The sequence below is a fragment of the Solanum verrucosum genome, unplaced genomic scaffold (genome assembly GCF_900185275.1).
Source record: "Solanum verrucosum unplaced genomic scaffold, falcon-dt-bn FXZP01000181.1, whole genome shotgun sequence".
NCBI classification, from domain to species: domain Eukaryota; kingdom Viridiplantae; phylum Streptophyta; class Magnoliopsida; order Solanales; family Solanaceae; genus Solanum; species Solanum verrucosum.
Window position 1 is genome coordinate 79,596 of NW_026020407.1, and position 72,089 is coordinate 151,684.

Below are 72,089 nucleotides of genomic sequence, written 5' to 3' on the forward strand. Positions count from 1 at the left end.
TTTTATAGAATTCTCTGTTCCATGGATTCATAAATGGGTTCCGTAAGTAGATTTCACCGAGGAACAAATCCCTTGTCTATACAGAACTTATTATAATAATTTTTGGGACAAGTTGATGAAGAAAGATCCTCAAACAAAGTCCATATACGGACAAGAACTGTTGGATCTAATTACGAAAACCATACACGATTATAAATCAATTCCTAATAAAGGAATTATGACTGATGACTCAACCTCATAAATGGTATGTTAACTGTCACGAATAACACTGGTGCACCCCATGGGGAATTACTGGGTCTGATGAAGCCTTTATATATAGAAGGTCTTTCAATTGTTCTTTCAATTCCTTAAGCTCAGCTGGAGCCATTCTGTAAGGAGGAATAGAATTATGTTGGGTATCCGAAAGGAGATCAATTCCAAAGTCAATTTCCCTTTTTGGAGAAACTCCAGGAAGATCTTCTAGAAACACTTCTCGGAACTCATTAACTATAGGAACTGACTCAAGAGTTGGGGTTTCAGAGCTTTAATCCTTAACCCAAACTAGATGGTAGAGATACCCTTTAGAGATCATAGTTTTAGCCTTAAGGTAGGAAATAAATCGACCTATAGGCACTGAGCTACTACCCTTTCATTCTAAGACTGGTTCGATTGGAAACTGAAAACGAACAATCCTAGTTCTACAATCGACTGAGGCATAACATGAATGTAACCAATCCATGTCTAGAATGATATCAAATTCTACCATTTCTATCTCTACAAGATCTGCTGAGGTGACTTTCTAAGAGACTGTGACTGGGAAATTTCTGTATACTCATCTAGCTATAACTAGGTCACCAACTGGAGTAGAGACTGAGAAGGGTCTTGAGAGAGTTTATAAGGATTTACAAATGAAAGAGGAGCCCATGGATCTAACAAAGCATAAACATCTAAGTGAAAGACTCGTAATGTACCAGTGACCATATCAGGAGAATCTTCCTGATCCTGGCGAGCCTGGAGAGCATACAACTTGTTCTGGCTTTGACCGCCACTTGTACTAGACGTTGTACCCTACTGAGTCGAGCTACCTGCTGGTGTTGCTAAAGCTCTAGACTGAGCCCTACTAATGTTACCTCCTAGACCCTATTTAGAAGAAGGGTAATCCTTGACAGGGGTATAAAGGCATGATTGACATGATCACTAAATATGATGCCCACCGAGAGGACTTAACCTATGGGGGCACGTAGTTTTGGGACTATGAGAGTGACTGACCCTACTCCACTCGGTAGTACACCTACTCCCAACTAAATTGTATAAAAAACAACATAACTACAATAACCTGGATATTTCAAAATTCTGATATGCTAACTGAAAATGCAACATTAAGTACTGATAATGAAACATTTGTAAACTGATGCATGTATATCTTTATAAACTGTCCTAGCAAGTGTAATTTTTGAACTAAGCGAATCTACACAACTAGGATTTTGAATTTCATGCTGATTTGGATTAGTCTAACAACTAATTCACAACAAGAATCTGCAGTTCTAGAAACCCTAAGTCTAAACATAATGAGGAAATCAAGAATCTGACTGAATTCTAGGGACTAATTGGTGAAAGGAACCCACTAGTGAAATCCCACATACCTGGTGACTAATTTCACAAAGATTTTTTATTGATTTTGGGGCTGGAACTGCAGGAAACCTTGATGCGTTCTTCGAGAGGGTTGGTCGACTTTCCTTCTCCTCTTCGTTCAACTTTGATGAATTTTGGAGAATGAGTTGACTTGGGTAAATTCTAATTAAATTACTAGGCTAAAACTGACCAAAACAACGTAGTTTAGGGGTTAAACGACATAGTTTAGGTGTCCAACGCGTACGGAATAGACCAAACGACCACTAACTTAAAAGTTGTCGAGGCCAACCGACAGACTTGATCGACGGACCATCGATGGACCTACGGTCCATCCTGGTCAACCGTTGTTTGGCTTTAAATAATAGTTCCCAAGGGTCTGAACCACGAACCATGACCACGGATCATGGTCCCACCTACAGTCCGTAGGTCTTGGCGTGGGTTGACCCCTGACTGAGATTTTCTAGGTTTCTAGGGAGGGGGTGCAGGTGGCTAATCACGGACCCTACCTATGGTTCGTGGGTCACCCTACGGTTCGTGGGTAGTGCCCGTTGGTGGCACCTGCAGCTTTTGATTTTCTGCAATCTGGTATTTCTAGCATACATGGTGTTACACCTTTTGAGTCTTTTCGAGGAGTCTTCTACAATTACTTATAAATTGTTTCAAGACTCGAGTAAGTTAGTATGAGAATTAGAAGAGTGTATTCATGAGCCTACATTATTATTGAGATCCTTCAATCGAGTCATTCATGCCCATAAATTTCGCATGAACTCTATAAATTGAGTACCTTGGAGAAGAGTGAGTTGTAAGTTCTAGAGTAATGAGTTCCCGATCCTTTTGAGATTATATTCCTAATTATAGGTCTACTATGTTTTATACATGAGGTTCCTGAGTTGAGTCGTTCATGCCCATAATTTTGCATGAACCCTATGAGTCGAGCATTGTTGAGGTGAGTAGTATCCTTGAGTCCTTGAGTTCTGGAGTTATCATGTTCTGAGTATTGAGTCCAATATATGGTTATTGAAACCATTAAATTGAGTCGTTCATGTCTATAATTAAGCATGAACCCTATTTTAAGAAGTCTTTTACAATTATTTATAATATGTTTAAAGACTTGAGTAAATGAGTATGGGGATGAGGAGAGTCAAGTTTTATTTTTCAAAATGAATATACGGGAACTAAGTATTCCCAAGAGTAAATGTTTTAACATTTAAAATGAGAGGAAACTTTGATTTCCAAATGAGTTCATGATGAGTTTTGAGCACTATCTCTTTTAACAGAACCTTTTGAGTAATAATCTCAAAGTTTAAGGATGAGGAAATATTTTAAACATATAAGCATGAGTTATATTATTGGGAGTAGTATTGAGCACCGATATGTGGACGAGTTCAGAAAACTCAAAGTACTCATAAACCATGTATGCCAATATGGGTAAAAAAGGTCATACTTTTAGATGATTCCTTATTGCTTTTAAGCATAGCTTAGTGGATCCACTACGTTAAGAATGTCTTATAATCTGATAAGGTATATGACAGTTCTGGCAGCGTGGGCGAGATGCTGTATCATCACGTCGCTCATAGTGATGGTTGTCGGTAGAGAATCTCTCAAATAAGAGTTACTATTCTATTTGTTTTACATACAATTAAGTTATTATTGTATTTTAACATAAAATTGAGTTATTATCTACTGTTTTAATTATTTTTCCATATATTGCTTCTTTTATTGTTGCTTTGTCCTTGAGTTGAGTTGAGTATCTTTGAGTTAAGTACCTTTGAGTTGAGTATCCTTGAGTTGAGTATTCTTGAGTTGAGTCGAGTTGAGTGAGATGAGACGAGGTAAGTATGTTCCCTTTTTATCAGTTCAAGCTTATGTTTATGCTTTAGAGTTCCCCTTACATGCTCATACATTCAATATACTGATACCATTTATCCTGCATCGTTTCATGATGTAGATACATGTATTCAGGATCATCAACAAACATTTCGTTAAGGTCATGTGATATTCCAGTCAACTTTGGTGAACCTTTTTATATTTCGGAGGACTTCACCTTTACCTTACAGTTTGTAGTTTTGAGATGTCGTGGGTCTTGTCCTGATATCCTTCTGTAATAGTAGAGGCTTCATAGATAGACAGAGTTGAGGAGTTTTATGTATTTAATTTCTTTGAGTATTGTACATGCTTTTTAAAAGGTTGAGTATTTGAGTTCAATGAAATTTAATTCAGTTTTAAGCTTATGTATGCTTGAGTTAGTCTTCTTCTTGTAGCCAACCATGATGAGGGTTCATTTGGGGACCAACAATGGTTCTCGAGTGCCGGTCACGTCCATGGTGTAGGCTTGGGTCCTAAAAGTTTTGAGGGCTAAAGAAAAAAGAGTGAAGCTTTTATCGAGCAAAAAAGACCTTGAACTTCTTAAATATTTTTAAATTTACCTCTAAGACTATATAATTTGTCAATTAGTCCTTCTAAACTTTTGACTAAATGCATATACAGCCCTTTAAAATTAGCATCAAGTGTCAATTTGATATTTCATCCCTTTTAATGATTATTCAGATATCTTTACATGATAGGTATATGTTTTGTAAATTTATATATGTAGATATACTAGTTTCTCAAAACGTACTTTGCATTTTTGTTCCTTTTCATCATTGTAAATCTTTTGATATATTTAAAAGTTAAGTTATAAAATATGAAAATGGTGAAATTAGCCATGTTAGTTTTATCGTTTACATTTTAATCATTGAATAAAATTCATTAAAGTAGAACTATGCATTTGACACCAAAAAAGAAATATATGAAGCTAATTAAGATAAATAATGTAATCTCTTATGGTATGAATATGTCATTGAATTGCTACTTGAATAGTTAATAAATTTATGAATTGCCTTTAACAAAATTAACAAAAACATGAAGAAGAACTATATATATTTCTCCAAAACATACAAATAAAGCACAAAATGTCATTCATCTTAACCTGAATTATTGTAGGAACATTATTTAATAATTCCCCGTATTCGCTGTAAGAGAATCCATTTTGTGATACATATATTAGACCATAACACAAGAGACAATGCTCTCTAGTCTCGTAATCAATCGAAAGACGGTTCATGGTCAGAAGCTGCAAGTAAACCCTTGGTTTGCCCTCAACATTGAAGGGTAAAATAGTTCATCAACTAATTATCATGGACATTTTGATAGTTCAACTTTAGATTAGGAGCTTCTCATTTATTTTTATAATATAAGTATTTTTTTATTTTTTATATTGAACATATATCCCATCATAATTGGCATAAGTATTTTATATATGTATTTCAAGTATAGCGGATCATAAGTAACCATGGAATATTGGTCTTCTTAATTACTCTATAGGGTTACGCGGAAAAGAAAAATCTAAATTGATTGATAATGCATCTAAATAAATGTATGAATTCAAAAATGTAATAGATAGAAAATAAACATGCAAACATAAAATTTTTTGAGAAGACACCAAAAGTTGAAGCCAAACTATAATGAAGACAAAAGAACTAAACAAACCATCATAAAAAATGACTTATCAAAAATAAAAGGAGAACTTTTAGTTGATAAAATTATAACATTATTCGTTAATTAAATACTAAAACTTTCATTGATGCTTGATATAATTATTGTATCTTAAAAATATCACACGGTATTAATCTTGAATGCATTTGTTTCCATTTGAATGAATACGTTTCACACTTTATTGTTTCTATTAAACCTTTTCTTTTTTATTATTTTATTAAAAAAATATTTATTTAGTGGATAAGTATTTATTGAATGGAAACCTACCTTTTAGTACACAAAGTATTATAGTTGTTACCAACATAAAGTACAATTACATAGAAGTTGCACAAAGAATATTATGACCAAACAAATGGTAGAAGGTTTCCAAAACTTTGAAGTTCACAATATTCGAACTTATGAAAGAATTATAATAGATACACATTAGCTCATAAAAATCATATATCAGAATCTAAATAAAATATGAACCAGCCATTAGTAAACAATGATACACTATTTTATCAATATACAATGTTGTAAGAGAAAAAAATGAAGGGGGGGGGGGAGGAATTGACTGGGACAATGCAGAATGAAGTACTGCTCCAAGTGGAAAAACAATCAATTTTTAAGGAGTGAATATTTTTTTATAGAAGTAACAAAAATCTGATACTGATCTTATATAGTGATTGGATAATTATATAGAATTTGGTTGAGAATGTGAAAAGATTATGAAAATATTCCACTATTGTGGAAGATAATCGGTTGAAAATCAATTATTTTTTTATAAATAATGTCATAACTAAAGAATTAAAATGCAATAAATGAATTTTAATTAATTCTGCATTTACGAAGATAGAATAAGACTTTAATTAATTTATAATTTATTTAAATAGTTAATTAGAAATAATTTAGTATAGGGGGAAATGGTAATATATATATATATACTGTAATTTTCAAGCAGCATGTACAAATTGACATCCTCGGATAAAATTGGCTCCATTATTGGTGATTTTACTGCTAAATCAGATTTTATAAAAAAATAAACTTTTCATGAAAAAGAAGACATACACAAAAAGGAAGGAAAAAAAAGAAGTAATACTAATTTGTCTTGCTCATGAAGAATCGGAGACTAACAGAGGGTTAGAGTGCGATTTTTTCTTATAAGGAGAAACCGTTAGAGAGCCTAATCTAGCAAAAAATTGTTGATAATAAGATGGAAAAATGTCTTTAAGGTGATGTCGAATTCTACTATAGACATGAAGGTATGCAAGATAGTTGAAACCTAGCAATCATTCGACAATGTTATGGAGAGAAGTTTTTATACCTTTAGGCAAAAAAGGGAAATAATATATTTGAAAAATATAAACTATTAAATTTATTGAAATTACGTATTGTGTATAAAGAAATAAAATCAAGCAAAGTTCGATAAGCTTCGAAGTTACCAAAAATCCAAACAATTTCTTAACAATTAAGAAATTGACAATACAGAGTATATTTAAATAAAATTAAGGAAATAAAAATTGAAACTTAATATGCAAGCTAAGTGAAAACCCCGTCATAACTATTTATTAACAGGAGATCGTTTTAGGATCCGCCTGGAATCGGACAAGTCCACCTCCCTCTTGGACAAATCCATTGCCTACTAACCAACCTTAGTGTCCATCAAAATAAATGGAAATAGTTTACTTGACCTAAAAGTACACCAACTTTACAGAGAAAAGAGACTTTTATTACACCATTATGTGTATTTATATATTTTTTTTTTTTTTTCAAAATTGAGACTAATCGTACTCGTACAAATTGAACCAACACTTACCTAATATCAATATAACACATGGAATCAAATCTCCTATGTTTCTTGCTAATGCTGAACAACTAGTCTCTATTTGTATGATGAATCCTTCAAAATATTATAAATTTAGAGGATCTGACACGGGTCCTACAACATATTCCGAATGAGAGAAATACTCATGTCTTAGCTTAGCACAAGGAATTTTGTCTTCTTCATTTTGGTTGAAACTCTACTCCTCCAATTGAGAATTTGCCTATCTCAAAGAGATTCCAGGTCTCCATCACTTGGGCTTCAACATATATTTCCTCCACATTGAAAAAAATTCCCCATTTCTATTTCCATCCATTCATCAACTCTTCTTTTGCACACTGAAGGGAAACAAATTCGCAGGACTTTTCATTTTTCCTCAACCACACATTTAATAAATCTAACAACTAAATTACCAATTAAAGTATCATCAAATCCCTTTGGATATAAGTTGAAAAAAAGATACATAACCTATTTTGTACTCTTTGACAATATTTGACTTGGAATCATGCACTAATATAAAGTGAGCCAGCAGCCCAGAAATAAGCCACTTTTGAGAACTTGCAAAAATAATAGCTTTTCTAAATATATATAGTTAAGTGGCTAAGTGGTTTGTGTAGGGCCTCTTGAGGTTCTATACGCCATTTTACACCTAAGGTATAATTTGCGTCGTGACAAACTTGGTATTACAACACAAAATTTAGAAAAGTCCTAGGATGTCTTATAAGCCACTTCAAGTAGAGTCTTGTTCATGATTGTGAAGGGTTCCATATTTTTGTATAGGAAACTATAGGACGTTTAGGAAATTCCACTTCTTTCATTATTCTAAAATACTGCAATAGAGTGTAACTCTATATATCTCTCTCCTAATCCTTTTTCGAGGCTATTTAGGAAACGGCCCCTTGAAGAGTACACATTAGAAGGAAAGTGGGTGAGAATGTGTAACGAGAAGCTCCTCAAGCTACTAAAGAAGCTCTACAAGTTCTGACTGACTCATTGGCAGACAAGTGACTAATGCGGAGTTTTGAGCTGCTTTTCAAGTGTTGGCTCAAGCCATGACGACTCAATCTATGAGGGAGATTGTTGTCCTCATGAACCCACATGTGTGTACGTCAACAGCTAGAGTGAGGGACTTCACTAGAATGAATCCCCTAGAGTTTCATAGTTCTAATATTGAGGAAGATCCTCAAGAGTTTATTGATGAAGTGTATATGGTTTTGATGATCATGGGAGTGACGCCGGTGGAAAAGGAAATATTGTCTTGCTTACCAACTTAAGGGTGTTTCCCAAGTTTGGTTCAACCAAGAGAGGGTGGTTGATGCGGGTCCTCTTTATTGGAATAGGTTCAAAGTTTCTTTCCTTGATAATGTCACACCCTGAGCCTACACCCTGGGCATAACTGGCACTCGAGAACTATTGCTGGTTCCCAAGCGAACCCTTGGCTTGACTCAACTCTCAGTGGAAGACTTACTCAACAATAAAGAAACCTCAAATATAACTCAACTCATAAAGACATCATTACTAAAATTAGCTTAGCTCAAAATAGTCTAAATTGTTCAGTAACATAACTGTTCAACTCAAGTCACATTTAACAATAGAATGAAAAGACTCCTCAAAACACTACTGTCTATGAAGCCTCTAATGACAATGATGGAAGTCAGGACAAGACCCACGACATCCTAACAAAACTGGAAAGTAAATGGGAATCCTCCGGAAGCAATTAGGCTCACCAAAGCAACTCTGGAACTGCAATTGGTATCAACGGAGCTCATGTTGATAATCCTGGTTACCTGTATCTGAATCATGAAAGATGCAGGCCAAATCACGTTAGTACATGGAATGTATGAGCATGCAAGGGGAACTCTAAAACACAAACATAAGCTGGAACTAGTAAAAAAAGGAAGAACATACTCACCTCACCTCACCTCAACTCAACTCAACTCAAGATACTCAAACTCAGAAATACTAAACTCAATTCAATATAAAAGCAACAATAAAGATGCATTATAAATAAAGCCTTTAAAATAGTAGGTAATACCTCAATGTATTTAAAAATACAATAATAACTCTTCAAGAAACTAACCAAGAACCTCAATACATGGATTGTCATTGTCATGGATGAAATATGTTAGTGTAAATTTTTAATGATAACCTATTTCCTTTTAGGACAAACGTATCATCAAAAAGGAAAGAATAAAAAATGAATCATGGATCCCTCATCAATCAATTGAAGATTATCAATCAAGGATCCTAATTGATTAACTATCAATCAAGGATCCAAATGAAGATCATCAGAAACCACAGATCATAAAGGCGCCAATCAAGGAAGATCTTAACTCAAGGAACTATCCAAATAAAGATCCTTAGAAAGCATAGATCACAAAAGAAGCTAATCAAGGAAAGATGAATATCTCGACATCCCAACAATGACGGATACAACAACTACATTCCAATCAACATTCAATTAAGGAAGACCGAAGATATCAAACTTACACTCAATCAAAGAAGTTAAAGATTCAAGGCTAAACTGAAGAACTCAACGGCTACAATCAACACCAATTAAGGAAGTTGCAAAAGAATCAAGACTGAAAATCAGCCTGGAGCTTTATTCTTGGAAAATAAGGATCCCTTGCTTTCTTTTCCAAGGATCAAAATCTCTTGGGTTTGTCATCTCTTCATAGGAAAGATTCAAAACCCCAAACACTATAAATGAAGGGTCGATTGCCGGAAGCAATTGTACAACAAGTATGAATCATCTCACATTCCCTACTCTACTTTTATCAAGCATTGTATTACTTAGTTTTACTCTGTAAACAAAAAAGAGAGGAGAGAAAAATATTGCTGGTAAGGCTTTGTATCAAAGAAAAAAGGAGTGAAACAAATACTGAGTGTAAACAATTTACACTCATCTCTGTACTCACACCAAAAGTTACAAAAGCTTGAAGAGAACGCATTTGCAACCCAAGGGGACTGGACGTAGGAACCACATTGAATCCCTACTAGTATAAAAATATTTTGTGTCAAGTTTACTTTTCAGTTTTTAATTACATTCCTCTGCTATCAGTAGTCGACTAAGGAACATCTTAAGTCAACTAATCTTAAGGAAAATCAGAAAAAAGCGCAATTCACCCAACTCTTGCACTTTCAATTGGTATCAGAGCCTCGTCTCACAAAAAATCTATCTAACGACATGTGAGAAAAAGATCATGGCTCAACAAATTATGGGCGCACTATTTCAAGAAGGAACCTCAAACAAGTCCCCCTTACTTTAATGGGAAACATTCTTCTCATTGGAAAGTAAGAATGGAAACCTTTATAAAATCCTATGATGTGAAGGTTTGGAAAGTTATCAAGCTTGGTGATATTCCTATTCCTATCTCGAAAAGCTCAGACGAAAGTCAATCCTCTACTACTCCAAGCTTGGAGAACTACACAAATGAACAGATAGAGGTTATTCAAATAAACTCCAAAGCAAAAAATATTCTTTATAATGCTATCAGTTGTGAGGAATATGAAAAGATGTCATGTTGTGACACTTCCAAATAGATGTGGGATAAACTAGAGGTTACCTATGAAGGAACTGATAAAGTAAAAGAAACCATCATCAGCTTGCTAGTATATGAATGTGAACTCTTTCAAATGAAGGAAGGAGAAACAATTGAAAGCATGTTTGCCTGACTAAGTAAGATCATTGGAGAACTCAAAGCTTCAGGAAAAATATATCCTCCCATAGAACATATACGAAGAGTTCTTCTAAGCTTACCACCTCAATGGCACGCCAAAGTTGTTGCTCTCGAAAGCATGAACTTAAATACTCTAACCTATGATGTGGTAAGAGGAGATCTAATAGCTTTTGAGAAAACTCATTTCAACAAAAAGGGCCAAGAAGAATCCAAAAATAAAAAGGTGGCATTCAAATCTATTCAAGATGACAAAGGAGTAAAAAGAACTAGCAGAAGATGAAATTGCTCTAATTACAAGATCAGAAATGCAATCCTTTAGAAATTCCAGGAACAGCAGAAGAGGAAGAAATTTTGGAAAAGGAAAGTATATAACTGACTAATCAACAAATAATGGAAAATGCTATGAATGTGGGAAATATGGTCACATAGCCAGTGAATGTCTAGAAGCAAAGAAAAATTACACTCAAGGAAATAAGAAGAACAAAGAACTAAGCTGCTGGAGTGATGAAGACTACTTTGAAAATGAACATGAAGAAATTGGAAACATATGCTTCATGGCTATTGGAGAATCGAGCACTGAGGAACACCGCAAGAAATCAAAAGGAAAATGGTACCTGAATAGCAGATGTTCAAATAACATGACATGAGATAAAAATCTGTTCAAATTTGTTTTTTAATATAAAGGAGGAAACATTCATTTTGGTGACAACTCAAAAGGAATGGTAATTGGTATTAGTACAGTCTCGTTTAATGATTCATGTGATATTTCAAATGTTTATTTAGTGACAGGACTCAAATACAATCTACTAAGTATTATTCAACTATGCGATTGAAATCTAGAAGTTCAATTTCAAAAGAATCGATGCTTAATAAAAGATTCTTCTGAAAAAAATCTACTACAAGGGAGCAGAGAAAAGAATGTATACATTCCCGACTCTGTAAAAAATAATGCAGAACATATTTGCCTAGCGTCAATGTCTAATGATCCCTGGATTTGGCACAAGAAACTTGGCCATGCAAGCATGCGACTAATTGAGAAACTAGCTAAAAGTGAACTGGTAATTGGATTACCTAAGCTGGACTACTCAAAAGATCACATTTGCGACGCATGCCAAACGGGAAAACAAACAAGAAACTCATTTTCTGGTAAGGACATTGTCTCCACAAATAAACCACTTCAACTCCTACACATGGATTTATTTGGATCCACCAGAACATTCAACATCGGAGGTAAAAGGTCCGCAATTGTAATAGTTGATGATTACTCTTGCTTTACTTGGGTATGTTTTTATTTCACAAGGATGATACATTAAAATTTTTTGAGTTTTTTTTGTGAGAAAGTTAAAATTTGTTCAAAGAGATAAAGTTTTAATGATAACCTATTTCCTTTCAGGACAAACGTGTCATCAAAAAGGAAAGAATAAAAAATGAATCATGGATCCCTCATAAATCAATTGAAGATTATCAATCAAGGATCCTAATCGATTAAACATCAATCAAGGATCAAAATTAAGATCATTAGACACCACAGATCACAAAGGCGCCAATCAAGGAAGATCTCGACTTAAGGAATTGTCCAAATAAAGAGCCTTAGAAAGAACAGATCACAAAAAAAGCTAATAAATGAAATATGAATATCTCGACATCCAAACAAAGACGGATAGAACAACTACATTCCAATCAACATTCAATCAAGAAGGACTGAAGATATCAAACTTACACTCAATCAAGGAAGCTAAAGATTCAAGGCTAAACTGAAGAACTCAATGGCTACAATCAACACTCAATCAAGGAAGCTGCAAAAGAATCAAGACTGAAAATCAGCCTTGAGATTTATTCTTGGAAAATAAGGATTCCTTGGAAAATGTAGAGCATGATTATCTGATTAACTGACCTAGAAAGTATAATTCATGAACTAAGAGAATTCATACAAACTAGGGTTCTGAGTTTCATGCAAGGAACTAAGAAGATTTTCCAAAAAAACAATCTTATTCGATTTAGGATACTACAATAGATAAATTACAACAATTGTCCAAGGTTTTAGAAACCCTAGGTCTAAACAAGCTATGGAGAATCAAGAATATGACTAAATTCTAGAGACCTAGTGGATGAAAGGAACCCACTAGAGAAATCCCACATACCTGGTGACAAAATCTATGGAGAAATCCTTTGATTTCGTGGCTGAAACTGGAAGAACACTACTACTTGTTCTTGGGAGGTTTGGTCGACTTTATCCTCTTCTTTTTGCTCTAAGTTTGGATGATTTTCGGTGAATAAGGGTTTTGGGTACGTCTGACTAAGTTATTAGGCTTAGACTGAGTTAAACAATGTAGTTTAGGAATTAAACGACGTATTTTAAGGGCCCCAATGCATAGGAAAAAAACCTAAATGATCCTAGCTTAAAAGATAACAAAGCCATCCATGGAGGGACCTAAGGACCGTCATTTAGACTACCAACCGTCAACTGCGGTCGTGGTTTGTGGTCTGCCCGACAAAGCTTGACTAAAATGAGCATAACTTTTTACTCGAAGCTAAAGATTTAGCAAATTCAGCGGCATTGGAAAGAGGATTCTATTATATTTAATTTGATAGGTCATGTACTACCAAATTCATTTTTGTGCTAAAAGATATGATTGTTTGAAGTTGACCCAACATACAATTCCCTCCAATTTGTTGTTGACCCTCACCTACGGTTCGTATGTCCAACCACAAACTGTATTGGTCAACCATGGGTGGGATCAGAGACCATAAACATTTGGGCCTTAACGATGGAACCCCACCTACGGTCTGTGGTTCTACTTACAGTCCGTGGGTGGTTCCGTCGGTACTGGCATCCGTTTTCTGAAAACTAGGATTTTCTTCATTTTGAGGTACGAGGTGTAACATTATCTCTCCCTTGGGAACATTCATCCTCGAATGAAGTCTAAACAAGCTGAGTATGAAAGGAATAAGCTGCAATCCCTACAACTAAGTACTATAAATTGATATCTAACTGAACTGAGTTTCAAAAACATGCAAATATGCTGAAATGCAAGAACACATGGAGGAACAGGATACTGAGACTAAATTTAGAGCAGAGTAAACTATGAGACTGGAGAGGAACTATTACCTGAAGTTGAAATAGAATCGGAAGGAAAAAGATGAGGATACTTGGCCTTCAATACTGCTTCTGCTTCCAAGTAGTTGCCTCTATGGACCGACTCTTCCACAAAACCTTCACTGAAGAGACTACTTTATTCCTCAACCTATGAACCTGATGGTCAAGAATCTCAACTGGCACCTTTTCATAAGTGAGGCTATCCTTCACAGCCACACTCTTTAATGGTACTATCATTACTGGATCACCCACACACTTCTTTAACAAGGAAATTTGAAAGCCTGGATGAACCCCTGCTAGTTCTGCTGGCAACTCTAACTCATAAGCCACATTACCAACCCTTTGCAGGATTTTGTAAGGACCTACATATCTAGGATGAACTTCCCTTTCTTGCCAAATCTCATCACCCCTTTAATAGGTAAAACTTTCAGAAAAACCCAATCATCGATCTCTAACTCTATGTCCCTTCTCCTCACATATGCATAGGACTTCTGATGACTCTGGTTTGTCTTTAGTCTATCTCTAATGAGTTGAACTTTCTTCATTGCCTCATGAACCGAATATCGCCCAATAAAGGCTGCTTTACCTACTTCGAACCAACCAACTGGAGATCTGCATATACACCCGTATAATGCCTCATAAGGGGCCGTCTAAATACTGGAATGAAAGCTATTATTATAGGCGAACTCTTTGAGGGGTAGGTGATTATCCCAACTGCCCTTGAAATCGATCACGCAAGCTCTCAACATGTCCTCTAAGGTATGAATGGTAAATGTTGTACTGAGATTTACCTAAGTACTAAGACCTATCTGAAATGATTTCTAAAAATGAGAGGTAAATTGAGGACCTCTATCTTAGATGATAGACAAAGGAACCCCATGCAACCTGACTATCTCATTAATGTAGAGTTTAGCGTAGTCCTTCTCTGAATTTGTAGTCTTGACAACCAAGAAATGAGAGGACTTAGTAACTCTGTCTACTATCACCCAAATAGAGTTATGTTGTTTAGAATAGGAGGTAAACCCGTAACGAATTCCATGTTTATTACTTCCCACTTCCATGTAGGAATGTTAATCTCTTGGGTCATACCTCCTAGTTTCTGATGTTCTACCCTAACCTATTGGCAATTACGAAACTTAGCCACAAAGTTTGCTATATCCCTCTTCATGACGTTCCACCAAAAGACTTCCCGTAGACCATGGTATATCTTAGTGGCACTTGGATGGATAGAATACATGGTGTTATGGGCTTCTGTAAGGATCTGTTGCCTCAACTCGTGCCTTAGGAACACACAAGTGACCCTGGTAACGAAGCACACCATCTCCCCCTTGGGAGAAAACCTCTATTTTCTACTGATGAAATACACCTTTCAACTGAAGCAATATAGGATCACTATCTTGTTTTTCCTTAACCTCTTCTACTAATGAAAATTATGATCTATTCTGGACTATCACACCGCCATCTGACATGTCCATAAGACCAACTCCTAAGCGAGCAAGTCAGTGAGCATCTTTTGCTAATTCCTTCTTTTCTTCCTCAACATGTGCTACACTACCCATAGACAGTCTGCTGAGAGCATTAGTCACTACATTTTCCTTACCAGGATAGTAAAGCACATTCATGTCCTAGTCCTTGAGAAATTCAAGCCACCTCCTTTGACGAAGGTTCAACTCTTTCTGGGTGAACATATACTAGAGGCTTTTATGGTCTATGAACACATCCACGTGAACACCATACAAATAATATCTCCAAATATTTAGGGGAAATACTATGGCTGTAAGCTCGAGGTCATTAGTCAGGTAGTTCTTCTCATGAACCTTGAGTTGTCTAAAAGCATAAATTATGACCTTACCTCGCTGGATCAACACACAACCTAGGCTGACCCTGGATGCATCACAATAGATTACATAACCATCTAAACCATCTGGTAGAGGCAAGACAGGAGTTGTAGTCAACCTAGTCTTTAGTTCTGAGAAGTTTTTCTCGCACTCAGCTGACCACCGAAATTTGACCTTCTTCTGAGTCAACTTGGTCAACAGGTAACCTATGGATGAAAATCCTTCGACAAATCTCATGTAATAACTAGCCAAACCTAAGAAATATCTAATATCTGTTGGAGAGGTGGGTCTAGGCCAATTCCGTACCACTTCAACTTTCTAAGAATCCACTCAAATCCTTTGTTGGATACCACATGACCAAGGAAAGCAACGGACTGTAACCAAAATTCACATTTGTTGAACTTAACGAATAACTGGCAATCCTTGAGAGTCTATAAAACAACTCTCGGATGAGTCAGATGCTCTTCCTCACTCCGAGAATAAATGAGGATATCGTCAATAAAGACGATAACGAGCAAGTCCAAATACTATTTGAACACCCTATTCATTAAATCCATGAAAGCTGTAGGAGCATTTGTTAGTCTGAAAGCAATAACTAGAAATTCATAATGACCATACCCAGTTCTGAAGGCTGTCTTCGGAATGTCACTATCTCTTTCTCTAAGTTGATGATAGCCGGATCTAAGGTCTACCTTAGAAAAGCAACTAGCACCCTAAAGTTGGTCGAACAAGTCATAAATCCGAGGGATGGGATACTTATTCTTGATTGTGACTTTGTTTAACAGACGATAGTCAATGCACATCCTGAGAGGTCCTTTTCAATCACGAAAAACATTGGTGCGCCCCGTGGAGATATACTGGTATGATGAAGTGCTTATCTAGAAGGTCTTTCAACTGCTCTCTCAATTCCATAAGCTCGGTTGGAGCCATTCTGTAAGGAGGAATCGATATAGGCTAGGTATTGGGAAGGAGATCAATTCCAAAGTTGATTTCCATTTTTGGAGGAACTCCAGGAAGATCTTCTGGAAATTCATTTACTACTGGGACTGACTCAAGAGTTGGGGTTTCAGAGTGTGATTCCTTAACTAGAACAAGATGATAGATATACCCTTTAGAGATCATCTTCATAGCCTAAAGGTAAGAGATAAACCGACCCATAGGCAGTGAGCTACTACCCTTCCATTCTAAGACTAGCTCGTTTGGAAACTGAAACCAAATGATCCTAATTCTACAATCGACTGAGGCATAACATGAATGTAATCAATCTATGCCTAGAATGATATCAAAATCTACCATTTCTAACTCTACAAGGTCTACTGAGGTGACTTTGTGAGAGACCATGACAAGATAATTTTTGTGTACCCGTCTAGCTATGCTTGGGTCCCCAACGGGAGTAGAGATTGAGAAGGGTTCTGAGAGAGTTTCTGGGCTGACACTGAAGTTTATTTCTATATAGGGAGTTACAAAAGACATAGTGTCCCCTAGGTATAAAAATACATAAACATCTAAATGAAAGACTCGTAACGTACCAGTGACCATTTAAGAAGAATATTCCTGGTCCTGGCGAGCTTGGAGAGCATACAACCTGTTCTGGCACTGACCGCCACTTGTACTAGACGAAACACCCTACTGAGTTGGGCGAATTGCTGGTGCTGCTGGAGATGTTGACTGAGCCCTATTGTTGTTGCCTCCTTTCCACTGCCTGGCAGAAGTACAGTCCTTTAACCTATGTCCAGACTGACCACACCCAAAATACCCTTCTCTGCCAGCAAGACAGTTACCCAGTTGGTTCTTACCACACTTTGGACAAGTTGGGAAAGTCCTGTTACCTCAAGCGCTCCCCTGGGACTTAGAGCCTGATGCTCTACCTTTCTAATCCTGTCGAAACCTGGGGGATGGAGCATTATCTGATGATGGTGTTGGGGCTTTAGACCTCTGCTGAAACTGTGAGAGATTCCCATTGCCTGACTTGTGCTAAGAGTACTCATAGTTGCTTCTAGCCTTTTTGTTGTCCTTAGCCATTTCCCTAAGCTTATCTCCCTCAACCGGCTGAGCATGAGTCATTAGCCTGGAGATATCCATTTCCCCTAGAAGTATAATATTCCTGCACTCTGTCTTCACCAAATCGGATACCCCAAACAAGAACTTACTCATTTGTGCCCTCAGATTGGCAACCATGTGTGGAGCATACCTGTAGAGTTGAGTGAACTTTAGTCCGTATTCTTGGACTGACATGGTACCCTACCTCAAATTAATAAAATCCTAAGCCTTAGCCTCTCTCAACTTCCTTGGGAAGAACCTGTCCAAATAAGCTCCAGTAAAAACACTCTCAAGTCACATGAGCTGCATCCACACCCCTATTGTCTTTCCACTATGTAAACCATATGTGAGCAACATCCTTAAGCTGGTAGGATGCCAACTCCATCCTATCATATCCAGTCACTTGCACCGCTCCGAAAATCTTCTTGACCTCATCAATGATGTTTTATGGGTCCACATCAACCTTTGACCCTAGAAATTCAGGTGGATTCATACGAACAAAGTCTCGAACCCTAGCTGTGGTTGATTCACCATTAATGTTTGTAGAAACTAGGGGCTGCTGATTGTTTTGATTGGCTACACCCTGAGCCAAGAGCTGGATCAGATTCCAAAATTCTGCATTTGAAACCTGATTAATAACATTTCAAAAACACTTCATCCGATTCTAAGAATCAGCGGTCGTTAATCAGTATATAACCCAATTAAATGAGTTAGGGTCAAATCCCACATGGAGCGGTACACGTTTCAGAGAAGTATGAACATGATCAAATTAGTCATAGGAATAAAAATTATTGAGTAAAGACATCATTCAAATTAAGGGGTGATACGAATGTCAAATAGGGGGTTTGGGTTTTGATTATCAACTACAAATAACAGTCACAACAATACAAATTAACAATAATGAAATGGGTTCTTGGGATGTGATTGATTATGGCTAATATAGACAAATGGGTAATTGCAACTATTAGTAAATAGCTAGATATTAGTGAGTAGGCTAGGCTATCGTGGAGGTAAATTTTCCCTCGAACAATTTACCCCGAATCAAGTGATTTCTCTCGAACATCAACAAGCATGCTAAATAAAACCAGCCCACACCTTAATCCATTCACTCTCTCGACCTAAATGTGTGGGATTGTGTTTAGGATTCACTCTATCGAGCTGAACCCAGGTAAACCCAATACCCACAAACCATCAATCAATAATTTTAGTTCTAAAACCTCTCTCTCTCTCGCAAGCCAAGAACACAAACATAGATATGCATTTGCAACAAAAATTCTTAAATTAAACCACAATTAATGATTTAACTCACTTTTAAATAGCATTTAAACTAACAATTAGCAATACCTATAAGCTAAATCACCCATAATCACATAATCAAACTCCAAGAATTGAGGTTTTAGCTAGACATCATAAAAAGGTAAAAACCGTTACAAAAGTGATTGTCCATCAACTAGGTAAGAGCGATTTCATCGTTACAATGCTCCAATTTGAAGATTCTCAAAGTCTCACTTCCAATTTCTTAAAAGTGAATTTCTTCAATCCTTCAAAGCTAAGGAAAACTAAAGAAAACTGTCTCCAGGTGCTCAAAACATAACAATAATGTTTGAAGAAGGATTAAAGATCCTAAACTAAATGTTCAAAAATGTATATATAGTCGCTGAAAATAAGCTACGAAAGCTTATTTGGCGAAGTAAGTCGGGCTCGCCTAACCACAAGCCGCCCTTTGGTCTCTTCCATCGCTCTTCTGCCTTAGCATTCAGCATCCTCAAGGTCTGTAACCTTGAGCGATCTATCACTGCATCGCAGAACTACTTGGCGATCCGTCGACTGCTCCTTTCTCTCACCGACTTGGTTTCTTCCCTCAGGACTTGGCACACTGGAACTTTAGGTGTTCAGATGATCCACTCGGCGACACGTCGAGTGCTCTTGGAAATCCTCAGGCTTGCCCATCTTCATTTCTTCAGCCTGTTTTGTTCCTTTTTGCTTGTTAGTGTCCTTGCTTTGTTCCACAATCCATATACCTGAAAATCAACGGTGTTACATTAGTTATTGGCACAATTCAAGCATTTAAGGACACTAAATCTATATAAACAAAGCCCTAATTGAGTCTGAATCTCGAACTCATCAACATCCCCAACTTAAACTTATGCTTGTCTTTAAGTAAAACTCAAGTTCAGCAGTTCAAAAAGGATGTCTCAAACAGTGCTACAAAAGACACACAACAAGACTCAACTTACTCATGCAAGGATAAATTGTGCTTTCAAAGATTCAAGTTGTGACTCACCATTATCAAAGGTACTCAAGTTCACAATACTTGCTTCAAATGCAAGTTCAAGTTCAACAAAGGTACTCAAATGCCCTCAAAACAAAGATGATTCCATATTCATACATAATTCTTCAACAATTTATATTTCCGGAATCACATACAACTCTCACACTTGCAAAGATGAACACATACATGACTTCACCCATAGGTTTGCCCTTATTTTCCAATCAACATTCATTTCGGCTCACTCAAGATCAAAAAGGTCTTTTCAAGGCTTGTAACAGGGCTGAGCGTAAAGGTCTGGTCATTTAGGCTCAGTGGTTTCTATCCTTATGAAATGTGGTATGAACATCACTTTCCTTCCTTTTCTTCAGCATTTTCACTTATGCTCAAAACTCACCCCAGTATTCACTAATACCGAACACCCCATTTCTTTTGCAACTTTCACAACTTTTTCATTCTTTTTCTTTTGCTTTCTTTTTTTCTTTCTTTTTTTTTTATATGGAGGGGTTCCATTTTTGTCAAGTCCATGGATAAAGGGGGAATTCTTCACACTTCTTGATTTACCTCCTATTTTCACCACACCCCCAACTTAGGCTTTTGGCCTAAGTTGGCTATTCAAACAAACCACACTTCATGAGGATTATGGGCGAATGGATAAGGAGGGGTCTCGATTGCTCAAGTTTCTTCCAAGAAAAGAATAAGGCTCAGAAGGGGTTCAAGCAAAGTACAGACATCTCACAAGGTTGGCCAAAAAAGAGGTACATTGTCAAATTGTTTCACTCTTCAAAATTGTTGCCTAAGATCATTTCAAGATGTTGTATCACTTAGTCAACCGGACCAACGGGGCAAATTCTAGATGTCATCACACAAGGTTCACGGTAAGCTCATCACAAAAGGCATTGGCACCAATATCAAACGAGACTCCACACTTTCACTAGTGTGCAATGTTCATCACAAGACACTCCATTCGATAACCGACTAGTCACAACGAGATGCAAAAAGTTAACATATTGTCTATGCAACTTTATTTGGCCTCATCGTAGGTGCACATTCATTTTTGTTTGATTAAGAGCACTATTCAAGTCATCGGTATTGATCCTAACCGATACTTAAATTTGCACAAGAACAGCCACATTCAAACACAATAAGAGGTGGCAATTTTTTTTGAGATAGGTCAAAACCATTATTCAAAACAAGGAGCCATAAGATCAAACATCCACAAAACAATATCAACGCACAATTCAAAACACAAAAACCTAATATATACATAATATAATCACAAGAGATAGGTATGGAAATACCTCACCCCACCACAAATTAAAAGGCAGTTGTCCTCAAATACAACACAAATAAACAAAAGTCAATAAAAATGACAGAGAAGGAGGTAAAGAAAGATCCTTTCTACACAGTCGCTCCATCTATCGGGCCATCAATGCACGGAGTCACATCAACACTAGTTCCACCAGAGCCTGCCATGGGTGTATCTGCCAATGAAATCTGCATGGCTGAATCCACCAGAACCTCATCAACCTCTGTAAGACCGTCATATGTGATCTCCTCTTATGGACCGAGTTGTTCCTCGTCCGTCTCTACCCCAGACACAGCAGCAGTCACTTCCTCGACTCGAACCTCATATTTGGTTGTAGTCGGAGGCATATCCATATCAGCTGGCATGTTGGGGATCTCCACAGTCCGAAAAATCATTGGACATATCTGTGGACTTCGGCTGGTCCACGTCCTTCCTCAGCTCAACAATTGCGGCCTTTAGGGCCGTCACCTCATCAGTGGCCTCCTGACCTCACTCACACACCGTTATCCTTGCCGCAAGGGCATCAATAGACACACTAAAGGGTGTCACAACAGCAGTAAGGGCCCTCACAATCATCCTAGAAATTGTGGCCTCAATCCTGGAAGCACGCCTATCAGCAGAATGGGATAGTTTCCCTATCTGTAGTATTGCAACCAGGGTGAGTGGAGGTCAGGAAGTAGTGGCACTAGCAGCAGACCTAGGAGGCAGGGGAGCAATAGAAGAACTTGGAGTCATAGAAGGATCAACACTAGATATACCAGAAGTCCCAGGGGCCGGAGTAGGAAATACTGCCTCTGCAGGTAAAGTCTCAATGTCCATAGTCGGGGAAGAATCCACAGGGGCTGCCTTGTTCTTCTCAGCCCCGTTCTTTAAATAGTCAGCCTCAATCTGCCAGATGTCGGTAGAGGAGGTGGGAATCACTTCCACATTCTTCTTCGCATCACGGGGCACTCGGGCTTGCCTGCACAATTTGGTGATCAACACTAGAAAAAAGGAGAGAGATTTGGCGCTGCTTGGTGTTGCTTGACCCTCCTGGCCATTCATGTGTAATGATCATGCCCAAATTTATGTGTTTCCTTGCAATGATCGATCTAAGACAAGACGCCTTTGTGTGGCAGAGGATAGAATCGTTCTGGGACGGCATGATAGAACTGCTGATGAAGCGAAACCAATACCTAACTGCTACATTGAGGTCTTTCTTTTCTATGGGTGCTCCAGCCTCGATCCACCTAGGAGTACCATCAGATAACAGAGGAGCCAACCATCCCTTCAAAGTCTCCAAAGACTTTATCTTGATCATGTACTGGTAGTCATCGGCAATGTTGTCAGTGCACTCCAACACAACATTAATATCATTACGGTCACACTTCACCGTCTTTCCCCTAACAACTACATAATCCACTGGTTTGAAGGTTGCAGCCTTCCTTTTTCCTTGTGGAACCAAGGCTCCATATGAGGTGTAAAATTCCCGGACCCAACTAGGTATATAAAATCCCTGGGGTTTAGTGAAAATCTCAAACTTGCGGGCCTTTATATTATTCCATATCTCTGGGTACCGATCTATCACTCCATCCATCGATAACCTCTTTTCCTTAATGATGGTCCTCAGCCCCTCAGTCTTTAATATGTTCATAGATCGGGAAGGAGGACCCTGTGTAGGTGGTGCTTGGACCACAACCTGATCTGAAACATGAGGAGGAGCAGTGGCCTGGGGTGTCCTGATCCTAGACGGATCATTTAACCTTTTAGAGCGCATTTCAACTCTCCGGGCTAACAGTAACTGATAATCCTCTGGCTAAAAAATGGTATCCTGAGGGTCCTGGTGCTCACCCTCACTCTCAGAGGTAGTGAGGTGAGTGTCATACACACCTTCACTATCGGAGCTGACCTCGGATGACTCAGGAGCAAGTGCCTTCCCTTTTTCTTTACCCTTCCCACCTGTGGTACAAAGTTTTGTGGCCTTTACCTTGGATGCAATTGCATCCTCATTGATGGTGATTCCATTTTCCCTCTTGTGGGGTGGCATATGTCGACCTGCTACTTTTGGTCTAGCCATATATGCAAAACACATCGGAAATGGTTAGATATTGTTCAAGAAAAGTGCAGAAAATAGGTTGCAGAAAAACTCTCTGAACCGATCGGTGAGTCACCGAGTCACTTAGGCGAGCCAGATCGAGCTCGCCAAAAGGACTGGATTGGAAAATTCCCATAAAAATAGCATGTCGGCGATGGAAAGGGCCATTCGGTAAATCGCTGACACCACTCGATGAGCTCAGACTAGCCCGTCGAAAGTTACAATATGTTTTAGGGGTTAGGGGCGCAGAAAGGGCGATCAAAAAAGACCATCGGCGAGTCAGTCAGTGCACTCGTCTATGTCAGGCTTCCCGCCAAAAGTTATAGACTCAAACATAACTAACTCAAGAAATTAATGGCGATCTAAGGGGACTGTGGCGAATCGCCGAGTGGTTCGGCGAGCTCGATCCAACTCGCCAGATTTGTCCAACATTGTAATTTTCAACCCCGGCTCCCAAAATTAAGCCCGTAGACCTCGAAAACAAAATCAAACAACATACATACTGAATTAATCCCAAACCCATATGACCCATGCCACCGGGATACTCAAACTTCCCCCGATTTTGCCAAAATTGGCCATTTGATGACTTTTGCCCTTAAGAATGATGTCAAATGCTCCATCATTGAGCAAATTATGTGTTACTCAGACTTCACTTGACTAGACCCAACAACAATTTAATGCAACCCACAAGTTTATGATCAATTTTAGAGCACAAGATTCAGGAAATCAATAATATAAGCATATAAGGCATGATATTGAAACTAAAATAGGCAAACTAGCATATCAAACACAACTTCAGAGTAGGCCCAACACACGTCAAATTCATTTAAGCAATTGCATTTGAGTTTAACCGCTATTTATGAGTTTGGGGTTTGGAAAACCAACCTTTAATGCCAAAATATGATTTTGTAATGCTAGGCGGCAAAGAATTACACTCCGAACAAAAGTTCAACTAGCAAAATGCAAAAAAAATGCAAGAATAGAGAAAAACTATTCAGTTTGCGGCCCTTTCAGCGATATTAGTCGATCTCCCCGTACCACTCCGCTACACGCTGAGTGGTTAATTACCTCGCCAATTTTTACAGGACCTCCAGCTAATTTGGGGGTCCAAACAACAGACAAAGTCGCGATCTCTGACCTGTTCAGTGACTCGCTGATTTGTCCATGGGCCCATCGAGTTTTACAGACTCCATCCTTATATTTTCTTGAATCCAATAGCGGTCCAAGTGGGGTTCGCCGACCTCTTCAGTGAGTCGCCGACTGGACTCTTGGTTCACTAACCTATAATTTTCAAACACATTCCACACTTCAACTTGCACAATCAACACACATTATTTCAAAAAACACTAATAAAATAATAAAAACTTGGGTTTCCCCCCAAGCAATGCCTTAGTTAACGTCGCGGCACAACGCAAGTAACCACTCAAACTTCATTCTTGGGGCTTCCCATAGTATCACTAGGCAACCGCTTTGTTATCTTAGGTAGAGACGAGACAACATATGACCCATTTGGGTCTCTAGTAGCTTAATAGATACAAAATGTGAAGCACTCAATTGATTAATCATTGAGACATTCTCTTTTATATATTTTAACACTCTGTCGTGTTCCTTGACTTTGTGGAGAATGAGTGAGAGTATCTCTTCTACCTGTCCACCCGCACGATCCTTGGGCTTTCTATGCTCATGAGAAGGAATGTACCTATCTTTCGTTTTGTACTATACTTCAAATTCCATAATATTTTTGGCCAAGAGATCCAGCTAAGTCAACATTTTGGCTAGATTCTGATCCCTCTCTTTCTCCTTGTTGGTCTTAGTCATTCGATCAAGGAGTTGGGCTACTATTGCATAAGGTTGTTGTGTTAGACCACCCGGATAAAGTTGGTCAGCCACTCTTCTGTTCTCAGGACCAAGACATCTATAGAAACAATCTAGTAGCATCTTATATGGGATTCCATGAGTTGGGCATTGCAGCAATAGTGTCTTAAATCTCAGCCACAACTCATGGATCGTCTCACCCTCCAAGTTCTTGAAATTTAGAATGTTATCCTTATGAATCACCACCTTTGAAGGAAGGTGGTCCACTTGGTTACTGTTGCTACTAGATATGATCATTTCCTCTGTTCAACAAATAACACAAAAACCGAAACTAAAAATAAGTAGATTCAGCTATGACTAAAAAGAACACAATTCAACTTCACTAAAAGAACATCAAACAACAGCACTCCCCAGCAGTGGCGCCATTTTGATTAAAAGCATTTCAAGGACACTTAATCCAATTTTAAGCGTCATCGATCGTTAATCGGTATATAACCAAACTAAATGAGTTAGGGTCGAATCCCACAGGGAGAATTACATGTTTCAGATTCAATTAGGAGTATGAGCATGATCGAAATAGTCATAAGAATAAAAAATTATCGAGTAAAGACATCATTCAAATGAAGGGGTGTCACAAATGTCAAATGGGGGGTTTTGGTTTTGATTATCAACAGCAAACAACAGTCACAACAATACGAATTAACAATAATGAAATGGGTTCTTGGGATGTGATCGATTATGGGCTAATATATACAAATGGGTAATTGCAATTATTAGTAAATAGCTAGATATTAGTGAGTAGGCTAGGCTATAGTAGAGGTAAATTTTCTCTTGAACAATTTACCCCGAATCAAGTGATTTCTCTCAAACATCAACAAACTTGCAAAATAAGACTAGCCCACACCTTAATCCATTCACTCTCTAGAGCTAAATGTGTGCGATTGGGTTTAGGATTCACTCTCTTGAGTTAAACCCAGGTGAACCCAATACCCATAAACCATCAATCAATAATTTTAGTTCAAAACCTCTCTCTCGAGCAAGCCAAGAACACAAACATAGAACTGCATTTACAACTACAATTTATAAATTAAACCAGAATTAATGATTGAACTCACTTTTAAATAGCATTTAAACTAACAATTAGCAATACCCATAAGCTAGATCAGCCTATAATCATATAATCACACCCCAAGAATTGCGGTTTTAGCTAGACATCATAAAAAGGTAAAAATTGTTAGCAAATTAATTGTCCATCAACTGGGTAAGAGTAGCTTCGTTCTTACAATACTCCAATTTGAAGATCTCTAAGACCCACTTCCAATTTCTCAATAGTGAATTTCTTCAATCCATCAAAGCTAAGGAAACTAGAGAAAACTATCTCCAGGTGCTCAAAACATAACAGTAATGTCTGAAGATAGATAAAAGATCCTAAACTAAATGTTCAAAAATGTATTTATAGTCACCGAAAATAAGCTACGAAAGCTCATTCGGTGAAGTAAGTCGGACTCGCTGAACCACTCAGTGAGCCACCCTTTGGTCTCTTCCATCGCCCTTCTGCCTTGGCATTCAACATCCTCAAGTTCTGTAACTTTGGGCGATCAATCACTACATTGCGGAACTACTCGGCGACCCACCAACTGTTCCTTTCTCTCACCGACTTGGTTTCCTCCCCCAGGGATTGGCACACTGGAACTTTAAGCGGTCAGATGAGCCACTCGACGACATGTTGAGTGCTCTTTGTGATCCTCAGGCTCACCCATCTTTATTTCTTCAACCTATTTTGTTAGTTTTTGCTTGTTAGTGTCCTTGCTTTGTTCCTCAATCCATATACCATAAAATCAAGGGTTTTACATCAGTTATTGGCACAATTTAAGCATTTGAGGACACTAAATCTATATAAATAAATCCCAAAATGAGTCCAAATCTCAGACTTATCAAAACCTTATCGGTTGGGATTGGAGAAACTACATTCGAATTGCGTGCGTACGCTCTACGAGAAGGCATTATCTAAAATGCATAACGATGGATTAGAAAGAATAAGTTGGATCATACCTAACGCAAGATAAGAATACCAAAGAAAGTGTTGTTTTTCATAAAACACTCCATAGCCTCCCTCTCATAGATGTGGTGCACTTCAAACCTATGAAAGAGACTCTACTTTGTGCGACTTTCAGACATCTTAGGACTCTTAAACTTAATGCTCTGATACCAAGTTTATCATGCCCCGAGGCTACCCCCTTGACATAACATGGGACCTAGGATCACGAGTGATCCTATGCTAACTTGAAGCTGGCATATCATAAGTATATTAAAAATATCTAGGAAAACCTGATGTAATGCGGAAGCTAAATCAAATGATAGTTGGAAGTGGGGAATACCCAACTAGTCTGGACGTATAAAACATGCTAGGAGTTTAATAACAACTAAAGGATTAAACTTAAAATTTCAAGTTGATTCTACTACTATGTCTGAAAAGCCTCCCCCAGCTAACCCTAGTAAAAACTGAAAACTGAAAACTGAATAGAAGACTTAAAATGAAAAGCATATTTGTTGTCCTCGAAGTATCCGGACTCACCACTGAAGTTGCTCTATACGATCGAGAATCGATCTTGTAACAACCCGAGAGCACCCCCGAGCCGTGACCGGCGTATTCACCCTCTCGGAGGTCTTATACAAGCCCTTAGCATTCGTCATAACATTTATCATAGAAAAATAGCGGATAATTTAAAACTTTTTCATAATATAACACAAAAATTAAAAAGTCACCTCATTTAAACCTTTAATACAAAATGGAGTACTACGTCCCAAGGTAGCCATCTTAAAACACGACTACAACACAAGAGGGACACATCCCTTACAATACAAAAGAAACTATTGTCTAGTACATTGAACTTAAGGAAATTCTTTAACATAAAGGTCCTTGAATCTTTAAGGACACACCCGAACTTAGGTATAGTAAGCCAAGCTAATCACTTCTAGAAAAGGCCCTTTAGCCACTACCACCTACACTTGGTGTAAAAAGATGAAGAAGAATGGTGTTAGTACAAGAATGCACTAAGTATGATAATCATGCAAAAACATGCTTTTAAAAGGGACATTTAGTTGGAAACCATGAATCATGCCTTTTTAGAGAAACTTCAACAACATTTAGCACAATAGGAACAATATAAACCACATACATCATCATACACATGGAAACCATTCATAATAGCACATAGAGCCACTTATAACATTTTAGGCACATTCAATGCATACAATACATTACCTTCCTCTTTATCTTAACTTTTTTCCTCAAGCAACCCTTAGGGAATACATAGTGCAATGTATCACCTTAAGGTTACCAAAGGTGAACTTACATATAGCCTTTATCAACCCAACAATATATATTCATAGAGTCATAAGCACACCATAAAACATAGTATTCACATAGGAACCAAGGCTCCATAGGAAGTGTAAAACTCCCGGACCTAACTAGGCATATAAAAACCCTGGGGTTTAGTGAAAATCTCAAACCTGCGGGCCTTTATATTATGCCATATCTCTGGGTACCGATCTATCACTCCATCCATCGACAACCTCTTTTCCTCAATGATGGTCCTCAGACCCTCAGTCTTTAATATGTTCATAGATCGGGAAGGAGGACCCTGTGTAGGTGGTGCTTGGACCACAACCTGATCTGGAACATGAGGAGGAGCAGTGGCCTGGGGTGTCCTGATCCTAGACGGATCATTTAACCTTTTAGAGCGCATTTCAACTCTCCGGGCTAACAGTAGATAATTATCCTCTGGCTAAAAAATGGTATCCTTAGGGTCCTGGTGCTCACCCTCACTCTCAGAGGTAGTGAGGTGAATGTCGTACACTCCCTCACTATCGAAGCTGACCTCGGATGACTCAGGAGCAAGTGCCTTCCCTTTTTCTTTACCCTTCCCACCTGTGGTACAAAATTTTGTGGCCTTTGCCTTGGATGCAACTGCATCCTCATTGATGGTGATTCCATTTTCTCTCTTGTGGGGTGGCATATGTCGACCTGCTACTTTTGGTCTAGCCATATCTGCAAAATACATCGGAAATGGTTAGATATTGTTCAAGAAAAGTGCAGAAAATAGGTTGCAGAAAAACTCTCTGAACCGATCGGTGAGTCACCGAGTCACTTAGGCGAGCCAGATCGAGCTCGCCAAAAGGACTGGCATGGAAAATTCCCATAAAAATAGCATGTCGGCGATGGAAAGGGCCATTCGGTAAATCACCGACACCACTCGATGAGCTCAGACTAGCCCGTCGAAAGTTACAATATGTTTTAGGGGTTAGGGGCGCAGAAAGGGCGATCAAAAGAGACCTTCGGCTTGTCACTGAGTGTACTCGTCTATCTCAGGCTTCCCGCCAAAAGTTATAGGTTCAAATATAACTAACTCAAGAAATTAAAGGCGATCTAAGGGGACTGTGGCGAATTGCCGAGTGGTTCGGCGAGCTCGATCCAACAGGCTAAATTATCCAACATTCTAATTTTCAACCCCGGCTCCCAAAATTAAGCCCGTAGCCCTCGAAAACAAAATCGAACAACATATATACTGAATTAATCCCAGACCCATAAGACCCATGCCACCGGGATACTCAAACTTCCCCCGATTTTGCCAAAATTGGCCATTTGATGACTTTTGCCCTTAAGAATGATGTCAAATGCTCCATCATTGAGCAAAGTATGTCATTTCTCACAATTGGGGTTACTTTGACTTCACTTGACTAGACCCAACAACAATTTAATGCAACCCACAAGTTTATGATCAATTTTAGAGCACAAGATTCAGGAAATCAATAATATAAGCATATAAGGCATGATATCGAAACTAAAATAGGCAAACTAGCACATCAAACACAACTTCAGAGTAGGCCCAACACACGTCAAATTCATTTAAGCAATTGCATTTGAGTTTAACCGCTATTTACGAGTTTGGGGTTTGGAAAACCAACCTTTAATGCCAAAATATGATTTTTTAATGCTAGGCAGCAAAGAATTACACTCCGAACAAAAGATCAAGTAGCAAAATGCAAAAAAATGAAAGAATAAAGAAAAACTAGAGTGCGGGTGTGGTTGTATGAGGCTAAAAGTGAGGGAATATGAAAGAGTTTGAAATTTTAAACCCTTGGCCAATAAAAACTATTCAGTTCGCAGCCCTTTCAGCGATATTAGTCGATCTCGCAGAACCACTCCGCGACACGTTGAGTGGTTAATTACCTCGCCAATTTTTACAGGACCTCCAACTAATTTGGGGGTCCAAACAGCAGACAAAGTCGCGATCTCTGACCTGTTCAGCGAGTCGCTGATTTGTCCATGGGCCCATCGAGTTTTACAGACTCCATCCTTATATTTTCTTGAGTCCAACAGCGGTCCAAGTGGGGTTCGCCGACCTCTTCAGTGAGTCACCGACTGGACTCTTGGTTCACTAAGCTATAATGTTCAAACACATTCCACACTTCAACTTGCACAATCAACACACATTATTTCAAAAAACACTAATAAAATAATAAAAACTTGGGTTTCCCCCCAAGCAACGCCTAAGTTAACGTCGTGGCACGACGCAAATACCCACTCAAACTTCATTCTTGGGGCTTCCCATAGTATCACTAGGCAACCCCCCTTGTTATCTTGGGTAGAGACGAGACAACATATTACCCATTTGGGTCTCCAGTAGCTTAATAGATACAAAATGTGAAGCAGTCAGTTGATTAATCATTTAGAAATTCTCTTTTATCTCTTTCAACACTCTGTTGTGTTACTTGACTTTGTGGAGAATGAGTGAGAGTATCTCTTCTACCTGTCCACCCGCACGATCCTTGGGCTTTCTATGCTCATGAGAAAGAATGTACCTATCTTTCTTTTTGTACAATACTTCAAATTCCATAATATTTTTGGCCAACATATCCAACTAAGTCAACATTTTGGCTAGATACTGATCCCTCTCTTGCTCATTGTTGGTCTTAGTCATGCGATCGAGGAGTTGGGCTACTATTGCATAAGGTTGTCCTGTTAGACCACCCAGATAAAGTTGGTCAGCCACTCTTCTGTTCTCAGGACCAAGACCTCTATAGAAACAATCTAGTAACATCTTATCTGGGATTCCATAAGTTGGGCATTGCAGCAATAATGTCTTAAATCTCAGCCACAACTCATGGATTGTCTCACCCTCCAAGTTCTTGAAATTTAGGATGTTATCCCTATAAATCACCACCTTTGAAGGAGGGTAGTCCACTTGGTTACTGTTGCAACTAGATATGATCATTTCCTCTGTTCAACAAATAACACAAAAACCAAAACTAAAAATAAGTAGATTCAGCTATGACTAAAAAGAACACAATTCAACTTCACTTAAAGAATTTCAAACAATAGCACTCCCCAGCAGCGGCATCATTTTGATTAAAAGCGTTTCAAAGACACTTCATCCAATTCGAAGCGTCAACGGTCGTTAATCGGTATATAACCCAAATAAATGAGTTAGGGTCGAATCCCACAGGGAGCGATACATGTTTCATATTCAATTGGGAGTATGAGCATGATCAAAATAGTCATAAGAATAAAAAATTATCGAGTAAAGACATCATTCAAATGAAGGGGTGTCACGAATGTCAAATAGGGGGTTTTTGTTTTAATTATCAACTGCAAACAACAGTCACAACAATACGAATTAACAAAAATGAAATGGGTTCTTGGGATGTGATCGATTATGGGCTAATTTAGGCAAATATGTAATTGCAACTATTAGTAAATAGCTAGATATTAGTGAGTAGGCTAGGCTATAGTAGAGGTAAATTTTCTCTTGAACAATTTACCCCGAATCAAGTGATTTCTCTCAAACATCAACAAGCTTGCAAAATAAGACTAGCCCACACCTTAATCCATTCACTCTCTAGAGCTAAATGTGTGCTATTGGGTTTAGGATTCACTCTCTTGAGTTAAACCCAGGTGAACCCAATACCCATAAACCATCAATCAATAATTTTAGTTCTAAACCTCTCTCTCGAGCAAGCCAAGAACACAAACATAGAACTGCATTTGCAACTACAATTGTTAAATTAAACCAGAATTAATGATTGAACTCACTTTTAAATAGCATTTAAACTAACAATTAGCAATATCCATAAGCTAAATCAGCCTATAATCATATAATCACACCCCAAGAATTGCGGTTTTCTCTAGACATCATAAAAAGGTAAAAATTGTTAGCAAATTAATTGTCCATCAACTGGGTAAGAGTAGCTTTGTTCTTACAATGCTCTAATTTGAAGATCTCTAAGACCCACTTCCAATTTCTCAAAAGTGAATTTCTTCAATCCGTCAAAGCTAAGGAAATTAGAGAAAACTATCTCCAGGTGCTCAAAACTTAACAGTAATGTCTGAAGTTAGATAAAAGATCTTAAACTAAGTGTTCAAAAATGTATTTATACTCATCGAAAATAAGCTACGAAAGCCCATTCGGTGAAGTAAGTCGGACTCGCTGAACCACTCAGTGAGCCACCCTTTGGTCTCTTCCATCGCCCTTCTGCCTTGGCATTCAACATCCTCAAGTTCTGTAACTGTGGGCGATCAATCACTACATCGCGAAACTACTCGGCGATCCACCAACTGTTCCTTTCTCTCACCGACTTGGTTTCTTCCCCCAGGGATTGGCACACTGGAACTTTAAGCGGTCAGATGAGCCACTCGGCGACACGTTGAGTGCTCTTTGTGATCCTCAGGCTCACCCTTCTTTATTTCTTCAACCTATTTTGTTAGTTTTTGCTTGTTAGTGTCCTTGCTTTGTTCCTCAATCCATATCCCATAAAATCAAGGGTTTTACATCAGTTATTGGCACAATTTAAGCATTTGAGGACACTACATCTATATAAATAAATCCCAAAATGAGTCCAAATCTCAGACTCATCAAAACCTTATGGATTGGAGAAACTGCATTCGAATTGTGTGCGTACGCTCTACGAGAAGGCATTATCTGAAATGCATAACGACGGATTAGAAAGGATAAGTTGGATCATACCTAACGCAAGATAAGAATACCAAAAAAAGTGTTGTTTTTCATAAAACACTTCATAGCCTCCCTCTCATAGATGTGGTGCACTTCAAACCTATGAAAGAGACTCTACTTTGTGCGACTTTCAGACATCCTAGGACTCTTAAACTTAATGCCCTGATACCAAGTTTATCACGCCCCTAGGCTACCCCCTTGACGTAACACGGGACCTAGGATCACGAGTTATCACATGCTAACCTGAAGCTGGCATATCATAAGTATACTGAAAAATATCTAGGAAAACTTGATGTAATGCGGAAGCTAAATCAAATGATAACTGGAAGTGGGGAATACCCAACTAGTCTGAACGTATAAAACATGCTAGGAGTTTAATAACAACTAAAGGATTAAACTTAACAATTTAAGTTGATTCTACTACTATGTCTGAAAAGCCTCTAATAACTAGAGTTGTTGGGACATGCCCCCAACTAACCCTAGTAAAACCTGAAAACTAAATAGAAGACTAAAAATGAAAAACATATTTGTTGTCCTCGAAGTATCAGGACTCACCACTGAAGTTGCTCAATACGGATCGAGAATCGATCTTGTAACAACCCGAGAGCACCCCATAGCCGTTACCGGCGTATTCACCCTTTCGGAGGTCTTATACAAGCCCTTAGAATTCAACATAACATTTATCATAGAAAAATAGCGGATAATTTAAAACTTTTTCATAATATAACACAAAAATTAAAAAGTCACCTCATTTAAACCTTTAATACAAAATCGAGTACTACGTCCCAAGGTAGCCATCTTAAAAAACGACTACAACACAAGAGGGACACATCCCTTACAATACAAAAGAAACTACTATCTAGTACATTGAACTTAAGGAAACTCTTTAACATAAAGGTCCTTGAATCTTTAAGGACACACCCGAACTTAGGTATAGTAAGCCAAGCTCATCACTTCTAGAAAAGGCCCTTTAGTCACTACCACCTACACTTGGTGTAAAAAGATGAAGAAGAATGGTGTTAGTACAAGAATGCACTAAGTATGATAGCCATGCAAAAACATGCTTTTAAAAGGGACATTTAGTTGGAAACCATGCATCATGCCTTTTTAGAGAAACTTCAACAACATTTAGCACAATAGGAATAATATAAACCACATACATCATCATACACATGGAAACCATTCATAATAGCACATAGAGCCACTTATAACATTTTAGGCACATTCAATGCATACAATACATTACCTTTCTCTTTATCTTAACTTTTTTCCTCAAGCAACCCTTAGGGAATACATAGTGCAATGTATCACCTTAAGGTTACCAAAGGTGAACTTACATATAGCCTTCATCAACCCAACCATATATATTCATAGAGTCATAAGCACACCATAAAACATAGTATTCACATAGGAACCATCACCTAAGACAACCCCCAAGTCACACTAGTGCAATGTGCAAGTAGCATCCCATAGTACTACTCACACCAAGTGTTCCTAGGAAGCCATCATAGACTAGGCACATCGTATTCAACAAGTCATAACATCTTCATTTAACATTAGACATAAGACCAACATACTTCGTAACATCATATAAGGACTCATTCATTTACTACATCATTAGTCATAACCCATTTAGTTCATATCATAGGTAAACCACCCCTTCACAAGCTCACTTGTGCAATGTACACATGGAGTCCCATACCCCCACATATACTAAGCAAACCCATTAAGAAGTCATAAGCGTAATTCACATGAATAATCATACTTCATGTCTTGACATAAGTAAAGTCAACCTTAACATGCTTTCATATTAACATACATAGACCATAGTCTTCATTACATAAAGAGCCTAATCATAACCTCCCTTGGAGTCCACTTGTGCAATGCATAAGTAGGGTTTATAGTCCTACCTACACTAAGTAACTCTTCAAGAAATCATTACTAAAGTTCATTTTCTTATCTTAGTTCACTTCTTAACTTTCGGGAGACATTGTCATAACCGACATAGACCATGTGAGCTACATGGAATATGGTGTTCTACTCCCACACCAAAAAGAAAGGGTACTACTTGCCAAGGTAGGACCTACATACATAATATCTATCTAGTGGATCCACTAAGCTAAATCCTACAGTGGCACGTAGTTATGGAACAAGGAGATTGCTACTAGAAACCTTGACTTGCTAGGCATGGAGGTTTCCATCTCATGAGACAACATCTATGTTGGGAACCCGGACTTGCTAAACGTTAAGGTTCTCTTGTGGGATACTAGACGTGTTAAACGTGAAGCCCCCACTCTCATTTTTCATGTTCACTCGGTGCTAAGCTCCAACTTTCTTTTTTAACATCTTTAAGCCTTTATTTAACATTAGTTCATAAAATAGGCTTTAGGGACTTAATCCCTTATATCATATAGCTCAAAGGTTTCTAGATGAGAATGACCTTTCATCATATAACCTACATTATGTGAGAATGACCTTCCACATAATCATAGCATATTCATAACTTAGTCTAGTTTACAGTACAATTGAGGAAACCTTTCAAGAGACTCACTTTCACTAGATTATCATAACATTATTCTTTCATTCATGTGTGTGTACATATGTGAGAAAGCCTTTCACATAAACACCTTTATACAACACATATCCATACCATTGCTAATCATACATTTTGCATGCATAATAAGATGTAAGGGTGCATATAAGAGTTAACCTTTCAATAGACACCATAACACATCATATTCATAGCTATACATGTAGAGTGTGTGTGCGCATATTGGTCCTCATAGTGACATAATAGCAACAACATTGATATTGAGTGCACTTCCTCTCAAGGGATCACCACACATTCAGAATATCCCCAAATCATAAGCAATTCACATATAGAGCCTTTAGGGATTCTAGACCACACACACATCATCATCATCATAGGAGACAATGACACATTCAACATTGAATAGGTACTCCTAACATGTATATGATCAAACATTCATATAGGGGTCATATAGGTAGGGGTCATACCACAATAGTACTTAACTTAATCAATCATATAGACCACACCTTATCCCTAACATTATCATTCACATTATACTCCTCATCATCAACACACTTTAAACATCATGCTAGCATTAAGGATTTCATACATAACCGTCATAGCACAACTTCATAAACATATGCATCATAATCATCAATTCACTTCATATCTATTGCCTTCAAGGCCATGATCTCACCATGCATAGATAGACAAGAAGTAAACACCGCCACCATAAGTGGACCAAATCACACAACATCAATTCTCATACTGTAGACTAGAAGTTAGGTCAACTTACCAATTCTCCTAGCCATGATCACCATGGATCAATCCTCAACAATTCATAAGCAGTTGACATAGATAGAAATATGAATCAACAATGTAATTCAATAACATAAACATAATCTAAGTACAATTCTATAAAAAAAGGATCAACTCATAACTTTGCCCATAAGGCCATAATTCTCAACTCATCAATGTACCAACAATTCAACATGAATAAGTATAGATAATCATAGGAAACATCAATACAATCTAATCTAAACATAATTTAACCAATAGGGATCATATTCACAAAGACCCACATCATAGACCAATTTTCAAAAATTTGGGGATCATGGGTTCTTCAAGAATTCCTTTGAAAATTATCTCTAAAACCTTAATTCCACATTAATTCATCAATAGAATGATTTAGAAAATCATTTGACAAGGGACCCATGTTTAGATTGAAAATTGGGAATTTTTGTCTCTAAATCACTTTTTGAAAATCTTTGATAGAACTCCTTGAATGAGAGGTTATTCAAGAATCAAGAGTTACCATATCTTAATTATTGAAAACCCATTAAATTAAAGAAAATATCAGTTGAAAACCCATCTTCTAGCTTAAGCTTCATCAAGGTCTTCGATGGAGTTTTTGAGAGAATCTATATTTGAGAGGGAAGGGTCAATTTGAAGAATGGGGTCTAATTCTAGGTTTTGGGGTTTTAACCAACTTAAAATACCCTAAAATAGGTAGAATAACCATTTATAACAATTCCCCAAAGTACCCAAACCACCCCTCACTTAGTTGGACCTTTTAAACAAGTCAAACTTGAGTTTTATTTTCGCAGATTTTGTCGAGTAACCAATCCGTGACGCGGAGGTGTTCCCACAAGTTTCTGGAAATTAAATTTTGAGACAGTAGATTCTGTGACACGTCTGCGACGCACACTAAAATTTGGCCTATGGTGGAGCTAGTCCGCGACGCGGACATGCTCCCTCCATGAGTATTTTCAAGCTAGATTGGCAGCTTGTTTGGCCAAGGGTTGGGGTCTTCCTCGGAAACCCTTAGGGTGGTCCCAGGGAGTCATACTCGAACGTTTTGACCCTAAAAACATTTATTAAGACACTAGGGTCACCTCCACTGATTTTAGACTCCAAATAACACATAAAAACATGAACAACATACTAGAACACACCAATACGTTAAAGACTAGTTTCTGAATGTCTTGGTCGTCCCTTGACATTTAACTTCCAAACTCTTTAAAACTGACTACAAAGGCTATTCTTCATTTATTTTAACAAGTTATTAATGCATAATACCCATGTGAGTCTCTACTTTATCCTACTTCATTTTGAGGGTTGTTACAATATCTCCCACTTAGGAACATTCGTCCTCGAATGACACTTAAAACACTTCTGAGGACTCAATGACCCGACTAGCAGCTCACAATATACAACATACAACATCAACATAAGAGCACACATCAAGGAGGAACATTAACTCCACATAAAAGGCTCAAAACCACTTTGTGTAATTCAAGAAAGTAACAACACATCTACCAACTCCTTATGAATCAACTTTATTAATTCCCATTTCATTGGAGGAACTTCCTTCTCCAAATCATCATTCTCATTTCAAAGAACAAAGAAACACAACATGCAACTATCTCATTAAAGCACATTATACAACTTTATCATAAGAAATCATTTAAGCATGCACTTCAAATCAACTCATGCAACACAAGCAAGTAGAAACTTTATTCACCGACTCATAGTGCATCAACCACATAGGCTTTTCTCATGTTCATAAGAGGAACTACCTTCTCCTAATCATGACATGATATTTATCCCTCTTATATCATCATAGGGTCCAATATGCAATGGCTTTCAAATGCACATATAGACATGATCAACATTTCCACTCATGAGGCAATTAAGCAATTCATACTAGTTGCACCTTAACATGAAGATTATAGATTATCTACTAGTCTTATCATTTAATCATCATACTATCAAGAGCATACATGCCATTACCATGTTTAGTTATGTTCAAGGAGGGACTACCTTCTCCTAGTCCCAACATACACACATGGCATCATAAACTCATAAGCAAGCATTACACGAGGTCAATTCATTTAAGGAGAAATTCTCAACTTCTTACCTAAGCATGCTCATCTCTCTTCCTCATGAAGTCAAGAGTGCATTCATCATATAAAAATGCATATTGACATGAGAAACATGAATTTTATTACTAAAATTCCATTTTTATGTAATAAGAATCCTTCAAAACATGCATAACATAGTGTCTTCTAGGACATGCATAACATACGGAGATCATGCAACTCATAATCATATGCAAAACTCCAAAACATGAACAAGCTACTAGGAACTCTTTGGTCTCAAGCTTGAATAAGAATAGAAGAAAAAGATAAGGATATCAGCAACCTTACTACTCACTCATCATCCCCCACTTAGGGTAAACCCATCTAAGAGCACATTAAAGTAACCAAGAGAACTATCACTTACCAATTAAGCACAATGTCCCCCTCTTGGGATCAAGTTATGCAAACTCCTTTAATCATTAGCTCCTTCATCTCTAAGGTAGGAACCATTCTCCACTAAATCTTCACTATACTCCCTTAGGTGAGGATTTCAAGAATCCAAAAAAAATGAGTATCTATACCACTCCACTTCATATCTATCACCCAAAGTGGTTCTCAACATGGAGAACTCAAGGAAGTTTAATGTAGAAATAGTAAGGGAACTCAAAACCTTACCATCTAAGCACATTATCCCCCACTTGGGGTAAGCTTAATCAATTGTTTATCACATCATACCTTTATCATCACCTTTGGTGTAACTTTCTGCTCAACCATGCCTAGGTATTATCTAAACACCCTCTTGAATGACCATACTTAAGATCAACCTTACAAGACAACTATCCTCTTTAGAGTTGGTCAACATCTATTCTCTTGTCCTTCCCATGAACTAAGGGGTACATGCAACTCTCCAAGTCAACCTTACAGAAAAACACTATCCCAACTCATGGAACAAAGCCCCTTTTTTCCGTTTTTAGGGCAAGCCTACACAAGAACTCCAATTCACACAAGGACAACCATGAAGCATCACTCATAAAAAATGGCAACTTTCAACTTACACTAGTTACCACATTTCTTCAAAACTCCTCAAATCTACACCATGATCTTTTACTATCATTACCCATCACCATAAATCAACTCATCATCCTAAAAAGGATTTCATTCTTACCATACGACTCTTATCATACGAGAACTACACCACCATATAACATTTTCAATATAATGCTTCCAACCTCATATGTCACACATAGCCATGATTGGCATCACTATACGATTTCCAAATTTACCTTCATATATACTCATATAGTCACCACATCATAATAAGCATTAAAACTCACATTTTCTTCCCTCGATCCTTGCAACATCACCCTTTCCAAGTAATCACATCTAGAAGACCACTGGACAAGGGAAAATAAGAGTGGGAGTTCATATGGAGTTAAGCTCTACGGCATTACGCAAGAGTAATGAAGAAAGTGAAACTTCTGTCATCATATAGCCTTTAACTCATAGATGTGTCGCGACTCACACCGATGAACAAGACTCTACTAGACGTGGCTCATGAGAAGTTGAATCCTAAGACCATTTTCATAACCTTATGCTCCGATACCAAGTTTGTAACGACCCGAGAGCACCCCTAGCCGTTACCGGCGTATACGACCTCTCAGAGGTCTTATACAAGCCCTTAGCATTCGTCATAGCATTTATCATAGTAAAATAGCGGAGAATTTAAATCTTTTCCATAATATAACACAAGACTTAAAAAGTCACCTCATTTAAACCTTTAATACAAACTCAGAGTACTACGTCTCAAGACAGCCATCTTAAAACACGACTATAACACAAGAGGGACACATCCCTTACAATACAAAAGAAACTACTAACTAGTACATTGAACTTAAGGAAACTCTTTAACATAAAGGTCCTTGAATCTTTAAGGACACACCCGAACTTGGGAATAGTAAGCCAAGCTCATCACTTCTAGAAAAGGCCTTTTAGCCACCACCACCTACACTTGGTGTAAAAAGATGAAGAAGAATGGTGTTAGTACAAAAATGCACTAAGTATGATAACTATGCAAAAACATGCTTTTAAAAGGGACATTTAGTTTGAAACCATGCATCATGCCTTTTTAGAGAAACTTCAAGAACATTTAGCACAATAGAAACAATATAAACCACATACATCATCATACACATGGAAACCATTCATAATAGCACATAGAGCCACTTATAACATTTTAGACACATTCAATGCATACAATACATTACCTTTCTCTTTATCTTAACTCCTTTCCTCAAGCAACCCTTAGGGAATACTTGGTGCAATGTATCACCTTAAGGTTACCAAGGGTGAACTTACATATAGCCTTCATCAACCCAACCACATATATTCATAGAGTCATAAGCACACCATCATACATAGTCTTCACATAGGAACCATCACCTAAGACAACCCCCAAGTCACACTAGTGCAATGTGAAAGTAGCATCCCATAATAATCCTCACACCAAGTGTTCCTAGGAAGCCACCATACACTAGGCACATCATATTCAACAAGTCATAACATCTTCATTTAACATTAGACATAAGACCAACATACATCATAACATCATATAAGGACTCATTCATGTACTACATCATTGGTCATAATCCATTGAGTTCATATCATAGGTAAACCACCTTCACAACCCCTTCGCAAACTCACTTGTGCAATGTACACATGGAGTCCCACACCCCACATATATTAAGCAAACCCATTAAGAAGTCATAAGTGTAATTCACATGAATAATCATACATCATGTCTTGACATAAGTAAAGTCAACCTTAACATGCTTTCATATTAACATACATAGACCATAGTCTTCATTACATAAAGAGCCTAATCATAACCTCCCTTGGAGTTCTCTTGTGCAATACATAAGTAGGGTCCATAGTCCTACCTACACAAAGTAACTCTTCAAGAAATCATTACTAGAGTTCATATTCTTATCTTAGTTCATTTCTTAACTTTTGGGGGACATCGCCACAACCGACATAGATCATGTGAGCTACATGGAATCTGGTGTTCTACTCCCACACCGAAAAGAGAGGGTACTACTTGCCAAGGTAGGACCTACATACATAATATCTATCTAGTGGATCCACTAAGCTAAGACCAACAGGGGCACGTAGTTATGGAACAAGGAGATTGCTACTAGAAACCTTGACTTGTTAGGCATGGAGGTTTCCATCTCATGAGACAACATCTATGTTGGGAACCCGGACTTGCTAACCGTGGATGTTCTCTTGTGGGAATCCGTACTTGCTAAACGTGAAGCCCCCATTATCATTTTTATGTTCACTTGGTGCTAAACTCCAACTCTCTTTTAAATATGTTTAAGCCTTTATTTAACATTAGTTCATAAAATAGGCTTTAGGGACTTTATCCTTCATATCAGATAGCTAAAAGGTTTCTAAGATGAGAATGACCTTTCATCATAGAACCTACATTATGTGAGAATGACCTTTCACATAGAAATACCATATTCATAACATAGTGTAGTTTACAGTACAATTGAGGAAAGCTTTCAAGAGACTCACTTTCACTAGATTATCATAACCTAATTCATTAATTGATGTGTGTGTATACATAAGTGAGAAAGCCTTTCACATAAACATCTTTATACAAAACATATTCATACCTTGTTAATCATACATTTTGCATGCATAATAATATGTAAGGGTGCATCTAAGACTTAACCTTTCAATAGACACCATAACACATCATATTCATAGCTATACATGTAGAGTGTGTGTGTGTGCGCATATTGGTCCATATAGTGACATAATAGCAACAACATTGATATTGAGTGCACTTCCCCTCAAGGGATCACCACACATTCACAATGTCCCCAAATCATGAGCAATTCACATATAAAGCCTTTAGGGATTCTAGACCACACACATACTTCATCATAGGAGACCAGGACACATTCAACATTGAATAGGTACTCCTAACATGTATATGATCAAACATTCATAAAAGGCTCATATAGGTAGGGATTATTCCACATCAGTACTTAACTTAATCAATCATGTAGACCACACCTTATCCCTAACATTATCATTCACATTGTACTCCTCATCATCAACACACTTTAAACATCATGCTAGCATTGAGGATTTCATACATAACCTTCATAGCACAACTTCATAAACATATGCATCATAATCATCAATTCACTTCACATCTATTGCCTTCAAGGCCCTGATCTCAACATGCATAGACAGACAAGAAGTAAACACCACCACCATAAGTGGACCAAACCACACAACATCAATTCTCATACTGTAGACTAGAAGTTAGGTCAACTTACCAATTCTCTAAGCCATGATCACCATGGATCAATCCTCAACAATTCATAATCAGTTGACATATATAGCAATAGGAATCAACAATGTAATTCAATAACATAAAAATAATCTAAGTACAATTCTATAAAAAAAGGATCAACCCATAACTTTGCCCATAAGGCCATAATTCTCAACTCATCAATGTACCAACAATTTAACATGAATAAGTATAGATAATTATAGGAAACATCAATAAAATCTAATCTAAACATAATTTAACCAATAGGGATCATATTCACAAAGACCCACATCATAGGCCAAATTCTGAGAATTTGGAGATCATGGGTTCTTCAAGAATTCCTTTGAAAATTATCTTAAAATCCTTAATTCCACATTAATGAATCAATAGAATGATTAATAAAATCGTTTTACAAGGGACCGATGTTTAGATTGAAAATTGGGAATTTTGGTCTTTGAATCACTTTTTGAAAATCTTTGATAGAACTCCTTGAATGAGAGGTTATTCAAGAATCAAGAGTTACCATACCTTAATTATTGAAGACCCATGAAATTGAAAAAGAAATCGGTTGAAAACCCATCTTCTAGTTTGAGCTTTATCAAGGTCTTCAATGGAGTTTTTGAGAGAATCTATTTTTGAGAGGGAAGGGTCAATTTGAAGAATGGGGTCTAATTCTAGGTTTTGGGGTGTTAACCAAGTTAAAATACCCTAAAATAGGTAGAATAACCATTTATAATAATTCCCGAAGTACCCATACCACCCCTCACTTAGTTAGACCTTTTAAACAAGTCAAACTTGAGTTTTATTTTTACAGATTTCGTCGGGGAACCAGTCCGCAACGCGGAGGTGTTCCCACAAGTTTCTGGAAATTAAATTTCAAGACAGTACAGTCCGCGATACGTCCGCAACGCGACCCAAAAATTTGGCCTATTGTGGAGCTTGTCCGCGACGCGGACATGCTCCCTCCATGAGCATTTTCAAGCTTGTTTGGCTAAGGGTTGGGGTCCTCCTACGGAACCCTTAGGGTGGTCCCGGGGAGTTGTGCCCGAATGTTTTGACCCTAAGAACATTTATTAAGACACTAGGGTCACCTCCACTGATTTTAGACTCCAAACAACACATAAAAACATGAACAACATACTAGAACACAACAACACGTAAAAGGCTAGTTTCCGAACTTCTTGGTCGTCCTTTGACATTTGAATTCCAAACTCTTTAAAACTGACTAAGAAGGCTATTCTTCATTATTTTTAACAAGTTATTAATGCATAAAACCCATGTGAGGCTCTAATTTATCCTACTTCATTTTGAGGGTTGTAATAGATCTATGTGTGATATGGATGATGAATACCTGAACCTACATTATGAAAGGATGTAGCGTATAGTATACATCAGTACTTGGAATGTACTAAGCATGCATGATATAGATATTAGTTGAACAAAATATATAGGCTGAACAAAGTATAACTGAGCAATGATATAATCTGAAAAAAATGAAAATGCTGAAATATAGCTGAAAACTGAGCCAAATGCTATGACTAAGTTCTGGTCATGAAAATAACATATTGATACTTAATACTGAAGTGTAACCTGAAAACCTCGTCAAATGCACTAGAGTCTGAATGTGGGAGCTACTATTAACCAAAATAAAACCACGTGAGCTAAACATAGAGTCTGATGTATATGCCCCATCGAGAGGACCCAATATACCTCGCCAGGGGTATAAAGGCATGACTAGCGTGATCACTAAATCTGATGCCCAACAAAGGGCAGTTATAATCCTACGAGGGCATGTAGTTCTGGGACTATGAGGATACGCTAAAACCTAGTCTAACTTGGTGCTAAGTCTACTCCCACTAGATATGTATGTGACTGAAATATAACTGAAATACTAAGTAGCTCAAAATAGTGACATGCAAATTTGGGAATGCAACATTTATGTACCGATAATGTATTATTCGAAATATGGAGCATGATAATCTGATTATTCACGAACTAAGAGAATTCATACAAACTAGGGTTCTGAGTTTCATACAATAAACTAAGCAGATTTTCCAAGAAACAAGCTAATTTGATTTAGGATACTACAACAACTAAATCACAACAATTGTCCAAGGTTTTAGAAACCCTAAACAAGATATAGAGAATCAGGAATCTGACTTAATTCTAGGGACCTAGTGGATGAAAGGAACCCACTAGTGAAATCCCATATACCTAGTGAAGAAATCTAAAGAGAAATTCTTTAATTTTATGGCTGAAACTTGAAGAACACTGCTGCTTCTTCTTGGAAGGTTTGGTCGTCTTTTTCCTCTTCTTTTTGCTCCAAGTTTGGATGATTATTAGAGAATGAGGGTTCTGGATAAGTCTAACTAAGTTATTAGGCTTAGACTGATTAAAACGAAGTAGTTTAGGCATTAAACGTCGTAGTTTAAGGGCTCCAACACATAGGAAAAAAAACCTAAATGACCCTAACTTAAAAGCTAACGAAGGCCATCAACCGAGGGACCTATGGACCGTCATTTGGACGACCAACCGTCGACTGCGATCGCGGTTCGTGGTCTGCCTTAAAGAGCTTCACTAAAACGATCATAAGTTTTACTCGGAGCTGAGATTTTAGCAAACTTGGCAGCGTTGGAAAGAGGATTCAATTATATATAATTGGATAGGTCATGGGCTACCTAATTTATTTTGTGCTAAAAGATATGACTGTTTGAAGTTGACCCAACAACCCATTCCCTCTAATTTGTTGTTGACCCTCACTTACGATCAGACCTATGGTTTGTTGGTCCAACCACGGATCATATAGGTCGATCGTGGGTGGGATCACAGACCATCACAATTTGGGCCTTAGCAATGGAACCCCACCTATGGTCTGTGGTTTTACCTACGGTCCATGGGTGGTTCCGTCGGTACTAGCATTAGTTTTTTCTAAAAACTAGGATTTTTTTTTCATATTTAGGTCGAAGGTATTACATTTTCCCTTGAAATTCAGACTATTTTCGAAATATGCTCCTTCTATGGTTGTTGATCCTAGGGCAAAGATGAGCAAGTTTGCTTCAGATGCGTCTAATATAGTGGTTAAGAAATGTTGTACCCCATAAAGGAAATGGATATTTCTTTCCTAATGATACATGCTCAACAAATAGTAGAGGAGAAACTTAAGGAAATATCTAAGGAGGCAAAGAGGACAAGGATCGATGATGGTGACTTTTCACACTCAAGGTTTGATGGACATGGTCATTCAAAATTCTGATGAAAGACCTACTATCAAGGTTCCTCTAATGCTCTGGTTCCAAAGTTCAACAAAGATAGGTGCCTAACTCTAAACCTCAAGGACGAAACAATGTTTGATCTTCATTGACTATTTGCGCTAGATGTGGAAGGAAGAATGAAGGCATATGCTTAACCAGTATAGGTGGTTGCTTTGGTTATGGTAAGAGTGGTCACAAGATAAGGTTTGTCTATAACTTAGTGCTAATGGAAGATTAGGTAGACAAGCTCCATCTCGAAGTTCAGGTTCAAGTGAACCAAAGCAAAATAGATTTTATTCACCTCAAACTCGTCATAAGCAAGAGGGTTCTCCCAATGTGGTTACTGGTATGTTAAAAGTCTTTCATCTTGATGTTTATTCTTTTCTTGATCCCGTGCTACTTTGTCTTTTGTGTCGCCATATGTGGCTATGAAGTTTTATGTTCTTCTAGATATGTTGATAGACCTATCCTATCTCTACACCTATTGGTCAATCTATTATGGCTGAGAGAGTCTATAGAAATTGTCCCATATCTTTATCCCATAGAGTCACTCGTGTTGCTCTTGAAGACCTTGATATGTTATATTTTTTAATTATTCTTGGGATGGACTAGCTCCATTGTTGTTATGCTTTTGTTGATTTTAGAACCCGAGTGGTCAAGTTTTAATTTCCAAATAAGCCTGGAAAGAGGGAAATTTTATGCCTAAGTGTCAATTTGTTTCTGTCTTAAAGCTAGAAAAATGATTTCTCAACATTGCATATATCATCTAGTTTGGGTTAGGGATACAAATTTTGAAACCCCTACTCTTGAGTCAGTTCCCATTGCAAAAATGTTTTAGGAAGTGTTTCCTGATTATTTACCCCATGTTCCTCCCAAAAGGGAAATAGACTTCACTAAGGACCTTCTTCTTGATACGCAACCTATCTTTATCCCTTCTTACTGTATTTCTCGAACAGAACTTAAGGAATTTAAAGAGCAATTAAAGGACTTGTTGGATAAAGGTTTGATCCCACCGAGTATCTCTCGATTGGGTTCTCGAGTCTTGTTTGTTCATAAGAAGGATGGCTCACTTTGCATATTTATCGATTACCGGCAATTGAACAATCTTGTTATTAAGAATATGTATCCTCTTCCAAATATAGATTATTGTTTGATCGAATCCAAGGAGTGATTTACTTCCCTAAGAGTAACCTTCAGTCAGGTTATCACCAATTAAGGGTGAAAGAAGATGACATTCCAAAGATGGGTTTTCAAATTTGGTATGGTCATTATGAGTTTCTAGTGATGTCATTTTATTTGAATAATGCTTCAACCATATTTATGGATTTTATGTATCCAGTGTTTAGATAATATGTTGACATGTTTGTGATTGTGTTATCGATGACATTCTAATTTACTCAAGGAGTAAGGATGAGAACGTTGATCATTTAAGGGTTGTGTTGCAAGTCCTCAAGGACCTACAAATCATTGTAAAGTTTAGTAAATGCAAGTTTTGGTTGAGATTCATGTCTTTTCTTTGTCATATAATTTCTGGTAAGGATATTGAGGTAGATTCTAAGAAGATGGATGTGGGTAAGAGTTTACCTAGAGCATTATCCCCTTTGGATATTAGAAGCTTTTTGGGTTTGGTTGTCTATTATAGAAGGTTTGTGGAAAGGTTTTCTTTGATTGCCTATTCTTTTATGGAATTGACCCGAAAAAGGTTAAGTTCTTATGTTCGTAAGCGTGTGAAATAGTTTCCATGAATTGAAAGATAGATTTACCTCCACTCCCATATTGTCCACTCCCGTATTGACCTTACCAGAAGGGTTCCATGGGTTTGTTCTTTATTATGATGCTTCATAGATTAGACTAGGGTGTGTCCTATTACAAAACTAGAAGGCTATATTTCTTATGCTTCAAGACAATTCAAAATCCATGAAAAAAACTATCCTACCAGTGATTTGGAGCTAGCGGAGCTTATGTTTGCCTTAATTATTTGGAGGCATTACCTATATGGTTTCCATGTCTATGTCTTTACTGACCACAAGAATTTACACTATGTGTTCAAGCAAAATAATTTTAATCTTCACTAAAGAAGGTGGCTTTAGTGGCTAAAGGATTACAACTTAAGTGTTCTCTATCACCCTAATATGGTGAATGTGGTGGCGAATGATTTTACTTGACTATCAATGGGAGGTGTTGCTCATGTCGAGGAAGATAAAGGGATTGTGTTTGTGATGTTCATATATTGGCCCGAATGGTTTTTCGGTTGGTTGATACTAAAGAAGGTGATATTATTGTTCATAATGGTTCAAAATCATCTTTTGTGTCGGATGTGAAAGCCAAGCAAGGTCTTGATCCAGTTTTGGTAGAGATAAAGGAAGCGGTACATAAAAATTATGTTGAGGCTTTATCCCAAGAGGGAGATGGTGTGCTTCGATATCAAGGTCATATGTGTATTCCCAATGTAGATGAATTGAGATAGAAAATCTTATTAGAGGCCCATAGTTCTCGATATTTTATTCACCTAGGAACCACCAAAATGTATCGTGACTTGTGAGAAGTATATGAGTGGAATGGGATGAAGAATGATATTACGGAATTTGTGGCTAAGTGCCCTAATTGTCATCAAGTGAAGGTTGAGCAACAAAAGTCGGGAGGTTTGTCCCAAGATATTAGTATTCCTACTTGGAAGTGGGAAGATTTGCATATGGTCTTTATTGTTAGTTTACCCCGCACCCGACGACCACATGACTCGATTTAGGTCATTGTGGATCATATGACAAAGTCGGCTCATTTCATTCCTCTCAAGGTTTCTTATTTGATGAAAGACTATGCTAAGCTATATCTAAGGGAAACCGTTAGGTTGCATGGAGTCCCCCTATCCATTATCTCCGGTTGTGAAACCCAATTTGCTTCTAAGTTTTGGAAATATTTCCAAAATAGCCTTGGTACTTGTGTCAAGCTTAGTATGACATTTCTTCCTCAAAATAATGGGAAAGGGGAGTGTACTATCCAAACTTTTGAAGATATGTTAAGAGCTTGTTTGATTGAATTCAAGGCTAATTGGTGTGATCATTTTCCTTTGATTGAGTTTACTTATAATAATACTATCATTCACGCATTAGTATGGCTTTATTTGAGGCTCTTTATGGTATGAGGTAGAGATCTCCTATATATTGAATTGAAGCTGGTTAGGTTTCCTTGATAGGTCCCGAATTGGTACACAGGGCTATGAAGAATGTTCGGCTTAGTAGAGAAAGGTTGAAAACTACTCAAAGTCTACAAAAGTCTTATGCTGATCTAAGAAGGAGAGATCATAACTTTGATGTAGAACATTTGATTTACTTGAAAATTTCACCCATGAAGGGTGTGAAGAGATTTGGGAAAAGGGGGAAGCTTTCTCCCCGTTATGTGGGCTCATATCATATTTTAAGGCGTATTGGTAAGGTTTCCTATCAACTTGATTTTCCTAATGACTTAGCATCGGTGCATACGGTTTTCTACATCTCCTTGTTGAAGAAATGTGTTGGTGATTCGAAATCTTTTTTACCAATGGAGATTCTTGGTATATAGGAGATTCTTTCTTATGAAGAGGTTCTGGTTGAGATTTTAGACCGGCAAGTTAAGATGTTGCGAAATAAGGAGGTTGCATCCATAAAAGTGTTGTGGAGGAATCAATGAGTTGAGGGTGATACTTGGGAGGTCGAGACCTATATGATTTACCAATATCCTTATATTTTCCCTCCACTCCTACTCTAGCTTGAGCTACTTATCTCCTCACGGTTCATCCTTTATGGTTTCATGAATATTTGATTCTTATGAATCATTCTTATGATTGTTCATGCATGCATGCTCTTGAATATTTGATCTTTGAGAAAATGAGTTAGCTTGATTGATTGATGCATGAGTATGTGAATTTGAGTATGATTTGTATGTATGCCATATAAAATGATGTTTTGAATATGTTTAAGCTTGGATTTTATGTTCCTCCTTGATATTGTGCCTTGTGATGAAGTTGCATTCATGTTGGGTTGTGAGTTTCTCTCATATTCTTTTCCGTCTAGCTGGAGTCCCATTGGAGGCAGAATGTTCCCAAAGGGGAGATATTGTAACACTTGGATTTTTGATAAGGAAGAAAAGGAAATTTGGGACCGTAGGTTATGTCTACGGTTCTATTTATGGACTATAGAAGTTTCTAAGGGTCGTAGACGAAATCCGTAAAAAGAGGGAATGTATTTTCTTTAAATCAAGTCTCAGTACCTTTTCTATGATTGACCAGTGCAGTCTGTCACTCATTGTACGAGTCGTAGATAGGTCTCGTAGGTGAGTTCCAAACTTAGTGAAATTTATGAGAGTTAAGTTCATTTCTATAATTGGGGTCTACGAATCGTAGAAGGTTCTATGGGCCGTAGACCAGTCTTGTCATAGTTTGTCCAATTTCAAAGAGTTTGTGTACTTTTCTATGATTGACTAGTACAGACCGTAGGTCCAAACCGTAGAAAGGTTCGACAGTTATTTTGTAAGGGGCTTTTAAGTTTTTTCCCGAAGTGATTAATGCCTAAACTGAGTAATTATGATCCTAATAATAAGCCCTTGATAAGTCTTTTAGACCCTAAAATTACCTATTCTAAATCATTCCCCTAAACTCCTAAATTCACTCCAACTTCATCCACTTCAAATCCCCTCAAAGTCAAGGAAGAACTAATTAGGGTTTCAAGACCAAAGTCTCAAATTTTACATAAAAATTGGTTTTTCAACTCCAACGTATGTTAGTATTCACCTATGTAGTCCTTCCCTCCACAGGGTTCCAAAAATCTGTAATTTTACAAGTTAGATTCTCAAATCAAAGTTAGGGTTTTATGAAATCTTCATGGGTTCTTTTCAATTTTGATCAAATTGATTGTTTTCTATCTATTTATGCATGAATTTAAGTACTTACATGTTTTGGAATGAAATTCATATGAACCCATTCATGATCCATGAATTTTAGACTATGAACACACAATTAAGCTTATGAACTATGAAAGATGAATTTATGAAGATGTGCATGTTCCTTCTATGGAATTTATATAAATGATTTTAGGTTTCTTTGAGAGAAAAGAATCGATGTTGTTCTTGTTGTTGTGAATGGTCATTCTCACATAAATTATGCATAGGGTTGAAAGGTTTTCTCGCCTAAGTTGAATCAAAATTTAAGATCTATTCTAAATGAACTCTAGCATGTATTGGTAACTTAATTGTTCCTTTCCATGGATAATAAGATGAATATGATTAATGACTATTCCGTGAGATTTATATTTAGCACCAAGAGAATATTGAGATGGAAGCTCTCCCATTAGTAGAGGCCGAGTTTCTAGTATCAATATCCCTATTCCATAATTATGTTCCACCACAGGTTTGTATTGGATAGATTTTAGCTAGTTGATCCACTTTAGCTCAAGTGTATGGTTCTTACCTTGAAAAGCAAGGACATATCTTTTTGGTGTGGACAGACACTGGATTCCATGTTATATCTCACATTGTCTATATCAGTTATATGGTAAACTTCCCACAATTACGAACTAAGGCTACTTTCTAATGTATCTCGTAAGTGTTTTGAAGATGTTTGTCCTGCATTGACTGTGATTACAATTTATGTTTTCTAACATTGTATCTTAGATTTAGCTTGGTCATTGCATTTGATTTAATGTCCCTTTTAGCATGATTTCATAACACTCATGCATTGCTATCATACTTAGTACATTCCATGTACTAATGCATACATGTGCCTATATTGTTTCACTAATTTAGGGTCCGACGCTCCCACCTCCCATACTCGTGGCTAGTTGATCCTTTTGGGATTTTGAAGATTAGTAAGTCCTCATGTTTCGAAGACCTAGACACTTTTATGGCTTTATTTATTTTCAGACCTTGTATGTGATGTATGTGTTACATCCCAATCACTTTCCTTATGATGTATTAGATGGTTTTAGAGACGTATCTTAAACTTTTACTTTGTCAAACTCTTTTGATGTATAAAATACTATCTTTTAAAGTCATTATTTCTATTATCTTGTATGATGTATGGTAAGTGGCTTGTCTAGGGTCTATTGAGGTCTTGGTTGATTTTTGAGAGGTCCCGAGCTTGCTTTAGCTTGTTTGGGAGTGAGTTAGTATTCTTGTGGTTTTCATAGATATCAGATCAAGGAGACCTCCAATTCGTGTTTTCGTGGTTCCATTGAGTCTTGATAGTCAAGTATTAATGATTTTCATATCTGGTTTGTTTGTTCGTGGTTTTGAATGAATCTTGAGGGTCCTTTCAATGTTTTGAAAGTTGGCTAAGTTGTTTGTGTCTTCATGCCTCACTTTTATGAAGGTCCTGACGATTGACCTATATTCGCTTAAGAGAAGGGCCCGTCACTTAAGCAACCTTCGCTTAAGTAAAGGAGGCTTTGCTTTTTAAATGCCCAAGACTTTTGTGGTGTTTGATTAAGCCAACCCCCGGGTCGCTTTTGTGATACCTGAGAGGGCTATTGCCTACAAATTTCGGGGTCTAAGCCCCATTGTCCATTTTTGAGCTTGGGGAACCCTTGGAGGGGATTTGTGAAAGGTTTTCTTGTGCTAAATCATTCGAGTAAGCTTTCTTGATCCTAAACCTTCATTTTACTTTGGTTATTTATGAATTGTGACATCAAAATTTGGGTTTTTTATTGTTAATGACAAGTATTTTCAAGACCTCAAGTTCGTAACTAAAATTGAGACTGTGAATTTATTTTGAGTCATTTTTCAAAATAATTTTCCCTAATGAGTTCCTAAAGCCTTGAATAATGCTTTCATGTATCAAATTTTGAATTCAAACCTTACTTTGAGAATCAGGTTTTGTGTTAATTGACCCATTTTTCTAAGAATTGATGTGGGTATTGTATTTTCTAGGAATTTATTGTGTTTCTTTGGAAGTGATTTGAAAGGGGAAGGCTCAACTATTGGAGTGATTAATTGTGTAATTTAAGGCAAGTGATCTCCTAAACCTTGTATTATAGTAGAATTCATGTACTTCCTTCGTTGCTTGTGTTTTGGTAGTAGTGGGAATGAGGTGAAGTGCTTAACTGTCCACTACATACATTTAAATGAATAAAAATGGATTGGAATTAAAAAGGCTATGTGATGAACATGATGATGCGAATTTCCTTACTATTACCCATGTTGATCAATTGAGGAAATGTTTGAAAGCATGAATGTGGACTTGAAATGTATGATTCGTTGTCTCTTATATGTTGTGTAATAGTGCTTGTGTGCACTCATTGCTTAACACCGTGATGAAAAATGTGAGGAATTATGTTACTGAGGTCTTTTCCGGCAGTGAGATTACGCCGAGGTCATTTCAGGCAAGTTTTTATATAGTCAATGAGAAATGGTTCTAGCTAGTGATTTGATATAAAGCTGAAGGAAAATGTTTTGAGCTAGTGAATTGATTCTAAGCCGATAGAAAATGGTTTCGACTAGTGGCATTGTGCCGATGGGAAATGGTTCCGGCAAGAGATTAATTATTGTGACTTGATGCTTTTGATGCTTATGCGTGATTTTCTTACTAAAGTGATTGATGTACTTGTTGCGTGTGATTGAACTACTTGACTTTGAGATTGACTAATTTGATTCCTTTGATTATTGATTTGTGACTATGGAAATGCGGATATTGTGCCTTGTTAGTTGTGTATTATCGAACTTCTAGGTTAGGCTAATTTCTGTGCGGGTTGTAGTTTCAGAAGGCTCGGTTGGAGTGTAAGGGGTATTCGACTTCTAACTAGATGCCTTTTTATTAGGTTGCTTGATGGGTAACGTTTTATTGGTACTCACTTCTTTCTTCTACACTTGTGGAGGTACTGATCACGGTATAGTGTGATCATTCTTCTTCTTTTTTCTATGGCTTATTTAAGGACTTGAGAGGTAGTTGTTTTTCATCCCGACGGTCCCTTTTTTCATTTTCTTTAAGTTTTGTTACATTTGAGAAACAAAGACTGAGACTTGCACTTTATTCTTAATTTCGTACTTTATGTATTTAGTGGCCTGTACACGTGACAACTAGATTTTGGGTACTGTTTAGAATGAATAAGTTTTCCACCTTTGTTTAGTTCTTGCTTTTTATTTCTACATTTCTTTCATTTTCATTGGGTTGAGGTTGACTTGTCTTGGTGGGAATAGACAAGTGCCCTCACATCCATTTTTGGGTCGTGATTGATAATGAGCAAAAACATATAACAACCCATAGGATTGCATAAGTTGAGGTAGAGAAAGTCAATAATCAAATAAAGGCAGCAATAGTAGTGCAGTGAGATAATGAGCGATACAAAAATGAAGCTCTCCAAAGGATTGAACCCACCCACCACTCGACTAGTATTGTATTATGTAAAAGAAAGAGAGAAGTAAAACATTAATTGATGATAATGCAAACTAGTATGTAAGTTTCTCTAGTTGAATGATTAGTGGTAGCTTGACACTCAATTAAGGTCTATTTAGCTCAATAATTAGTGTCCTCAATGCCTAATTTTGTCCTATTCTGATGAAATGTTGATGATTTCCATCTATGAAGACATATGAACAATGAAAGGGTTGATCTTAGAATGAATGGCCAAAATGCAAAAAGAGTGCAAACTATACATTGTTCATCGCCTAACAAGAAAGACAAATCGCAAAGTGAGCACGACCTCACATAAAATTATAGTGCATAGAATTCATGTCTATCAAATAGGGTTGGCAAACTCAATTGGAGAAGGCGATGTGCCAAATGAGAAAGGCGACCTTGCTGAATATCGCCTAAAATTACAATGTAAATAGAAAATATAGAATAGTCGAAAGGAGAACCAAGTTGGTACTCATCGATTAACCAAATTTTAAAGTCTAACTCAAACGAGTTCGTCAACTGAGGTTCAAACACCTCAAGTCTAGATCATGAAAGGCGAGCTGAATAGAAAGAGGCGATTCACTGAATGAGTTCAGCGATACCGACTAGTGACGTCGAATGAGACGTGCATTGGGTTATTGTGCCAAATTTTGGGAAATTATAAATAGCCCAAAGGAGAAATAAATTAAGAGGAGAAGAATAGGTCTTAAAACATTAGTTAAAAATTAAGTATAGAGAGAGAACACATGACTCTTGTGAAGAACACTTTCTAGCTTTTCGGAGTTTTAGAACTTTTCTCTTGAATTTGATAAATTGAAGTTGAATCCAAAGTGGGTTTCCTTGTAATTTCTTAATTTCATGTTACCCATGACTGCGTTAATATAAGGTATATTTTCTTTTCTTTTCGTGATGTGTGGTTAAAACTCCAAGATATAGGGGTGCAATTATGTGGTTGGGTATTGATTTAAAATAGTGGGTATTGTGTTATGCTCTATTTTGCTGCATTTTATACATGAATTTGGGCTAATTAGCATGGGTTTAATTTATGGGTTAGGGTTGCAAACTTAATTCCTACTTCTGAAATCCGGTTGATGCTCGAAAGAGATTGATTGGAGTGGTTAATTAGGCTTATTCTAGAAATTTAGGTTTGATGTCAGTAACTTGATTGAAAATAAAGGTTATGGATTGGATCTATTTTCCCTATTTCTAAAGCTAGAATAGTGTAATTCATTGGTTTGTTTAGTTTGGAATTTAGATGAGACCAAAAGGAGATTATATGCATACATGCTTTAAGGTTGAAAGATTATTAGTGTTATTGAAGATTACCTAGCCTATTCATTAATGTTCATCACTATAGAGTAGCACAATTACCCCTATGTGACATCAATTTCCAATCCCTGAACCCCTAGATTTCTTGTTTACTGTTGAATTCTTCAAAATTTTAGTTTAATTGTGATAATTGATAACCCAAGCTTTCTATTGAATTGGTGGAATTATCCACCCAGTTGTTCTTACTATTACAAATGAGCGTTCTTAAAATCCAAATTTCATGATAGGAATTCTCTTTGATATACCATTCTCTTTGGGATTTGACCCCTACTTTTCGTTGAGATTTTTATTGACTATGATTGTTGTTCCTTTTAATTGGTTTTAAGGAGTACATTTGAGTTATAAAAGATGGTGCCGCTGCTGGAGAATGTTTGTTGACAATTCCAATTGATAAATTAGATTTTAATTTTGTTTGCTTGTAGTAGATTGTTGTTTTGTGTTGTTGTTGGCTGATTTGCAGGTCTTATACAATGAGTGACCATGGTAGTGACAACTCTAGTCACTATGGTCAAGACAAAAACATGAGTGATTTGAACAATATGCATATGAACATTGTTCAAACCACGAGAGCCATTCTAATACCTCCCACAACCAGGAGGGTTGTGTTTCACATTACCAGAACAATGCTATAATTGCTCCAATTGAAAGGAATGATTGGGGGCATAGCTCATGAGGATCCCCATGAACACCTTAGGAATTTCATAGTGGTATGTGGACCATTTGTGTTCAAGAATATCTCTTAAGATTCCATAATGTTGAAGTTATTCCCGTTCCCTTTAATGGGAGAAGCTACAAGATCGTTGGGAGAATTGCCAAATGATTCTATCACTTCGTGGGAGGAGCTAAAAAATGCCTTCTTGGAAATATTCCTTCCACCCTCGAAGATTGTTAAACTTTGAACAAAGACCCAAAATTTCAAGTCAGTTCGAGGTGAACCTCTACATGAGACGTGGATGAGGTTTAAGAAGTTGTTTTTGCAACGTCCAATGCATGTTGTTCCGGACAATTTTCTATTGTTATACTTATATTACAACCTTGATTCAGTCAATAAAGGTATGGATGATCGAGAATTCCAAGGTGGGATAATAAGAAAATTGTATGATATGGCTGCTTTGTTGCTAGATGACATGACCAAGGTTAATCGAGCATGTCGTACAAGAGAGTACCAAGTTAAAAATCTATAATTGAGTTTGAGAAAAGGGAAAATCAAGAAGGACAATGAAAGAGATGAAAACATGGCCTAAAGTATGACTCAACTTAATTTGTTGTCTGAACATGTCATAAGAGGTGGACTCAAGTCGGTAAATGTTGTTGGAACCAACAGTGGGCAGTCCTCAAATGATGCCAAGTTTGGGGCATTATACAATGAGGAATTTCAATACTTGAGAAATGAAATGGGATGTTAGCACACCAATTATCAATGACAAGGTGTGAACCAAAGTTGTAACAAGTATAGACATAGTGGTTAGAAAGATCGGTGGGGTGGAAAACATTGGAAATCTTATCTAATAAGAGAAACATGTTACTACACGAATGGTTTTGAGGTACTAACATTGGTCATTATAGTTGTTACGTTACAAAACTTCGTGATAGGAAGTTGCCAAACAATCTTCCTAACTGACATTATTATATTAATTTAGAGAAGACTGAGGAGATGATGAATGATTAATGTTTTGAGAAAAGTTGAAAATATTTAGCTAGCATTTGGCTATAAATTCCTAAATATTTTTGGCAAATATTATTTGGGTGAAATTGTACCATGTGTTTGTCCATAATTAGAGGGATAAGGGTATAGAAAAAGATAGGTATGTACCTCCCCATGATCATCCACGACCAAAAGAACTAGATGGGCCAGAAGGAAGCCGAACTCAAGACATGCTTACAAGGATCTTCAACAAGATTGAACGGTCTGATAAAGTGTTCAAGGAATTGAAATATGGCATCTCCACTTTATCCTAAATAGTGACTTCTCACTTGATATCTTTCCAATAGTTCAAGATACAATTGGGTTAGATTGCCACTCATCTCAATCGAAGGAAAACAGGAACATTGCTTAGTGACACCATTCAGAATCCAAGATAGAACGTTGAGAAATTGAGAATTGTGTCGTGACACGACATTTAATAAGGCTCTTCTTGGGAGGCAACCCAAGTATTCAGTTTTGTTTTTATTGCTTTTGAATAATGTTCAATGTGAGTGCAGGTTGAGAAGAAATTACGAGGTTGAGGAGGGAAGCATAGACGATGCCAAGGACTAAACATATATACGCTGAAGACGTTGTACAGACTCATTGTTGTCTGCCTTTTCAGCAAAAATAGGTGGAAAAGAACACTATCAATTTCAGCGATCAGAGCTCCAAAAGGAGGCTCGCTGAAGTGCACTATGTAGATTCCTTCGAGTCCACCGAATCACCCTTCAGGTTTGGTGTTTGTTCAGGTATGTTTGGCAAGTTTCATCTCCAATTAGCGATTCGTTGAACACGTTCGGGGATATTAGTCATGATCGTCGAATGCGCATGATGTAAAAAGGCCAAGGGTCTTTTCAAATTCAAAATCCAAATCCTTTGATATCTTTAACTCTTTTCCTCTACTTTCTCTTGCATTGATTTTTTGTGAGCCTTTAGTGTGTGATTTCAGTGTTTAAGAAATGTATTTGCTTGCGTTTTCTGTCAACCCATCCCCATTTCCTTGATTTTTTCAAAACTTGTGCTTCCTACTAAACTTAGTTTTTTGTTTTTATTGAGAATTTTAAGCTTTGAATTGAAATTTGGGTGTGGGCTTGAAGGCATTAAGTGTAATTGTTTGTTATAGTTCTTTGGGTAGCTTTATATTGAGCGATTTGAACATTACCCACGAGATACTTGAATGTGAGTTCCCATAAAATGCTAAGCTTGATTGTGTTGGTTGAATTTTGCAATTGAACTGATATTAATGTTGGGTCTGAGTCTATTTTGATGTTGGTGAAGTCTGATTAACCCTGTGTTGACCCAATTGCATGATTTTTCCTAATAATAGACACGGTGACTACTTTTTTAAGGGAAATTTTTTTATTTAAGAAAATCTTAGAGAAAATTAGGGAAAGTCCTAGTACCCATTAGTAGAAAAGCATATAGGTAGGTTCTAATGATGTGGGAAAAGACATATGTGTTGTATATGTTGGGATAGCTTCAAATATTAGGCACTAGGCTAAACACTTCATGTTCGATGGGCTTGTTTTCACACACCAAGGAAGTTAGGAAAATGACTGAATAAGACCTAGTTCCCTTTCGTTGGGCTTGTCTTAGTCTGCCGAACCCACTTGGACAATCACCAAGTGGTAGTGGACATCGCCTTTGATGCCTATTCCTTTTGAATTTGCACTATTATTTTCGGTGGACTTCTCTTAGCCCGCTAAAACAAACTCGGAAAATCATCAAGTTGGAATTGACTCTTTCTTTTATGCATGAGTCTTGATATTTTTCTACCTGTCTGATTAGGCAAGCTAACCAGAGCTTGTCGATCCTGTTTGGCGATCCACCTTCTTATTAGGTGAGCCTCAGGTAGTTTCGAAACTGTGTTTCCAAGTGAGTTCGATTTTAACTAACCTTCACAAATCCTATGTTTGAACGTGTGCTTTTTAGGTAATGGCACGAACAAAAGAAAGCAAGTGGTTACATCGGATAATGAGTTAGTAAGATACTCTTCTCCTCCTTCCCCAAAGAAACAAAAGGGCTTATCCATTAATGAGCCTTCAGAGGCTCCTCGTGTTCAACAAACTAATCCTCAAACCCCTACCAGTGGGGGAGGGAAGGGGGTTTGAACGTTAGAAAACATATTGCCACTTAGTAGGTGAACATTTTCTCCAAGATAGAGTCACCTCAACAAGATCAATTCATTCCTCGCATGTTCTACCAATTATAGCTCCAAGAGCCTTACATAGGCTCAAGGTAGAAGCAGAACAAACTATATTGGAAGAGCGTAGGCTATAAACGGATGGGGTCATGAGTGACTACCCAACCATATGGGAAGCGATCAAATTTCACAAGTTTGAGCGATTCACTAAAGTCAAACAACCTTATGTGCCAAAGTGGGTCACGGAGTTATATGACGCCTATGCTATGGCCCTGCCCAAAAAGAGAAAGGGTATTGTGTGGAAGAAGTAGAACTACGTGGTAAGAAAGTGCCTTATGATGCTGGTATAGTAAATGAAGTTGTTGGCACCATAAGAACTTTGCCTGATAGATTCATGTTTTGGAAGAAGTTCAAATTGGATGCCCATAAGGAATGGCTAGCACCTTTTAATGCAAATTCTTCCCCTACATGGATGGAGGAAGAGAAGCCAACTGAAAAGAAAGATATGAACATAGTGGGCTGCTATTGGTTTGGCTTCATTAGTAAAAATCTTATGTTGTCTCAAAATGAGTCCATTCTCAGGCTACCCAATACAATGTTAGTGGGTTGTATAATCAATCAAATCGAGCTCAATATTGGGTCAATAATTGTCGAGGAGAGGCTTATGAGGGCTCGGCTAGAGTAGACATCTTTCTCATTGCCAATTCTTATCACTCAACTATGTGAGATAGTAGGAGTTTCCTTCAAAAAGACTAATCTGAGGATCTCAACGACCTCTTCTAGCAACATCCAACGAATTGAGGTTGAGTATTTGATGGATGATGCGGCTCGGAAGAAGTCGTTACCACTAGACACGACGCTCGCAGTTGATCCCACCACACTAGCAGCTGGGGCTAGCACACCTGCTCTTTCTCCGGAGAAGGTAGATATATCATCTTCTCCTAGTATGCCTTTTGCCCCTGCTACTACTTCTTCTTCTACTATTGCTGATGTTGTGAGACCTACCCCCACTCTTATCACCCGTCCCCCCTTCACCCAGACCATGATTTATCATATAGGCAACATTTCCTATTCAACGGATGGTAGAACCGTACGGATTAAGACATAAATGCTTAAGATCATTGATAGGTCCATTGAAAAGGTCTTAGATCCTTTGATAGAGAGAGTTGTTAGGTGTGATGGCTTGGTCGAGTGCCATGGTGTGAGGTTAGACAACCTCACCGCTAGACTTGAGGCCTAAGAAAAGGCTAAGGGTAGCTTTGGTGCACTAGACACCACGAGAAAGAAGGATTCTACCTTACGTGTTGAGATGGGCATTGATGCCCCAATTGACTCTTCCCTGCTTCCTCTAATGATCGTATTACTGGGCTTTGATTTCCCTCTTGAGGCTTCCCTACTTGAGACTCCGTATGAGAGTCCTCCACAGGCCTAGCCTTTTAGGGAGAACGTTTTGTCTCATCCTCTTGCACTTTTCTTATTATTGCATTGCGGACACTACTTAGTTTTTTTGGTGAATGAGGGTCTTTGAGCCAAAACTCCCCTTTTTTATTGTATTTTATTATTTTGAGTTTCGGATGATTTTATTACTTTACTTTTGTTTATATTATAGTGCTTATTTTGGTTGAGTGTGCCTCTTTTATCTATTTAGTTGTCTCTTGATTTTTCAAACCCCCATGAGTTTTGAAAATCATGTAATGCTTAAAGTTTTCATTGATAAATATTTAATGATCAATTGTGTTCAATATCGATGTCTTAAATAGTATTCATGATGAGCATGTTGTAGAGTATATGCCTTGTGGGAATGAAATCGATATGCTTGCACTTTTGAGCGATCTCTTTGAGTCGACTAGCTATGTTTTGATGTGACCCTTGCAATGAACATCACATGTATGCTTTTGATCTTTGCAGGATGTTCTAAATAAGCGTATTTCAAAGTGTCTTTTGTGGTGAGGTCTTACTTGAAAGAATGTGTGTGGAGTCCTACAATGTTCCTTGTTAGTCCAATTGTTTGAATCTCGGTGAAAGAGATGCGTGATCTTGGGAAACAATTCAAGGAGGAAACCCAAATGTCCATGCATTATCATTTGTGACAACCTTGTGAGGGTGTCCATCAATTTTGGTACCATTAGAGCCTAACCTATTTGTGGGTAAAACAAAAAGAAAGTCTCTTGAACCAAATTATTATGTTTGAATAGTCAACTTAGGCCAAAAGCCTAATTGGGCGTGTAGAAAGGAATGAGGAATGAAAGCCAAGTGAAGGGCATAGAAAGATGAAATGAGACTCAACTATGAAGTTTGCAAAAAAAAAAAAAAAAAAAAGAAACCGCTCCTTATAAAAGGAAAGTACCATTTTGATGAAAATGCCTTTGAAAAATGAAAATAAAAAAAAGTGAATGAAATAAAAGGGAGTCCCAATCAATTAAGGGAAAATTCATAGTTTGATTTCTCAAATGAAAATAACTTTAAAAGAGGTGAATATGATTACAACAATTCTTTGAAAAGGTGAAGTCACCAAGGAAAATTGACCATATCTTTTCCCTCAGCCCATTACAATCCTAAAAGACCCTTGAGATCTTGCATGAACTAGGTTGCATGATGATTGGAAAATATAGGCAAACCTATGGGATAAATCTTGTATGTGTTTCTCTTTTGAGAGAGTGAGAGCTCCATTCATTACTTATATCTTTTTAATTTGCTTTGTGAGCGCATGGAATCATTCTTGTGACGGCACTTAAATGCATTTATTGAAACATGTTCTTGCATTAGACAAGAAGCTAAAGTGAGCTTGAGGTTGTGTTGAGAACCATTGGTCATCATTTGAAGCTTTTTGATCATGATTGAGTGTGTGTTGAGAGTAGTCTTGCTTTGGCACTTGCATGTTAGCTCTCATTCAGTACTGTTGTAGACACCCTTATTGAGCTAATTGAGTTCTTTGTTTACTTGAGGACAAGCAAAAGATTAAGTTGGGGGTGTTGAAGACTGGTAGATTTTGCACTCATTTGAAGTCTATTTAACTAAATAATTAGTATCCTCAATGCCTAATTTTTTCCTATTCTGAATACATGTTGATTATTTGAAACTATGAAGGAAAATGGACAAGGCAATGATTGATGTTTGAAAGAATGGAAAAAATGCAATAAGAAGTGCAAACTAAACTGTCACGACCCAGACCATCATGATTGGCACCCACACTAACCCTCCAGTGGGAGAACCATTAATACTAACTAGCTAACCAAGAACTAAACATTTAAAGATACAGAAGCAGGTTTAAATGTCTAAAGAAAAGGAAAATAGGGAGTTCACATAAACTCCAAAAAGTCTAACAAACAAATACGGAAATTATTCCCTAGAACCTGAAAGTCAATGTACCAAAACTCTAACAAGGAAGCATAAGTCTAAAGGTAATGGGTACAACCCAATAAAACATACGAATAACTAACTAGAAATTTTGAGTCGGAAAATAGTGGACTAAAACATAGAGAACTCATGGTACCCTGGAAGAACTAGCTCACCCTTGAATTTGAATCGATCATTGGTCTTCTAAATGAGGTCTGTCAGTAGCCGGTTGAAGATGCCCTGTACTCAACAAAGAAAGAGAACGTGATGTATCAGTACACAACCACAGTGTACTGGTAGGATCACGCGGCTATTCCAAAAGGTGAAACACATACAAGTAACCACAACATAATAAAACAAGCATATACCGAATATATAAAATATTAGTCATCATTTCAGGATCAATGCTAACTCCACATTCTCAATAATACATCAATATGACAAGTCAATGGTCCTCTCATGGAACTCACACCCACACTAGTAGTGTATTGATACGTGGTACCCGATCAAAGCATAGTGTGTCGAATGTGACACTCGATCCCATATATGCGTCGAAACGTGGCACTTGATCCAAGTTAGTGTGTCGGACGTGACACCTAATCCATTCAACAAGCCACAATCATAATCACAATGTACATTCTCATAATCATACAATTAAGTGTTGATTCATGGTATATAATCATTTGTTTATACTCATTTACGATTGGTGTGATCAATAATGCAACATTCGCATACATACATTCATTAAAATGAAGTAATTACTAACATACATCACACCAACATGAAATCACAACCATCACCTACCTCGAATAAAGCTTGAACCCTCCTAAGAAACTTGATTCTTCCCTTTCCGAATTCTTTTCACTTGTTCTTGGTCTACAAACAATCAATTCAATATGGGGATCAATATTTAAGGTCTAATTACCCGGATTACAAATAACATTATCAACCCTAGGCCAAACCCATGATCCCAACCCAAATTAGGGCTTTTGCCACCATTATTCCCCGGATCAAAATCCTCCCCTAACAATTTTACCCAAGAAACTAGGTTCTATGGATCGAAAAACGGATTAGGGGAGTAAATTCCTTACCTTTGGTGCTGAAAAGATGGAAAACCTTCAAGAAATATCCCTGGGTCGTTCTTTAGCTCTCAAGATCGAATGTTACAGAATAATATCATTTTTGGGGTTTATTTCAAACTTAAATCGCGACTGGCCCGCTATGGCGGCTCCCATCCCACCACAGCGGCGCCGCTCTGGCGGGAATAATCCTGCCCTTGTGGCTTACACAGAGAGAGAACCTCGGAATTAGAGTTTCAAACCCCCATTTCACAACACACCTTCAACCCATGACACTCAGAAACTACCTGTTCACGCTAATATCAGTTTCGAGTAAACTACTCGCCTGAATTTGATTTTGTAAAGTCATACGGTTTCCTTAATGCCTAGTTATCCACTCATGCGATCAAATTTATAATTAGATCTCTCATTTGTTACCAGATTTCCCTAAACCGCATTGACTTCGATTTCATCCAAATCTGGACTAGGCTAGGAAATTCCAAGTTACTACGAAAAAGTTTTCGGGCCCAAAAAATTTCCCCGTTGGCTTTTCTATAATGATGGGAACAAGTCGTTACAATAGATACCGATTTACCCATCACTCATCCCCGAGTGACAAATTTAGGAAAATTAGGCTAAGAAAGAATGGAGTAGTACCTGAATCGACGAACAACTGGGGATACTTGTCTCGCATGTCCTTTCTCAGAATCCCAAGTAGCTTCCTCAACTGGACGATACTTCCATTGAACTTTCATGGACTTAATCTCTTTCGTCCTCAGCTTACGCAAATCACGATCAAGAATTTCAACCGGTTCCTCCTCATATTGGGGGTTTTTGTCTAACAACACTGAGTCCCACATATTGATGTAATCCCTTTCACCATGATACTACTTCAACATGGACACATGAAACACTGGATGAACTCCAGATAAGTTAGGTGGTAAAGCCAACCTATACGCCACTGGCCCTACACAATCTAGAATCTCAAATGGACCAATGTATCTAGGACTAAGCTCGCCCTTCTTGCCAAATCTCATCACCTTTTTCATTGATGATACTTTTAGAAGAACATTCTCACCAGTATGAAATGACATGTCTCCTACCTTATGGTCTGCATACTTTTTCTGTCTACTCTGGGCTGCTTAAAGCTTAACTTGAATACTCCTCACTTTATCTTGAGCATCCTTCACTAAATCAATCCCCCAAAGGTTTCACATCTTCAGCCTCGAACCATTCTATGGGTGATCTAAATCCCTTCCCATAGAGTGCCTCAAATTGTGCCATATCTATGCTGGAGTGATAACTATTATTATAGGAGAACTCACACAAAGGTAGGAATATATCCTAAGGTCCTCCAAAGTCAATCACACATGTCCTCAACATTTCCTCTAACACTTAGATATTCCTCTCTGACTGTCCGTCCGTTTGTGGATGGAAAGTGATACTAAAAGTGAGTTGTGTGCCCAATTCATCATGTAGTTTCCTTCAAAACTTGAATGTGAATTGTGTACCACGGTCTAAGATGATAGAAAGGGGCACCCTGTGTAGCCTTACTATCTGTTTTACATATACCTTATCCAATTGTTGTGCATTATAATTTATTCTGACTGGAATAAAATGGGCTGACTTAGTCAATCTGTCAACCACCACCCAAATAGAATCAAACTTCCTCAATGTCTTGGGAAGACCAACCGCGAAGTCCATAGCTATCTTTTCCCATTTCCATTCCAAAATTGGCATTCTCTGTAGCAAACCTACAGGCCTTTGATGTTCATACTTTACTTATTTGTAATTTTACACTTCGCCACAAACTCCGCTATATCTCTCTTCATTCCAGGCCACCAATAAAGTTTCTTCAAATCTCGGTATATCTTGGTCACACCCAGATGAATGGAATACTGCAAACCATGGGATTCTGCCAAAAATTTCTGAATCAAGTCACCCACTATAGGAACACAAATTCTTCCTTTAAAACTCAGCACACCTCCCGCATCAAGAGTGGTCTCTTGTGCCTTTCCAGACAATATTTTATTTCTGAGCTCTTTCAAATGCTCATCGTCAAACTGTTTGGCCTTGATCTCTTCAATGAACGTAGCCCTTACTTCAATGCTAGATAACACCTCACCTTTCTCTGAGATGCCCAACTGCACGAACTTAGACTCCAAGGTCTAATTTCCCTTAGCCAAAGGTCACTTGGATACACTCAAGCAAGCTAGACTACCCATACTTACCGCCTTCCGACTTAGTGCGTTTGCTACCACATTAGCCTTGCCCGGATGATATTGGATGGTCACATCATAATCCTTGAGTAACTCCATCCATTTTCGTTGTCTCAAATTAAGATCCTTATGAGTGAACACACGCTGCATAATACAATGATCGCTAAATACCTCACACTTGACAACATAGAGGTAATGTCAAGAGATCTTAAGAGCAAACACTACCGCTACCAACTCCAAATCATGTGTTGGGTAATTCCACTCATGTACCTTTAACTGCCACAATGCATAAGCTATAACATTCTTATCCTGCATTAACACAAAACCCAACCCCAAATAGGAAGCATCACAATAAACAATAAAATCTTTACCTTCCACCGGTAGTGCTAGAATAGGTGTTGTGGTCAAAAGAATCTTGAGGTTTTGAAAGCTCTCATCAAACTTTTCGGTCCATTCAAAGGGTACCTCTTTCTTGATCAACCTTGTCACATGTGTGGCAATAGAAGCAAAGTTCTTCAAAAATTGACGATAGTAGCTAGCGAGCCCTACAAAACTTCTAACTTTAGTCACAGAGCTAGGCCAAACCCAATTCTCAACCGCTTCAATCTTTTGGGGATCTACCATTACCCTTTGTTTTGAAACTACATGCCCCAAAAAGGAAACCGAAGTCAACCAAAATTCATACTTAGAAAATTTCGCATACAACTTTTGTTTCCCAAGAACACCCAGAACAATATGAAGATGGTTGGCATGATCTTTCTCACTTTTCGAATAAACCAAAATGTCATCAATAAAAACTATAACAAACGAATCAAGAAATGGTTTGAGCACACCATTCATCAAACTCATGAATGTTGCAGGCGCATTTATCAACCCAAATGACATTACTAAAAACTCATAGTGCCCATAACGGGTCTTAAATGTCATCTTAGTACATCCTCAAACCTAATCTTTAACTGATGGTAACAAGACCTTAGATCGATTTTAGAGAAAACGGATGCACCTTGCAACTGTTCAAAAAGATCATCTATTCAAGGCAATGGGTAATTGTTTTGAATGGTGACCCTATTTAATTACCGATAACCTATATATATCATCATACTACCATCTTTTTTCTTAAAAAACAATACAGGGGCACCCCACGGGGAAGCACTAGGATGGATAAAACCTTTATCAAGAAGTTCTTGGATTTGAGCCTTAAGCACTCTCAATTCTACCGAAGCCATGTGATATGGAGGGATAGAAATGGGGCGGGTGCCAAGTTCTGAATCAATGCATAAATCTATATCTCTATCCGTAGGCATACCAGGCAAATCATTAGGAAACACTTCTCTAAATTATGACACCATGGGAATACACTCAATAGAGGGAGACTATACCTCAACATCCCGAATATGAGCTAAATAAGCCAAACAACCCTGCCCTACCAGTTTCCTAGCTTGAATGGATGATATGATCTTAGCTAGCTTAGGCTTGTATACCCCTTCCCACTCTAATTTTTCCCTACCGAGGAACTCTAGAGTCACAGATTTAGTATTAAAATTTAACAGAGCCTAATGCGGGGACAACCAAGTCATGTCTAAGATTATATCAAAGTCAGTCATATCCATAATCCTCAAATCAGCCCAAGTCTAAAAACCCATAATCAAGATAGGACAAGCACGATAGACATGGGTAACTATGACGGACTCTCCAACCGGGGTAGAAACGTGGATACGGGCATCAAGTACATCACAAATCATATCAAATCCCAAGGTAAACTAAATGGACACATAAGCATAAGTAGAACTCGGATCAAATAACATATTAACCATTCGGTCACAAAAGAGAATAGTACATGTGATCACTATATCAGACGCATCCACCTAAGTCTTGCCAAGAAAGGCATAACACTGAGCCCTGTTGTCACGACCCGAGTCTAGACCTCGAATGTGACACGGTGTACAAGACTTTGAAAAGTCTCATACAAGCCTCATAGCATTCATAACATTCTATATAAGGAAAAAAGTACAGAATTAGAACTCATTTAAAGCCATATAATCATAACTTTATTTAAAACACTTGAAACACAGCGGAAGTCTACTGTCTCACATGGCCATCTAAAAATAATATCTGAAACAAAAGTAGGGTCACGTCCCTTTACAATCGAAAGTCTAACAATAGTATTTTACATAAAAGGAATGAAACATCAAGTACTTGTCCTCGATCTATGGGACATACCACTTAATCTTGGAGAATCTCAAATCCAAGCTTCAAGTAGAGAAAAAGCAACTTACTTGTCGGAACCTACACTTGTAGTAAACATGGAAGAAAATATGGGTTAGCACAATTAAGTACTAAGTATGATAGCCATGCAAAAACCATGCTTAAAACAGACATTTTATTTGAAAGACATGCATTTATGCCAATTTGAGAAAACTTCATGAACAAAGGTATAAGAGTCATAATATTCAAACATAACCAACATACAAGTCATTTGTTCACATTAGAACATAATCAACATATAAACCATTACATTCACATTAAGCCTTTCCCTCAAGTAACCCTCAAGCTATACTTTGTGCCATGCATGAATAGTGTCCCATACCACCATTCACACTAAAGTACCACATTAAGGTCACCAAAAGTGAACTTACCATTCCATCTTTCCATCTTTACACAATACTCATACATAAGAGACATAAACCTTGCATAAGTCATATCAACACATAAGGACCAACATCTAGGGCAACTCTAAGTCATACTTGTGCAATGTATGAGTAGCATCACATACTACTACTCACACTAAGTACAACTTTGAAGCCACCATAGACAAGGCACATTCATACTCAAAAGTCATGACAAGGCAGTAACTCATAATACAATCCAAGTATAACATGCATCATTTACATTTAAGCATATAAGAGTCAACATTCTTCATTAGCTTTATTTAGAGCATTTTCATACATTAGTCATTAAGACCTTAGAGAACTCACTATGACCCTCTCAAAGCCTACTCATACAATGCATGGATGGCATCTCATACTACCACCCACACTTCATAGAACTTCTCAAGAAACCATAATTCACATCTCACATGATGGGAATAAGCATTTAACCGACATAGACCATGTGAGCTAGAAATGGAATCCGGTGTCATGAAGCCCCACACCATAAAGAGGTGGTGTACTTGCCTAAGGTAAGACCGGTAACATTTAGCTTAAGTGGATCCACTAGCTAGGACCTATGTGGGCACATAGTTATGGGATAGGAAGATGTTCATAGGAACTTTAACCTATCATTGGGAGAGTTTCCGTCTTACCATATCCTATCGATGCTTAGCCTACATTCCCATAGAGTATTTCATTCACATCACATTATTGTACTTGAGAGTAATGTCATTGTCCTATCGACCCAAGTTACATCATTACACATGAAAGGAATGCCATAAGCCTATCAAATCATGGTTCATTATTAGGAAAGCTCTAGAGTCCTCATGAAAGGAATTCCATAAGCCTATCGATTCATGGTTCCTCATTATATTATCATACTTATGAAAGGAATGCCATAAGCCTATCGATTCATGGTTCATTGACTCATTAGGAAAGGAATGCCATAGGCCTATCAATTCAAGAGTCGTCATTACATTTCTTCATTTATGAAAGGAATGTCATAAGCCTATCGATTCATATTAATTTAAGTCAATATTCATTCATTAAACAAGAGAGGATGCCTAAGCCTACCAACTCAAGGTTCACCAATCAACTATACTTTCATTCATTCAAGAAGAAGATGCATGAGCCTACCAATTCAAGATTCACCAATCAACTGTACTTTCTTTCATTTAAGAATAGGATGCATGAGCCTACCAATTCAAGATACATCATCACATTACTTTCATCTATACAAGAAAATGATGCATAAGCCTACCGATTCAAGATATACAATACATTATAGAAACCCTTCACATTCTATCATCATCATTCATAAGTGTTAATTGAGAATATGCTATCCATCATAACACTATTCTATTCTAAACATGATTGTAATACTTTCATTGAGATCACACATACATACTTCACATCATAGTCATACATAGATCCTTCATGAACTTGCCTTTCAAGGCTATGAACCAACATCAACCCAAAAATCTAAGATACTACAATAGTTAAGGAAATTGACATGATTCAATCATTAATCCAATATAAACATCAACAATTCAACATATTTGCATAATCAATCAATTCCCAATCACAAATCACAATTTAGGAATTTGGGGGAAAACATGGGTTCAAGGAAGAAATCATCTTAATTCATCTTTAAATCCACAACTAATTCATAATTCAGTGCAATAAAGCCTTTGAAAAACGTTTGGAGTTGAACCCATTGATAGATTGAAAACTAGGGTTCTGGGGAAAACATCGACTTGAAATCACTTTTGAAATTGGCTCCTTGAAAGAAACTAAGTCAAGGATAAAGACCACCATACTTTTTATGGAAGAATTCCACGAAAATCCCTTGAAAAACTTGAAGTCTTGACCTTGGAAGCTTTAATCCTTCACCTCCAATGGAGGTTTCTATAGAGAGAACTTTTGAGAGGAGAGGTGGGTTCTATTTTGTGATTTTGAATAATGAGTTGTAAATGTGTTTTAATACTTTAAAAACTCTTAAAATATCTTAATAAAAACGGTCCATTAACTCAACTAACCAAAGGAGGAATTTACTAAGTTACCCCTCCGCTTGGCCGTTTTGGACAGCAACACAGTGGTGATCAACGAACCACCATCCACGGACCGTGGGTGGGTCCACGAGCCATGCTGGCAAGTCGTGGTTTGGTTCTGTGGGTTTCCATTTGGGACCTTGACCCACGGAGGCCATCCACGGGGCATGGATGGACCTACGAGACGTGGATCCCCATCCGTAAGTCATCCCAAAAAAATAGCTTTTTGGTTTTCTTAGGGTTTTGGGGTTTAGGCGTAAGGTCCTCCTCAAGGACCCCTTGGGTGGTCCTTGGGGAGTCGTATCTTGACGTTTAACCCCTAAACCCCTCAACCGTAGCTTGGGATAACATTTTACACCCTCCAACCTCACATCAACTCAACCACACACTATTAGGCTCTAGTTACACCTATTCTTTTACGGGTCATTACACCTGTCATCATGATGGGTGACTTTCCTGCCTGGCTGCAATGTACCTTTGCATGTATTACCATTATCCCGAACTCCACGGCCTCGCTGATTTCCTCCTCGCCCACCTTATGGATGTCCTAGACCATTATTACTATTGCCCGCGGGTACTATAGCTCTAGCCTGTTGCTGCGCATAATCCAACATGCGCGGGTGGGGATAATATCTCCTCATATGCCCAGGTTCTCCACAATTATAACAAGTGTGATCGAAAGATGGCCTGTTGCCCGTCGAAGGTACGACGGGAGCTATCATGAATCAAATTTTGAGGTGGAGTTCCCAAATAATTACCTGTAGAAGTGGGCATAGCGGACTGAATCGGCCGGGCTGCAAGTGTTAGCCTCCCTGAACCTCTGGAGTAAGAACCCTGAAAGTTACATGTATTCTTAGTCTCTTAGTCAATGCCTTAGCCTGACCGTCTCGCCTCACCCCCTCCACTTTCTTCACAAAATTTGTTACCTCATTAATACTTTTCCCCGCAGAAGTCATGTGTACATACAATACTTGTAACTCAGAATTTAGTCCCTTAACAAATAGGTGAATCCTCTCTTCCTCAGTAGTCACCAATTGCGTAGCATATCTAGAAAAAGCATGGAACTTAGCCTCATAATCAGCCACAGACATACCACCTTTCTCCAAATCCATGAACTCATCCTTCTTACGATCTCGCAAATTTTGGGGCACACACTTCTCGAAGAACAGAGCATGAAAATGGG